The 71,700-nt window shown below is 44.8% G+C and overlaps 1 protein-coding gene and 1 long non-coding RNA gene across 4 annotated transcripts; one reads left to right on the plus strand and one right to left on the minus strand.

The window, feature by feature from the left end:
• Positions 1-299: 299 nt before the first annotated feature.
• ATP6AP2 (ATPase H+ transporting accessory protein 2) lies at positions 300-30,501 on the minus strand. 3 transcript variants are annotated; one of them, XM_066249533.1, is made up of 9 exons: positions 30,314-30,501; positions 23,822-23,952; positions 22,081-22,212; positions 15,377-15,472; positions 15,083-15,220; positions 13,999-14,052; positions 11,893-12,042; positions 7,639-7,758; positions 300-587 (listed from the first exon to the last, which is right to left on the minus strand). In XM_066249533.1, exons 1-9 carry the CDS (start codon positions 30,351-30,353, stop codon positions 399-401), a joined length of 1,050 nt encoding a protein of 349 aa, XP_066105630.1. In that variant the 5' UTR covers positions 30,354-30,501; the 3' UTR covers positions 300-398. The 3 variants fall into 3 exon arrangements, with proteins under 3 accessions (XP_066105630.1, XP_066105632.1, XP_066105633.1); XM_066249535.1 differs by lacking the exon at positions 15,377-15,472; XM_066249536.1 differs by lacking the exon at positions 7,639-7,758.
• A 10,420-nt stretch (positions 30,502-40,921) lies between these two features.
• On the plus strand, positions 40,922-45,347 carry LOC136316718 (uncharacterized). Its single transcript, XR_010727798.1, has 3 exons — positions 40,922-41,002; positions 41,683-41,734; positions 45,222-45,347. It is a non-coding gene; the product is annotated as an uncharacterized lncRNA (long non-coding RNA).
• Positions 45,348-71,700: the final 26,353 nt, after the last annotated feature.

Genomic DNA, 71,700 nt, shown 5'->3' on the forward strand with positions numbered 1-71,700 from the left:
TATACAACAACCCAAATATCATTTTCACCTCTCCTGTATAAGGAAGTTAAGCATTCATAACCTAATCTATTCAGTGCATTTTCTCAACATAAATAACACAAGCTACTCTAAATGTTTTACATTTATTTCAGTGCATTACTTTCAAATCCTAAATGGAATGAAAAGCTAATTAATGGTTATACCATAATATTTGAGCACACTATAAAATCTATCCCACAAATCAATTCATGGCAATACTATAATTCACTTTAAAACAACTTCACAGGCACACACAAGAGGAAGAACATAACTTTTAAAACCTTTTTAAAAATTTATGCTGTCTACTTTACACTAAAAGATTTATTTTCACAAAACAACCAATTTCCAAACTCCTTTTCTAAGTCTGGCTTAAAGAAAGTTCAGTCCATTCGAATCTTCTGGTTTGTCATCCTATAAATGATGCTATCATATCCAGGATCCATGTTCCAAAGATTGTAAGAGATGACAATCACAGCCAAGGCCAAGGTGATCATTATCCAAAGTACCATGTTGAAAACCACGGAATACTCAAAATTATATTTATATGCAAGGTTATAGGGACTGGTGTTCTACAATGAAGAAAAGAAAGAAAACCATGAGGGAAGAATTTTAGGGTAGGAAATTATCCCACTGTAGTAGCTATGATTCATTTACCCAACAAACTCTTATTCCTAAGTAGCGTAGAGCTTATACAACTCAAGAAGGGGAGCCCTCAAGGAGAAGATAACATACATTGTTAAGTATAAACTGGTTCGACCGTTTGAGAAAATTTGGCAATACCAATAAAGTTGATCAATGTGCATATCCTATGATCCAGGAAGTTCATACCCTCGGGGAAACTTCTATATTTGTACAAAGAGACGTGGACAAGGATGCCCATTAACAGAATGGGTGACTGTGGTACATCTATACAATGGAAAACATAGCCGTAAAATGACTGAACTATACAGCTATGTTTATCGGCCTGTGTAACTCTTAAAACCAACATTGAGCAAAAAACAGAAAAATACATATAGTATGATTCCATATATATAAAATTAAAAAAACAGGCAAAACCAAACAATGCTGTTTAAGGATACATACAGTTTGACTACATGTCAAACTGTAAAGAAAAGCAAAGGAATGATCAACACAATATTCAGGACAGCAATTACCTCTCGATGGGGAGGGTAAGAGATGGTAGAAGGAGAGCTACAACAGGGAGCTGGCTCTTCAGCTATATAGTGTTACAATTCTTTTTATTCTTTAACTGGTATTACATGTTATCTACAGTCACATGCTGCTTAACAACTTTTTAGTTAATGACAGATCACATATGTAACAATGGTCCCATAAGACTGTAACGGTGCTAAAAATTTCCTATCACCTAGTGAACCTCATAGCCATCTTAACACCGTAGCGCAAGACATTACATTTGTCTACAGCAGAGATTTTCAACCAGTATGCCATAAGAATTTTTTTTTAGATTTTATTTATTCATTTTTAGAGAGAGGAGAGAGAAAGAGAAAAGAGGGAGGAGGGAGGAGCAGGAAGCATCAACTTCCATATGTGCTTTGAGAAGGCAAACCCAGGGTTTCAAACCGGGGACCTCATTGTTCTTCAGGTCGACGCTTTATCCACTGCGCCACCACAGGTCAGGCCACAAGAATTTTTAAAACATGTAATACCTGACTATTTAGTGAGGGGCAACGACCAATTTTCCCTTAGACCAGTGGTAGTCAACCTGGTCTCTACCACCCACTAGTGGGCGTTCCAGCTTTCGTGGTGGGCGGTAGCGGAGGAACCAAAGTATAAATAAAAAGATAGATTAAACTATAGTAAGTTGTTTTATAAAGATTTATTCCGCCAAACTTAACAAAAATCCGACATAAAGTACTTGGTAAGTAATTATTATTATATGCTTTAACTTGCTGTAACTCTGCTTTATAAATTCTATAAAGTAAAGTTACTTCCCTACTTTATAAATCACCATTACTGTGGAACCGGTGGGCGGTTAGAAAATTTTACTACTAACAGAGATACAAAAGTGGGCGGTAGGTATAAAAAGGTTGACTACCCCTGCCTTAGACTGTCAAACTACAAAATGACAACAGCCAATACAATAGCCGACCAGTGTGAATGGATCAAATTTATACTTTTTTTTTGGTCAGGTCAGCAAAAAATATATTTTAGTAGTTTATGTGTGTCGTGAGATGAAAAAAACTGGAAATTGCTGGCCTCCAGTATTCAGTATGAGAACATGCTGTAAAGGCTTGGGAGCAATTGGCTAGAGCATCTAGCTGAGGTGGGTAGCAGGCTACACCATCTAGGTTTCCGTAAGCACCCTCTACAACAGGGGTCCCCAAACTTTTTACACAGGGGGCCAGTTCACTGTCTCTCAGACCATTGGAGGGCCGGACTATAAAAAAAGCTATGAACAAATCCCTATGCACACTGCACATATCTTATTTTAAAGTAAAAAAACAAAACGGGAACAAATCCAGTATTTAAAATAAAGAACAAATTTAAATCAACAAACTGACCAGTATTTCAATGGGAACTATGAGCCTGCTTTTGGTTAATGAGATGGTCAATGTCTGGTTCCATATTTGTCACTGCTAGCTGTAACAAATGATATGATGCGCTTCCAGAGCCTGTGAGGCGTGCGTCCCAAGTCACAGGAAGTAGTACTGTACGTGAGTGACGCCTCACTCTGCATCATGAGAGTACATACAGCGCTCCTCTCACTGACCACCAATGAAAGAGGTGCCCCTCCCGGAAGTGCGGCGGGGGCCGGATAAATGGCCTCAGGGGGCCGCATGCGGCCTGTGGGCCGTAGTTTGGGGACCCCTGCTCTACAATTTCCCCACAATGATGAAACTGCCTAATGACACATTTCTCAGCATATCCTCATCATTAAGGGGCACATGATTGTATTTATGTATTATCTACTTAATTTGTTTTTTTTAATTTTTGAAAAGGAAAACAAATGATGGTTCATTTAACCACATCTTTGTCCTGAAACGATTGATATCTGCTGGGCTTTGGTGGGAGTAGGGTTAATCCAGTCCCATGCAAAGGCATTGAAAAATGTAATCCCTTCTGGCAAAGACACTGTTGGTAAACTCAGTTAATTCTGGCTAGAAAAAAAAGGTAGGAAAATAGCAGGAGCTCAATGTAGGCAGGGAAGCTACTGGGCCTTCAGCCTATGGGAACGGGAAGCCATGAACAAGTTTCAATCAGGAAGTGACATGATCAGGTCTGTCTTCAGAAGAAAACCTTGATGACCACATGTCAGAGGGATTTGGGAAGAGCAGGCTGACGAGCGAGAAGCTGAGGTAGTGAGGTGGGAGAAATGAGGGCAGGCTGTGTGGCAGTGAGTGGGAAGAAGAGACCGTAACCCGGCAGCCCCAGCACCTGGTGTGCTGCTAGGAAGACCCTGACTTAAAATGAATGAGAGGATGGCTACACAGTTGAGTGTTTACATGCAGAGAGCTTAGAGTTGAGCAAGCAATAGAGGATGTCACCCCTGAAGACTTTTTTTTGGGGGGGGAGTAAACGAGTTCTTTTTCACACTCACTTTAAATGTACATTCAGTAAATCTTAGTTTATTTACAGAGCTGCAATCATCACCACAATCTAAATTTAGAAGATTTAATCACACTAAAGAGAGAGCTCAAGCTGAAGGCCTCTTTTGCTCCATGAAGTAGGCGAGACCGCCGGTCCAGAGCTGAGGGGCAGACACGGACAGAAGAGAGAGAGATGCAAGCTGACAACAGTGCATCAGACTGGAGGTACAGGCAGAACGGAATCCAAGGGCTATCTGGTACGAAACCCCCATTTCAGGGTGTTCCTTTCAGTCTACTAGGTTTAACAAAATATAAATCTTAGATTTTACATTATAGTACATGAAAATGTTAATTTACTACCTTGTAGGTAAAGAAAAGCCGATGACATCATCTGATTCTTACCCCCTACCACATATACAATAACCTCAGAAACTACTTTCTGATAAACTCAACTTGTGCAATAAAGCAGCTGATTCATAAAGGCAATCTGACATCTCTGAGAAGACAAATTCAGCTCTGCAAAACGAACTCAGCTCCCCAGACAAGGGCACCTGCTTCAAACTGCCGCGTTCTTCTCTGGGGTCACTTCACAGAAACTGCAAGGCCTAAGTGGCCAATGTTCAAAGAATCTAGTCTCCCGTTAAAATTTAAATCTGCTTTTTAAAGAAGCATCTTGTTCTTTTTCCTCATTTGACTCCTCTTTTATCTCCTTAATCAGTTTAAATGTTCATTTTATGACTGTGCCCATATTTTAGTACTTGAAATTCTTGGGGGTCTAATTCTGCTGTCTGACGCTTTAGCTATCACGCACTCAAGGCAGATTGGCTCCACCTGTTTTACAATGTTCTGAGCTCACACTTGGGGAGACTAACTGTAGGGTCCCCTTTCCATCATGACTTGTGTGGAGGGTCTGTCCTGCCAGAGAGGTTTTCCATTTTACATGTACAGTACCACAGGTCTTACCAGCCTGGGACTGGGTATGAGGGTTTGTGTTCATTTCTTGGCCTGGGGCTTCCTGGGACTTGCAGGTAATATAAGGTGAGCCCCAAACCCACATGAAGATGATCCTGCGGTTAAGAATCCCCTATAAGACACCCCTAGAACCTACTATGACTGCACAAAGCCCAAGCTGCCTTCCGATCTCCCCCTGCGGAAGGGCAGACTGTGCTCTATCCTATACATACTCTCACTGAGGGCACAGGCCTCTCAGGGTCCCAGCTTTATACGGAAGGGTCAGTTCCACTCCCTCACCCGCTCCTCATCCTACACTCAGGGGCCAGAGACCTGATTTCCAGTCTCTTGGTAATTGAACTAGAAATGTTCCCTAGAAATGTACTGCCTGCTAACTACACATTTTTCAAGTTCCTCTTCTTTATTTCCTCAAGAATTTCCCTTACTTTCTTATATTTTGTCCAGCATTCCTGGATACCTTTTTTTTAAGTGAGAGGAAGGGAGATAGACTCCCGCATGCACCCCGACCAGGATCCACCTGGCAACCTGTCTGGGGCCGATGCTCAAACCCATCAAGCCACTGGCTGTGAGAGTGGAACAGAGAGATGAGGGGGAGAGAGAGAGGAGGGGAGGAGGGGAAAGAGGAGGGGGAGAGAGAGGAGGGGAAGGAGAGGAGGGGGGAGAGAGGAGGGGGAGAGAGAGGAGGCAGAGAAGAGGGGGCAGAGAGAGGAGGGGAGAGAGGAGGGGGAGAGAGAGGAGGCAGAGAAGAGGGGGCAGAGAGAGGAGGGGGGAGAGAGGAGGGGGAGAGAGAGGAGGGGAGAGAGGGGAGGGGAGGGAGAGGAGGGGAAAGAGGAGGGGAAGAGAGAGGAGGGGAAGAGAGAGGAGGGGGAGAGAGGAGGGGGAGAGAGGAGGGAAGAGAGAGGAGGCAGAGAAGAGAGGGCAGAGAGAGGAGGAGGGGAAAGAGGAGGGGAAAGAGAGGAGGGGAGAGGAGGGGAGAGAGAGGAGGGAAGAGAGGAGGGGGAGAGAGAGGAGGGGAGAGGGGAAGGGAGAGAGAGGGGGGGAGAGAGAGGAGGGGAGAGAGGGGAGGGGAGAGAGGGGAAAGGAGAGAGAGGAGGGAAGAGAGAGAGGAGGGGAGGGGAGGGAAGGGGAGAGAGAGGAGGGGGAGAGAGGAGGGGAGGGAGAGGAGGGGAGAGAGAGGAGGGGGAGAGAGAGGAGGGGAGAGAGAGGAGGAGGAGAGAGAGGAGAGGAGGGAGAGGAGGGGAGGGAGGGGAGAGAGAGGAGGGGAGAGAGAGGAGGGGGAGAGGAGGGGAGAGAGAGGAGGGGGAGGGGAGAGGAGAGGAGGGAGGGGAGGGGAGGGGGGAGAGAGGAGGGGGAGAGAGAGGAGGCAGAGAAAAGGGGGCAGAGAGAGGAGGAGGGGAAACAGGAGGGGAAAGAGAGGAGGGGAGAGAGAGGAGGGGAGGGAGAGGAGGGGGAGAGAGGAGGGGAGAGAGAGGAGGGGATGGAGAGGAGGGGGAGAGAGGAGGGGAGAGAGAGGAGGGGATGGAGAGGAGGGGAGGGAGGGGAGGGGAGGGAGAGGAGTGGAGCGAGAGGAGGGGAGGGAGAGGAGGGGAGGGAGAGGAGTGGAGCGAGTGGAGGGGAGGGAGAGGAGGGGAGGGAGAGGAGGGGGAGAGAGAGGAGGCAGAGAAGAGGGGGCAGAGAGGAGGGGGAGAGAGAGGGGGCAGAGAGAGGAGGGGGGAGAGAGGAGGCAGAGAAAAGGGGGCAGAGAGGAGGAGGGGAAAGAGAGGAGGGGAGAGGAGGGGAGAGAGAGGAGGGGAGAGAGAGGAGGGGAGAGAGGGGAGGGAGAGAGGAGGGGATGGAGAGGAGGGGAGGGAGGGGAGGGGAGGGAGGGAAGGGGAGAGAGAGGAGGGGAGAGAGAAGGGGAGAGAGAGGAGGGGGAGAGAGAGGAGACGAGGGAGAGGAAGGGAGGGAGGGGAGGGGAGGGAGGGGAGGGAGAGAGGAGGGGGAGAGAGAGGAGAGGAGGGAGAGGAGGGGGAGAGAGAGGAGGGGAGAGGGGAAGGGAGAGAGAGGAGGGGGGAGAGAGGAGGGGAGGGAGGGGAGGGGAGAGAGAGGAGGAGAGAGAGAAGAGGGGAGGGAGAGGAGGGGAGAGAGGAGGGGAGAGAGAGGAGGGGGAGAGAAGGGGAGGGGAGGGGAGGGAGGGGAGGGGAGGGAGGAGAGGGAAAGAGGAGGGGGAGAGAGAGGAGGGGAGGGAGAGGAGGGGAGAGAGGAGGGGGAGAGAGAGGAGGCAGAGAAGAGGGGGCAGAGAGAGGAGGGGGGAGAGAGGAGGGGGAGAGAGGGGGCAGAGAGAGGAGGGGGGAGAGAGGAGGCAGAGAAAAGGGGGCAGAGAGGAGGAGGGGAAAGAGAGGAGGGGAGAGGAGGGGAGAGAGAGGAGGGGAGAGAGAGGAGGGGAGAGAGGGGAGGGAGAGAGGAGGGAATAATGTTCTCGGCTGACGATGTTGTGGGGTATCCACACTGCTGCTCTTGTATATGTGCATGCACGCGCCTGTGCCTGCGTGCACACGCGCGCACGCGGACACACACACACACACACACACACACGCATGCGCGCGCGCACACACACTGAAATATGGCTGGCACCCTTGCTTATGACTCTCTAAATGTTTAAATTCAAAGCAAGGTCAAGGCCAAAAAATTAGAGAAGTAAATTAAATTTAAAAAGGTAGACACAGTGGATTCTGGAAAATGGGCTGTTCCACAGAGACAATGTCCCTACCGCCGGGAAAAGCAGCACCCCCGGGCTGAGAGCCACACCACTCCGTCACATTACCTTGCGATATCCCCTTGTGATACTGGTATTTGCATTATCTTGCTGGCTTTGACAGATTTACTTTTATCCCTAACTCAAACTCTTGCATTATCTGATTATCCTCCAAAGAACTGAGCATCACCGACAAAACAAACATACCTATGAGAACAAGAAACCTATGTGAGTAAGAAATCTATTTTGAGATTGGTTTTCAGATTTACTGACTCCTCATTCATGCTTCTGTAAGTGACAGAAGATTTACTGGGGTTTCTTTTAAGTTAATTTCACAATTTTAAAGCAGGACCTGAAAATACTCACCTCTTCTTTCGCCTCAAGGATAGTTCTTGTCTTCCTCACAAGGGACGTGTCGAAGGATCTGACAGTCACTAGCTCTACCACTGCGTTGCCACTGTAAAGGCCGTACATGTCATCTGCAAACTGAAGCCTTACTGACATTACTATAAATCCTAAATACATATTTAAATTACTTGTAAAAAATTATTTGTAAAGGTAATATAAATTGAACAAGAGACTGTACCTACAAAAACAACATGCATTTACCTATTGGCTCATGAAATATACTGTCTTAAAATAGGTGTCTTAACAGTTTTGATTATGTTAATATATTCAGAAAACTACATATTAAGCTTCAACATACATTTTCTTTTTGAGAGAGATAGAAGCATCAACTGGTAGTTGCTGCACCTTAGTTGTTCACTGATTGCTTCTCATATGTGCCTTCACTTGGGGGACTTCAGCTGAGCCAGTGACCCCTTGCTCAAGCCAGTGACCTTTGGGTTCAAGCCAACACTCAGCTGGCAACCTCAGGGTTTTGAACCTGGGACCTTAGTGTCCCAGGTCAACACTCTATCCAATGCACAACCACCGGTCAGGCTCAACATGCATTCTAATGTTCAAAATTACTTGAAGAAGAGCCTGGATTTGATGGCTTATAAACTGGGAGAAGGAACATAGGAAAGGGAAATGAAGGCATTTCCTGACTGGTCTCTAGTTAATCACAAATATCTAGAAAGATTTAACTAGGAACCCTCACTGAAGAGTTACAGGTGAGTAACTTAAAGGGCAAGAGAAAATGAGCATTTATTACACATCTACTAAACATCTGGTACTGTGCCTGGTGTTCCTCTTCGATTGTTTCATTGTGTTTCATGGGTACAGGGTTTCAGTTAGGGAAGATAAATTCTAGCAATGGATGGTGGTAGTGGCTGCACAACATAAATACTTAATGCCACAGAACTCTACACTTAAAAAAATGGTTAAGATGTTTAGTTTTATGTCATGTATATTTTAGCACAATGAAAAGAAAAAAGCCTTGTGCTGGAGTTGGCCATTATTCCCTATGCTGCCTCTGCCAGCATTTCAGATGTCCCCACATATATATATATATTTTTTAAAAATTTATTTATGGAGAGAAAGGGGGTGGGGAGCAGGACGGGGAGGGGAAGGGAGAGAGAGAGAGAAACATCAATTTGTTGTTCCACTTATTCACACATTCATTGGTTAATTCTAGTATGTGCCCTGACCAGGGATTGAACCTGCAACCTTGGCATATCAGGAAGATGCTCTAATGAACTAAACTACCCAGCCAGTGCCCAACTTACATCTTTGACTTATTCTATCCTTGGTCACTAAAATTAGAGGTTCTCCAAAGAAGATAACACTTGAATCAACATTAAGTATTTCACTAAGCAGATTTTTCCACTAAGAGGTTAAAAATGAAATGATCAGCCGGACCAGGTACTGACATATTGGATACAGTGGGATGCAGACGACCCAGATTCAAAACCCTGAGGTCACTGGCTTGAGCACGGGCTCACCAGTTTGAGCATGGGATCATAGACATGACTCCATGGTTGCTGGCTTGAGGAAGGGGTCACTCGCTCTGCTGTAGCACCCCCGCCCCCATCAAGGCACATATGAGAAAGCAATTAATGAACAACTAAGGTGTCACAACAAAGAATTGGCCTTGGCCGGGTAGTTCAGTTGGTTAGAGCACCATTCTGATATCAGTGCCTGGTCAGGACACATATAAGAATCAACCAATGGCCTGACCAGGTGGTGACGCAGTGGATAGACTGTTGGCCTAGGATGCTGAGGACCCAAGTTTGAAACCCCAAGATCGCCGGCTTGAGCTCAGCCTCACCAGCTTGAGTGAGGGCTCACCAGCTTGAGCACAGGGTTGCTGGCTTGAGCATGGGATCATAGACGTGACCCCATGGTCACTGGCTTGAAGCCCAAGGTCACTGTCTTGAGCAAGGGGTCACTGGCTCAGCTGGAGCCCCCCCAGTCAAGGCACATATGAGAAAGCAATCAATGAACAACTAAGGTGCCACAACGAATTGATGTTTCTCATCTCTCTCCCTTTCTGTCCCTCTGTCTCTCTCGCCAAAAAGAAAAAAAAATCATACCCTAACCCAGTGGTTCTCAAAGTGTGAGCCCTAGATTTCCAGGTGTGCCTTATGGTATTCCAGAGAAATATATGCCTGTTGGGGACCAAGAAACAAGGTTTTTGGAGTTTAGATTTTTGGGGGACAGAGGTGTGAGGAATTGGCTGTAAACTGACAGTCTGCCCAACCCCCCACCTCACTTGCCTGATTAGGTTGCAAAAGGCTCTTAAGCTGTGGTGCTGGATTGTTTACACTACCCCCTATGTTCCCCGGAAAGACTGGAAACAAGTTTCTTCTATCCTTTGTTTGGTGTAAAGTTAAGATGATATGTTAATTTGCTAATGGCCTCACTCTGCCCTATAAATAAAGCAAGATGCGGTTTTTGGGCACGCTTTGTTCTTGCCAGCAGTAATTACAGGGCCCTCCCACCCCGTATTTTCTTTTTTTTTTTTAAGATTTTATTTATTCATTATAGAGAGGGGAGAGAGAGGGAGAGAGAGAGAGAGAGAAGGGGGGGAGGAGCAGGAAGCATCAACTCCCATATGTGCCTTGACCAGGCAAGCCCAGGGTTTTGAACTGGCAACCTCAGTGTTTCCAGGTTGACACTTTATCCACTGTGCCACCACCACAGGTCAGGCCATATTTTCTTAATTCTGCGTATTTTCTTAATTCTGCACCATTCCCACTCAGGACCTGAAATTACTAGCTTCGCTGGTTTGCAGCATGTGCCCAGATATAAAAATACAGTAGTACCTTGAGATACGAACAGAACAACATACAAATTTTTTAAGATATGAGCTGCGACTTGGTTCGTATTTTTGTTCGAGATCCAAGCAAAATTCCGAGATATGAGTTGTGATATGGGAAAGCTGCGGCTAGTTGGCATGGTACATCAAGGTACCACTATAAATATAGTTACTCTATTATAGTATTTCATTACGGAAATACAGTGGTACCTTGAGATACGAATTTAATTCATTCTGTAACCGAGCGCGTAAGTCAGTCAACTCGTACATCAAACTGCCAATACTGGACCCGTGCGCCAACATGCTAACTAGCGGCAGCTTCCCAAATCACAACTCATATCTCGGAATTTCACTCAGATCTTGAACAAAAATACAAACCAAGTCACAGCTCGTATCTTAAAAATTCGTATGTTGGTCTGTTCGTATCTCAAGGTACCACTGTACCACTCTTTTTGTTAACACATCATTATTATATTTAACACATCATTATATTATTTTTAGATAAATACACCCAAATAAAATGGATAGATTTCTCAAAAAGAAGCGTATTATTGAAGAATCCAATTCTGGAAGTGAGCAAAAGTTAAGTGTAAATAAGATAGGACTTGAATGCTGATGGGCAGAATTTAATTTATAGCATTTTCCGTTACTTAACACTGAACAATAAGATTGGATTAGAAACCCACTCCTGGAAGCTTCAAGTGATTTTGGTTTAACATTAACAGAAGAAGAAGAACTGGCAGCTATAGCCACTGATCGTGGGTTGATGATTAAACATAAGGAATTGTCTCTTGAAGCCTTTTGGATTTCTATAAAAGAAGAATATGTGGCAATATCTAAAAAAGTTTTGAACATTTTACTATAATTTTCAACATCCTATTTATGTGAATTAGGATTTTCTACCCTCAACACAATTAAGAGTAAAAAGAGAGGAATTCTTCAATGTATTGATGAGGAAATGAGAGTTTGCCTTTCAAATATATGCCCAAACATTGAAGAAATCGCTAGGACACATCAGGCTCATGTTTCTCATACACACAAGAATGAAAAAACACATTCATGCCGGGACCTGCCAAATTGACTAAATCTTACTAAGAATGTATCTATAAATATAAAAAGGTAACTGTCTTTATTTTTTAACCCCTCCTTTTTAAGAATTCTAAAAAGCAAAACTCAAAAACTGTAATATAAAAATGTCTTTTAATGTCAGAATAAATTTAATTATGTCATATTTATTTCAATTACCATAAAAGCACTCTTGGATTTTATATTTTTCTTTAATATTTGACTTGTTATAACATTTCTCAGAAATTTGTATATAGTGCGCCTACAATTATTTGTAGGATTTTAAATACACCATGACTTCAAAAAGTTTGAGAACCATTACCCTAACCTCTCAGACCCTATTGATCATTTACCTTTTGTAGAGCATCAACAAGGATCTTAGAAGCATCTTGGAATTGTTCAGAATCTTCTCCATAGTGTTTCCCAATTTCTTCCAAACCTGCCAGTTCCAGTGAATATAAATCAGGAGAATGATCCCTGGCCAGATGCTTATGTCGAGACAACTTAGGAGAACAAAGAAACAAAATAAGGTGGATAAAGTAATGTCAAACACAGCCAGTTGAAGTGTTATGCCTAACTAAAGTAGGCTGAACAGAACCCGACCAGTGTGCCCAGTATACAAATAGACTAAAATGGTCGCAAATAGAGCTGCTTTAAATGAGTTTCCGATAAAACAAACCCAGCAGAACTCTTTTTTTTTACAGAGACAGAGAAAGAGTCAGAGAGAGGGATAGACAGGGACAGACAGACAGGAACGGAGAGATGAGAAGCATCAATCATTAGTTTTTCGTTGCATGTTGCAACACCTTAATTGTTCATTGATTGCTTTCTCATACGTGCTTTGACCGTGGGCCTTCAGCAGACCCAGTAACCCCTTGCTTGAGCCAGCCACCTTGGGCTCAAGCTGGTGACCTTGGAGTCTTGAACCGGGGTCTTCCGCATCCCAGTCCGATGCTCTATCCACTGCACCACCGCCCGATCAGGCAGAAATTTTTTATTTAAAACATAAGTCTCATTTTTAAGAGCAGTTATAGGACTACCTGAATATTTAATAAAAGTTCTTTTTTAAAATTTCTTAGTTTAAAAACTTCCGATATGAAAGAACAGATGGTTGGACTAGTCTGATCCCAGGAGAACAGTCACCAGTGCCCCAAGAGCAGCCCCCTCCTGCGTCCGCCCGGACCCCCTGGCTGGCCCTCAGCACTGTGCTTCCGGACTCCCTGACCTGGCCCCACTGCAAAGGGTTGGGCCACAACTTCAGCAAATAGTAAACAGGCAAAGTTTTCTATTTTAACCATCTTTTAAAAAAATCATTCAACAAAAAGGAAAAAAATATCTTTTATGCAGATTTAGTCCCTTCTAGACTTGGTCAAGACCATTGTTAGTCCAAACTGTTATTTCTATTTTAATTTTTAATTTTTTTTTTTCTGAAGTTGGAAACGAGGAGGCAGTCAGACAGACTCCCGCATGCGCCCGACTGGGATCCACCTGGCACGCCCACCAGGGGGCGATGCTCTGCCATCTGGGGCGTTGCCCTGTTGTAACCAGAGCCATTCTAGCGCCTGAGGCAGAGGCCATAGAGCCATCCTCAGTGCCCGGGCCAACTTTGTTCCAATGGAGACTTGGCTGCGGGAGGGGAAGAGAGAGACAGAGAGAAAGGAGAGGGGGAGGGGTGGAGAAGCAGATGGGTGCTTTTCCTGTGTGCCCTGGCTGGGAATCGAACCCGGGACTCCTGCACACCAGGCCGACGCTCTACCACTGAGCCAACCAGCCAGGGCCTGTTATTTCTATTTTAGAAGCAGGATTTAAGTTTTAATGTCTGACAAGAAATCAATAGCCAAGTCAGGGCTGCTGATAGGGTGGTCCACCCAAGTCCTATATTCTTGGAAGACATACCTTACTGTTTCCTAAGAGTAGAAATCCAAAATAATTTGACTAACATGAGATGAGTTCAAAATTCCCCACACCACTACTAATTCCTCAACTTCCATGGCATCATAAATCCAGGGCACACTGGATCGAACTTTTCTACTGGTTTCACTATCACTCAGACATTCTCTAGAAATGTCTTCTGGAACAAAAATAAATGGGACTGGCCTGACCAGGCGGTGGAGCAGTGGACAGAGTGTCGGACTGGGACACAGAGGACCCAGGTTTGAGACCCTGAGGTCGCCAGCTTGAGCACAGGCTCATCTGGTTTGAGCAAGGCTCACCAGCTTACCCAAGGTCACTGGCTTGAGCAAGGGGCTACTCGGTCTGCTGTAGCCCCCCGGTCAAGGCACATATAAGAAAGCAATCAATGAAAAATTAAGGAACTGCAACGAAGAATTGATATTTCTCATCTCTCCCTTCCTGTCTGTCTGTCCCTATCTGTCCCTCTCTCTGACTCTCTGTCTCTGCCACAAAAAAATAAATAAAAAAAGATAAATGGGACTGAAAAATTAGAGCAGCCTACTTACCAAACTTGAAATATCATGGAGAACTTGCAGTTCAGAAAGAAAGAGCAAATCGACCTGCAGAGCCGAAAGGAAGGAACATTGCTTTCAATATGTACCCGAGATCTGTGTTCACCATTTATCAAACGAGGCACAGGCGGTTAAAAATGTTAAGCACATTAAGTGATTTTATGTCACAGCTGCTTCCATTTGGTAGGTTCATTTCAACTGAAAATATATGTAAAACATTATTTCCTAACAGAAAGGTGATAGTCATTCCCCAGCACGGTGACTACCGCTCAACAGCCATATTTCTGATAAAGCTATGAGGAAGCATCTACCAGGCGTCCCCAAACTACGGTCCGCCGCATGCAGCCCCGAGGCCATTTATCTGGCCCCCACCGCACTTCCAGAAGGGGCACTCTTTCACTAGTGGTCAGTGAGAGGAGCACTGTATGTGGTGGCCCTCCAATGGTTTGAGGGACAGTAAACTGGCCCCCTGTGTAAAAAGTATGGGGACCCCTGAAACTCTTTAGTTTTCCCTCAGGGCATCAGAACACTGCAGCGCAGGCCGGCCCGTGGCCCAGTTTGCTCACATCCCTTGAACCTGTTCTACATGGGAGAATAAAAGACGGGGTCCTGGTCAACCACAGTGGTAGAGGGGAAGGTGCCAGAAAGGTGACATGCCATATGGTTAAGGTGTATGAGCAGGCGGTGACACTGACACACAGGAGTCAGAAATAAGGGTGGTTCCCTTCGCCACACTTTCAAGAATGAACTAGAAAAATGAGGGAACACATCAGAAGTGGCAGTGAATAATGGCGCCCATATCACCAGACTGACACAGCTCTATCAGCCATATTTCCGGTTTGTCTGGATTAACTGGTGGCAACCCTCATGCTAGAATGTAATACTATTTACTACTACAGCTCAATGCACAAAAGTTTATTCATGAGGTTCACAAGAAAATTACACTAAAGGAAAGGATAATTTACTCCAGCCATAAAGTTGTAAAACTTTTCATTCTCTAAAATGTCAAGTTTGCTCTAAAGTCAGGAGCATAAGAAATTGGAAACCAGTAATTTATTTATTTGGTAACTGTACTTACCTCACTGTTCCTACTCAGAGAACTGAGGGGAAGTGAATTGAGAACAGAGTTTTCTTGAAACAGGCGATTGTGGAGCTGCCGTAGCGTTACTGAAAGATCCTCAAAGGCCGAGTTTGCCTTCCCCACCATATACACTCTCTGCAAGGAGAATCCAAAATTCTAGGTTATGTTCTACAGATTAATTCCAATATACAGAGGCCTGACAGCATTGTTCATAAAACTTGTTTTACATTTTCATTAACTAATGAAAGCTAATTTGTTACAGCATCTTAAATAAAAATTTGTATTACTTACTTCCTCGCTGGGAGCCAACTGCAAAACTACAGGAGTTTCTTCAGAAAATAATGAGTGAATGGAATTTGCAACACTGTCGAGACTAAAAGGAACTGCCTGAAATTTAAGAGTAAGACCTTAATTATTATCCCAACCAAACAAGGTGGGAAGAAAAATCATTCAGATGGTATTTGAAAAGAAGGCTTAAAAAGTATCAGCACTTTCTATGGAAATTCAAATGACCCATATCACATCCAAACACAAAAAAACCCTTTTGAGGGCACAGGTCAAACAGCCTCCTCCGGGCCAACAAGTCTGTCTCCCAATGTGCCTGAACAGGAAATAACCTGTAAACAGGAAGGACGCGACACTATCTTTCATAAGCCATCCTTTTCTGGTGGTCATTTGTGTACTTTAAGCAGCACACACTTGGTTTCAATATTAATTAAATATGCCACAAAGCATATGCCACATTCTGCCATAAATTATTAACTTTCAAGAGGTCAGAAGAATCTGAACCAAACTGAATTGAAAGGGAAATAGACCTCATTTATATATTTCAAAATTTACAAAAGCTTTACAAAGATTTAGGAGTTGTCTTCAAGTACACTGAAGACTCTTAGACAAGGCATAAAGTATGTCACAGAATGTCATAGGTCCTTTACCTTAGGATCATACAGGTTTTTGTTTTGTTTTGTTTTGTTTTTCTGATGTGATAAGCAGGGAGGGAAAGAGACAGACTCTCACATGCGCCTGACCGGGATCCACCCGGCACACCCACCAGGGGGCGATGCTCTGCCCATCTGGGGCATCGCTCTGTTGCAACCAGAGCCATTCTAGCGCCTGAGGCAGAGGCCACAGAGCCATTCTCAGTGCCCGGGCCAACTTTGCTCCAATGGAGTCTCGGCTGTGGGAGGGGAAGAGAGAGAGAGAAAGGAGAGGGGGAAGGGTGGAGAAGCAGATGGGTGCTTCTCCTGTGTGCCCTGGCTGGGAATCGAACCCGGGACTCCTGCATGCCAGGCCGATGTTCTACCACTGAGCCAACCGGCCAGGGCAGGATCATACAGTTTTAATTTGAAATAACTAATTGTGGTAAAATCTGTTTTTCTTTGAATTTTTTAAATTAAAGTAACATACATATAATACAGTGCACAAATTGGGGTAACAGGTCAAGGAATGTTTACACATGGATACACTCATACAACCTAACCGGATCAAGACAAATTTCTCAGGACCCTAGAGGCCACCCCACCCACTCCCTGCACCCCTAAGGGAAACCAGAATTCTGACTTTTATTCCCATAGACCTGTTTTTGCACCACATTATTTTTAACAATCAATTGTGGTAGTTTCCCCCCTCAAAATAATTATTTTATTCTCATGTGATGGTATTAAAACAAGCAGTATGGTAATTTTCCAGTAATGCCCCTTACTATTTTTTTTTTAATTATTTTTTTTCTATTTTTTTTTATTTATTCACTTTAGAGAGGAGAGAGAGAGAGAGAGAAAGGAGAGAGAGACAGGGGGGAGGAACAGGAAGCATCAACTCCCATATGTGCCTTGACCAGGCAAGCCCAGGGTTTCGAACCGGCGACCTCAGCATTTCCAGGTCGACGCTTTACCCACTGCACCACCACAGGTCAGGCTATGTCCCTTACTATTAAAAAGTTCATGTTTATAAGCAGCAAATTAATGCTAACATGATATAGGTGGAAATGCATGTGATTATATAAATCTTACTGATCAAATCCCACCATTAAAATTAAGTTTCTCAATTTCATGATACTGTGAAACAAAATCATTATTTTCCTCTTAAGATGCATATTTTCCAAAATATTTTCCACTCTTTCCAAAATTCTCTTAACATGAGTTAATGAGCAAGTGAAGAAGGGAGAAGAAAGTTCAAACTTGGGAAAACACACTGTCTAGCTCCCTGAGTCAGCCACAAGAGCTCTCTTTGCAATCACAGTTTACCTCCTCAGACCCTGGAGGGAATACTAACACTTGTAACAAGTTCTCCAGTCTCACTGCACCTGGTGAAATGGCACTCATGGCAGAAAAGTTGAAGATTAAAGGTGACACGTCCCTAGCAATCAAACTGGAGAAGCTACTGAGTCAGATGCTTGCCAAACCATGAAGGAAAAGAAAAAATTAGATGGACCACTAAGCTCAAGAGGGTAAAAGGTCGGCTGCTTAAAATACAGTGATTATTTCTTCTGCTGCACTATAAGGTTACGCACTGCTTGTCCTACAGAAAGTGGAATTTCTGTATCTGTATGAATTGAAATTCTAGTGCAGTGGTTGGCAAACTCATTAGTCAACAGAGCCAAATATTGACAGTACAACGATTGAAATTTCTTTTGAGAGCCAAATTACTGAAACTTAAACTATATAGGTAGGTACATTCCTTATCGAGGTAGTGCCCGCACGTGGTATTTTGTGGAAGAGCCACACTCAAGGGGCCAAAGCCGCATGTGGCTCGTGAGTCGCAGTTTACTGACCAGGGTTCTAGTGGAAACAGCTAGCTAATCAAACAGACGCTTTATTAAGTGGAATTGTAAGACATTCTTTTTTTAATTTATATTTTGCAGGTTTTGCCCTCTGAGCCTTATATCTCATTTATCACCTATTGCCAGGAAAAGTATTAGGAGCAGTCAGTCAGGGTCAAGGACTAAAATGAGTTCATTTCACATCGTTTACTCATGTAAAATGAAGCTAGTCTGTTTTAAAATGTTTAGGTTTGGATTGTATGCTAATGAAAATCTTAATAGCATTTTGAATTTTCATACACTTATTTTAAAGGAGTCTTCCACAATGATTTTCAGAAATCACAGAATCACATTCAGGCAGTCCCTGAGTTATGAATGACATAGGTCCTGTAGGTTTGTTCTTAAGTTGAATTTGTATGTAAGTTGGAACAGGTACATTTACCTATTAAATGCAACTTAGATGTTTGTCTTAACTTAGTACTTTTTTTTATTTTACCTTTCTGTGTATTTAAATACTTGAACATTTTCAAACCTACAGAGCCTACCTCGTTAATAACCCAAGAACTGCCTGGACTTAATAATACTTGAGCCTTTTGATTTTTACTGTTCCCTTCCATTTACTGTGAAATTCTGGTTTCTTTAGTTCATTAATTTTCAATCTTTTCATTGTCTAACATGTGCACTTAAGGCTATAAATTTTCCTTTTTTTTTTACCACTTGAGCTGCATCCCAATTTTTAAATATATGGTACAGTCACTGACAGTTTCAAATAATTTTGAAATTTGAAATTTTGAAACTGTCAGTGATTTTTCCCCTCAATCCACAATTTATTTAAGAGTGCATCTATTCCAACTTTCTTTTCTTACTTTTATAGAAAAAAGCTATATATACAAATCATTTAAGAAGACAAATAGCTCTATAAGAGTTTTTTTTTTTTTTTAACAGGGACAGAGAGAGAGTCAGATAGAGGGATAGATAGGGACAGACAGGAACAGAGAGAGATGAGAAGCATCAATCATCACTTTTTCGTTGTGACACCTTAGTTGTTCAATGATTGCTTTCTCATATGTGCCATGACCGCGGGCCTTCAGCAGACTGAGTAACCCCTTGCTCAAGCCAGTGACCTTGGGTCCAAGCTGGTGAGCTTTTTGCTCAAGCCAGATGAGCCCGTGCTCAAGCTGGCAACCTCAGGGTCTCGAACCTGGGTCCTTACGCATCCCAGTCTGACGCTCTATCCACTGCGCCACCACCTGGTCAGGCTCTATAAGAGTTCTTATGATAAGTTTGTCCCTCCCTTCACTTCCCATTCCTCTGAGGTCCTCAATTTCAAATCCTTTGTTTCCTTTTCCTATCTCTATATAACATGATTATATTACTGTTTTGATTTTTTAATTTTAGGCATTATCTATTTATTGCCCTTTATAGAAAATGAGAATTGAGGTCTCCACATCACCAACCACGGTGGCATGCCCTGCCCCGTATGTGCACTCCATCTCTCTCTCTCTCTCTCTCTCTCTCTCTCTCTCTCCACCCGCCCAATAGTTCATCATGATTTTCATTGGATCGACATCATTTCATTATTATGACTAGCCTTATACTATACAAATTACTGCTTTTCCATTTTTGCCCCTCAGGTCCCTAATGGCAATAGATAAAAAAATCTGCTATCATCCTACTCTCATTCCTTTGTAATAACTGTTTTTTCTCTGAAGCTCTTAAGATTTCAGTGCTCTTGATGGTTCCTCAATTTCATTATCTTGATTTGGCTTTAGTCTCCTGGGTGTTCATAGTGCTTTAAAGCTGAAAAGTGTTTAGCTTTCAAAGTTTTCAAATTTAACTGCATTGTGGTCAGAGGGGGTGGTTTATATGATACTGATTTTGCATTATCTGTTGAGATCTCCCTCATGACCTAGTACACAGTCATTTTTCGAACCAGCGACCTTAGCAAGCAAGGTCGAGGCTTTTATCCACTGTGCCACCACAGTCATTTTTCTGTAAGCATAACATGTGTGTTTGGAAATAATCTACATTAAACCGCAGGAAGTCTGAAAAAAAATTTCCAAAAAACCAGCATCATGCAGACTACAGTCTTACAATGTAATGACATTAGAAATTGAAAAATTAAAAATGATTTTAAAAGAACCCACACAAACACTTCTAAATAACTCATGGGTTAAAGAAATCACAATATAAATTCTGAAATATTTAGGAGTAATGTCAATGAAAGCACTACGTATCAAAATGTCTTATAGCTGCCTCATGGTTTCTATCCCTTCCTTTAACTCTCACAATTTTTTTTGTGAGAGAAGAGGGACAGGAAGGGACAAGGTGAGAAGCACCAACTCGTCGTTGCTTTCACTTCAGTTTTATGTTGTTTGCTTCTCCTATGTGCCTTGACCGGGGCAAGACAGTGTCCTCTTGCTGAAGCCACTGACCTTGGGCTTTTCATGCCAACGACTTTTGGAGTCAAGCTGACAATCCAAGCGTTGGGATCTAATGGACAATCTCCATACTCAAACAAGCGACCCCATGCTGATCCCAGGCCCTCGCTCAGAGCCAGCAACCTTGGGGCTTCAAACCAGTGGCATCAGCATTCTGGGCTGAGGCTTTAGACACTGCTCCACTACCGGTCAGGCAACTCTCACAATTTTAACGTATTTTCAAATCTCTTTGAAACTAGTCTATTGGGGATGAATTGCTTATTGTGCCCGCTGACTCTCTCATGGCACTTTTTCCTCCAAGTGCTTTGTAAATTTGATTCATCTTTAAATTTTCCCCCCAAAGGAGCCCTGGGCTGTGGAGGTATCCGTCTGGGATGGGCCGGGTGAATCTGCAGCACAGCACAATCTTGCAGTTTCAATTTCTCTTGGGGACTCTGAGGGTACCACAGCCAAGGGTGGCACTTGTTTTTCTCTGGTAGCCTTGGGGCAGCTGGGGTCTTACTAGTTCTCAAGAACAATACAGCACTGTGCAAACACTGGCTTTCTGCACAGAACACAATTCCAGCTTCAGATCCTGCCCAGAACTGTGGCTTCTGAGTTTCCTGTTCAAATGTGGCACCTGTGTGTGTCCCTTCCTTGTTTCCAAGTTATGTTACACATGTAAAAATGTTTTGGCGACTTCCATATGCTTGTAGGGGAGGGAGGGCCTCTCACAACAGCTCAGTCAGCTTTGTCACTTAGAAGGCTAGTGAAGGAGTAAGTGAGCCAGCCAGACAGCCTCCTGTCTCCTAACACAAAAATGAGGTAAAATTCTGAAGGAAAATTGGAAAGATCATGCCCAAGAAAGTATCAGCAGAACACACTGTCAACTGGTTTCACTTTTTCGAACCTCTGACTATTCTAAGAGTGGGGCAATTGCTTAGAAAGTACTCCCACCCATAGGAAAAAGACAAGTTTCAATAAATTTTTAACTATCATGTGATTTTTAAACAGAAGTTATTTTAGTTATCAATCAGTGCATTAAAAAAAGAAAATAAAAATGACAAGTGTGTCTGGAACACAATTCACAATGATAGCTGACAGGACAAAATTAAAAATGTACCTGGTTAGCCTGACCAGGTGGTGGCTCAGTGGATAGAGCGTCGGACTGGGATGCGGACGACCCAGGTTTGAGACCCCGAGGTCACCAGCTTGAGCGCGGGCTCATCTGGTTTGAGCAAAGCTCACCAGCTTGGACCCAAGGTTGCTGCTTGAGCAAGGGGTTACTCAGTCTGCTGAAGGCCCACGGTCAAGGCACTTATGAGAGGGCAATCAATGAACAACTAAGGTGTTGCAACGAAAAACTGTGATTGATGCTTCTCATCTCTCTCTGTTCCTGTCTGTCTGTCCCTGTCTATGCCTCTCTCTGGCTCTCTCTGTCTCCGTTAAAAAAAAAATTTACCAGGTTAGCCTGACCAGGCAGTGGTGCAGTGGACAGAGTGTCAACCTGGGATGTTGGATCCAGGCTTGAAACCCCAAAGTCACTGGCTTGGGCGTGGGGTTGCCAGCTTGAGTGTGAGATCATAGACATGACCCCAAGGTCGCTGGCTTGAGCCCAAGGTCACTGGCTCAGCTGGAGCCTCCTGGTCAAGGCACGTGTCAGAAGCAACCAACGAACCACTAAAGTGCCGAAACGCTATACCAGTTGATGTTTCTCATCTCTTTCTCCATTTCTGTCTATCCCTGTGCGTCCCTCTCTGTTTCTCTCTCAGACAAAAAAAAATGCATCCTTTTAATTTTTAATAATAAATACTCACATTCTCCAAAGGGTACGAAATGACACTGCCCGGGGGTAGAGCGAGTTTGTCCACTCCCTTCACCATCACCGTAACAGTAGCCTGAGGACGCTGGAATAGGTTACCCACGGCAAGTCCCGGCCAAGGAAGGTCCTAAACGTGGAAAAGCATGAAATGGTGCTTAATTATCAATTCAGGAATCCACGCCCCAGCAACATCTACTAAACAGAGTTCAGGGGTTCTGGGATGACACTGGCAATGGAAATGACCAGGGAAAGCAAATGTTTCATTAAAGGCAGCAGTTGCGATCTCCCAATCAAGGATGCAGATTTCTACCTTCATTTTCTTAAAAAGTTCTACAGATTTGAACAATAAAGTTTAAATAGTAAGTCACTTCAAATTGGTGGAAAATAGAAGGCAAGTAAACAAAACAGAGGCACTTTTCAAATTCCAGATTACAAAATAGTCTTGTCTCCATGTAAGCATTTTTCCCCCTTCAGTGTCGTCTGTCCTTATCTACAGCACCACCTTTCTCTTTTCGTGACAGGGAAAGACTGTCCTTAAAACATTCTCATTAGACTAAGCTTTTTATAAGGAAAACAAAGTTCTTGCTGAAAGGAACTCATTGGTTTACTACTAATTATTCCTAAAGGTTATTTTCATTGCCATTTGTAGTCAAATTTAAGTCTGTGAAGAACAAAGTACAAATTTCACCCTTAAATGTGAAGAACCAGTCCAGTCCTAGGAGCTCAGAGCTCCTCCCACCGGCCCCCAGGGCACCCAGGACCTAGAAGGACAAAGTTCCTTTGAGTGACTGATGGTATCTAGAGACCACATCAAAAGCACCAAACTCATAAAATGTGAACAGATAATGACAGGAAGACAGAGCAAACTAAATCCCTTTTCTTCTAGCCCCTGGCTTTAGGTTTCTTATACTGGCTGGATCTTGGCTTCTCCCGCTACTACTACGTTACAGCTTAACTGTAGGAAACCATGGTCCCAGGCCATTCCTTAACTACTGACATCACTATTTTCCTACACTCAGGCCAGATGCATACTCATTTTATCAAACTGTTAACAGATTGAGTGTTTGTGTCTCCCCCTCCAAGTCCATATGCTGCTATCCTAACCCCTAAGGTGATGGTATTAGGAGTGGGGGGGCTGAGGGAGATAATTGAGTCATGAGGGTGTTATCTCTCATGAATGAGGTTAGTGCCCTTATAAAAGGAACTCCAGAGAGTTTTCTCACCCTCTCTCTACCATGTGAGGATACAACAGAAAGGCCACAGTCTGCAACCTGGAAGGAGGGCCCTCACTAGAACTTGACCATGCGGGCACCCGGATCTCAAACTCCCAGCCACAGAATGGTAAGAAATGTCTGTTGTATATAAGTAAGCCACCTAGTCTGTGGTGCTTTGTAAAAGCAGCCTGAAATAAGGCACAAATCTATAATGTTTCTGAAGAAACAAAATTAAACACCCCATTAATAGTAGGATAGATGCATTCTCTTATACACAAAGAATGTTACTACTGTGAATAAAATATTATATGGTTAATGATTTACAAGGATTTCGTTACATAAGCCAAGCTTGGAGAACTTACCCAAAATTTCCCCAACTACAAATGAGCTTTTTTACTTTTACAATCTGTATCACATATACCTATGTTTGCTTGTTGCTTTCTTGGGTTATTAGCATAAATCAACAAAAATTTGGAGCTGCTTTCAGAAGCAGCTCCAAATATATTTTTTAAATACACATACTTCTTTCACAGAGAAGCCCATGGATAACGCAGCCACATCTGGGATTCGCTCTCCTGGTATAGGCCAATTTCCATCACGGAAAACAACAGACCCTGGTGATCTTAATATACTAAATTCGTTCCCCAGAACACCTGAGGAGAAAACAGATTGGTGAATGAATGATCCGCATCATAATTCATTTTGCTTCCATGTTGAAAATTATTAAATGTTTTCCCATTCCCACTGACTTAGCATACTAAATTATGATTGGACAAAATGCTGAATCCTAAATAAACATCAATGAATTCTTTTTCACTTTAAGAATTTAAGTCAACACATTCTGTTGTAACAAAGGCACAACTACAAAACTGGATTCTCCTTATAATCTAGATGGCTTCCTGAACAGAGATGGTCCTTAAACAAGGGTATGTGTTGGCCCTGGTCAGTTGGCTCAGTAGATAAAACATCCACCTGGCATATGGACATCCCAGGTTTGATTCCCGGTCACACAAGGGAAGCAACTATCTGCTTCTTCTCCCCTTCCCTCTCCCCCTTCTTTCCCCCTTCTCCTCCTGCAGTGGCTCTCTGGGTTCCAGTGTTGGCCCGGGCACTGAAGATAGCCCAGTTGGTCCTAGTGTTTCAGCCGCAGGTGCTAAAAATAGCTCAATTGAGTCGAGCATCAGCCGCAGACAGGGGTTGCCAGGTGGATCCTGGTTGGGGCACATGCGGGAGTCTGTCTCTCTATCTCACCTCCTCTTACTTAAAAAAACAAAATAACAAACAAAAAACAGGGGCATATGGCAAAAAATTTGTCAAGAATTAGAAATCAGTGGCATTTCTCCACAATTTAAGAAATAAAAACCAAAACTCTAGCACAGACTAAGAAGGAAGAAAGGAAACTTAAAATCTCTATTTCTACCATCGACCCTCTCTTCAAAATGAAAACTCACAAAATTCTTAGCATTTCACCCTAAAACTTTAGCAGGTTAGTTTATTTTAGGAAAGATCGAATCTATCTTTTAATCCCAAAGGCAAACCTAAGTGAAATGAGGACTGTCAAATGAGGTACATGTTACCAGTCAGAATATAAAACAGTTCAAGCTTTAGAAACAAAATCCAGAAAATAGTTATTTTCAATGGACATATCGAGAAGGTGAGAATAGATATTCTGTAATAATAAAGTCAACTAGTCTAGGGGTGTGGGCTTGGGATGAAAAGGTAAAAGGATGAGAATAAAGGGACTACTTTACAGGCTCTCCAAGGCTAATAAGGATAAAGTATCTGGCCTCTTCACCCGTCCTGTGTTAATCCAATGGTGTCTAGCTTACAAAAGGACAAATAGCTGATGGAACCTTTTGAGTTGCTATGAAAAGATTAGCTCCAAGTCCAAAACAAATCTTGTTTAGGCCTAGTATGGGGAAATTAGACTTTCACAAAGCATCATTGTTCTTCTCTTGACCTAAAGAAAGGATCACTTGCAGTGTAAGAAGAAAGTTGGAAGCCACAGTGTTTTGGTGGTGCGGTATTGACAGTAAATAAAAAGTGCTGATACAACATGAGGAGTTATGAGGTTCAATTCAGTGCAGCCACCACAGCAGAAATTTTCAAATTGTTTTAGCCCAAGGCAGACTAAAAAAATTAGCAGAACGGAATGGCCATTTGTAACTGATGAACATCTTTGTTCACTACAGTCGTAGTCATTGCAGCTTTAAGGAAAATGGGGCAGCAAGAGACAACAGTCCTTCAGAAGCCTAGAGCTTTAGAAAACTTTAGTCCTGGACTCCTACACCGACAAACTGCTGCTTAATGCAGGCATCTCCGGGGTACCTGACAGAAAGTCATCGATCCTCGACCTGAAGACAGCCGTCATGTCAACTTGCAAAAAGTCCACGTGCCAGCAACCACCTCCATTGTCCCAACAGTCTAGTCCTTTGAAGAATTTTTCCTTGTACTGAATTGAAATGGGCTTCATTCCTTCTTTCATCTTTGTTTGGTCACTCCTTACTGGGCCTCATCACTTACCCTCTTCTCCAGCTTCGAGAGAAACAGAGGAATTCCTCTAGCTACCTGCCTCCTCTCCCTACCACAAACTCACCCACATGAGCCTCTATCCTTAGCTCTTCTCCTTCCAGATGCTGCTGGGGATGTCTCTCTCCCAGTCTAAAATAACCCCGTGAGTCCTGGCCAGTTGCAGTGGATGGTGTTGGCCCAGCGTGCGGATGTCCCAGGTTCAATCCCTGGTCAGGGCACACATGAGAAGCGACCATCTGCTTCTCTTACCCTCCCTCTCCCCCTTTTCTCCCTCCTTCCCTCTTGCAGCCAGTGGCTCGATTCAAGCGTCGGCCTTGGGCACTGAGGATAGCTCAGTTGGTCTGAGTGAATGTCAGCCTTGGGCACTGAGGATAGCTTGGTTGATTGGAGCATCGGCCCCAGACAGGAGTTGCTGGGTGGATCACAAATGGGCCGCATGTGGGAGTCTATCTCCCCTCCTCTCACTTAAAAAACAAACAAAACAACCCCTGTGGTTCAGCCTTCTTAGAGACATTCATTCATTTACCTATTAAATGATTCATTTAATATTTATTAAGCAGCTATTCCAGAACAATGTATCAGGAGTTAGATGCCATATGGTTGTAGGCATAAAAAGCTGACCCTGAGCTGATACTTCTTGCTCCCCGCCTTCTGTAAAATCAATAGCTAAAATCTTTAAAAATAAATAAATAATAAATAAAAGTAGAACCAGCCCTGGTCAGGTAACTTGTTTAGAGCATCATCCCGATCAAACAAGGTTGTGGGTTTGATCGATCCCTAGTCAGGGCACACATGGGAATCAACAATGAATGCATAAATAAGTGGAACAACAAATTTGAGGTTTCTCTCTGTCTCTCCCTTCCTCTCTCTCTCTCTCTCTCTAAAAATCACAAAATTTAAAGAAAAATCCCGGCAAGAGCAGTCAGCCCCATTCGCTTCTCCACGTCTTCAGCCCACGTTTACTACGTATTCCACAGCTTCTGACCCTGCCAGGCCACTGGAATAACTCACAAAATCCGAGAGACAATTTTAACCCCTTAATTTCAAAGCATCTGATACTGGGAACTCCGTCCTTGAAAACCTCCCACCTTGGCCCTCAGAAGCCTGTGCCCCTGGTTGTTCTCCCAAACCCTCTGCTGCTTCTCCTCCTGTTTCTTTCCCTTCCCATCCTTGAAAGCTGAGGTGTCTCAACTTTTAAGGTTTCAATCCTTTCAGTACAAAATTTGAAAGTAGCCGCACTATACATATATTTATTTACAAAGAATACACTTGTAATATATGATAGATTATATATTCGTAACACATTACAAAGCACACAAAAATGGAAATATTTAAAAAAGGATATTCTTCCAATTTCATTGATTTCATCATGAGAAAATATAAGACAAACCCAAATTTGAGGGACAGTCTACAAAATATCTGACCATTACTATACAAAAAGGGGGGGGATAAAAAATAGATATAAATAGAAGTTCTAGTACATTATTCTGGCATCCCAGTAGATCAGTTAGCATATTCCACTTTGGAGATCTGAGGATTCCATTCCTGACCTTCACTGCTTTCCTAGTCTGTGTCTCTCGCCTAAGGCTGAAAATACCAAAAACACACTGGTGCCTCCCAGACTGTGATATTCAGCCTAGATTTCTCCCGAGCCTTAGACCAGTGGGTCCTTTAAACTCAGCAGGTACAGAACTGAATTCACCATCTTCCCACGCACTTCTCCTGTATTCTCTATCCTGAAGGATGACATCACTTGCCACCCAGCTGCTTGCATAGGTTACCTTTAAATTCTCCCTTAGCACCACAGCTCATCAACTACTGAATTCTGTCGACCTTTTTCTGATTATCCCACAAATCCTTTCCTCTCTGTGCCCAATCCCTCATTAGGCTTGCATGAACTGGCCGCCTTATGTCCTTCCTATAACTTTTTCAAAATATACATAGATCTGTCCATTCATCCTTCAACTTAACTACCTTAACCCACTGCCCAGTCTTTGAGACAAAATCCAAAACCTAACATCCAAGGGCACCTCACTAACATTACTTCCGGGGTCTCTTAACTTAACCCTACACATTCTGGCCCCACCAAACCATTTGGTCCTTGCTGTCATACCTCTATGCTTCTTACGCACGCTGTTCCATCAGAAATGCCTTTTCTTCCCATTCCAACCTTTTACATTTGTTCTAAGGCTCCCCCTGCCCAGGGAAATTTTCCTCAGCCCCTCCAGTCTGAGCTAGAGGCGAAGTCTGATGCCCTTTTGGGTATTCCCACCATACAATGCTGTGATCTATGAATGGTGGATAGCATCAGTGAAAAAAATAGGAAGGTCCTACTTTTCACCTCTGGGACATCAGTGTCCAAATCAAATTCCTCTTCAACAAGATAGCCCTTCAAGTTCCATTTGTCTTTTTTAATCTTGGCCTTTCCTCTCTGGGCTAAACATCTGAATTTTTTTCAAATATTCCTTATGACATGGTATTCATAATTCTAGTTCCCTTCCTTGAGTCTCTCTCTGATTTGGTAACATGATTTTAAAAGACTTCTCCCTCACCCCCAAATAGAGAACTCTGATCTCTTCAAGATGTCTTCCACTGAAACACATTTAGTTGTGTGGAAAAAAGTAATTTAACCTCAGCTGACAAGAACAAGCAATGCAAAAGCTGACAGGATCAGATTCTTGGTCTGTATGAACTAGAATATTCTAGTTAGGAAACCATGTTCAACCATGTACCAAACTGAAAACAAACAAATAAAATCCCCTTAGCCTCACTGAATCAAAATTACTATATACCATCATAACATTAATCATGTATTAGCAGATTCTCTGATAAATCATAGTATCAAAGGGAAGATTTTTAAATTTAAAGAACTAAAATAACCTGACCAGAGGTGGTGCAGTGGATAGAGTGTCAGCCCAGGATGCTGAGGACCTGGGTTCAAAATCATGAGGTCCATGGCTAGAGTGCGGGCTCATAAGCTTGAGTGTGGGGTCCCTAGCTTAAGCGCGGGATCACTGACATGATCCCAAGGTTGCTGGCTAGTGCCCAAGGTCGCTGGCCTGAAATTCAAGGTCACTGGCTCAGGCAAGGGGGTCATTGACTCAGCTTGAGCCCCTCCCCAAACACATATGAGAAGCAATCAATAAACAACTAAAGTGAAGCAACTATGAGTTGATGCTTCTCATCTCTCTCCTTCCCCCTCCCTTGTTTCTCTCTCTCTCAAAAAAAAATGTAATAATAATTAAAACAAAAAATCCCCCCAAAGTTACTTACTAGCTAGATCAGAATGACATTCTGGAGACAGACACAAAATGAACAAAACTACCCTAAAACTTGAGGGGCATGAAAATAACTGTAACGATTATCAATATACAACACTGGTAGCACTCCAGGGATGGAGGAGACCTGCAGATTTCAAGAACATCAGTGGTCTCTTCCCTAAAGCAGAATTAAACCACCATCCCAAAAGTGGGACGTCCCAACACCTCACAAAAGAGGCACAGGCCTCCTGTAGCCTTTTAACCTATATTAAACCGATGCCCTGGAGAACAGAGCCCAATTCCTCCAAACTGTTTTCACCTTGGCCTCTTGCTGGCCACTGCACCGCAGTCCCAGCCTCCTTCATTCCCACCTTGTCACACAATAGTAGCACTTCTCCTACTTGTGTCACAACACATGTAATGGAAAAGACCCAAGCTCTGGAGCCAGCTGATCTGGGTTCAACTCCAGCTTTGCTGCTTTTACTACTTCTGTGGTATTGAGTAATTCATTTAGGTTTAATCACTCTGTAAAAACGATGTTATCTTCTTCTAAGGATTGCTGTAAAATTAAATGAATTACATGATACACAGGAAGAGGCCAAATATTAGCTGACTTGCACGCCCCTTGCTGAATGCTAGGGAACCTGGGTTCCACTAAGAAAGCTACCATTATTTGACATGTGACCCTAAGAACGTGACTCACATCTTAGTCTCCAAGTGCTTAAAATCGGTTAACTGTGACAGACTGTTGAGAGATACTGTGAATTCGTCTTTAGAAATCATCACACAAAAACAATTACTCTACCTCCAACTTCTGTATCGTGAAACAATCACTGATGACTGCTAGAAACGAAGACAACACAAAATGCAAAGAAATGCAGCAGTTGATGGCAACTAAGAAGTCGACCTTCCCTTCTCCGCAGAAAGCTGTGATTCAACACTTAATTGAGAAATGCATTCCGGTCCCCTGAAACGCCTCCCGAGCCGGAAGAGTCCCGTGTGACACGAAGTTCGAGGCAAGACAGGCGGATGCGCCCTCCTCGAAGAGCCAGAAAGTGGAGGGGGAGCCTCAACGCCCCCGCCCCGGCCGCGCCGCACAGGGACCGGCTGGGGCAAGGCTGCCGCCCCTTGCCCGCCCCGCGGCACCCGCCCCACCGCTGCACAGCCCAGCCCTCCGCCTCAGAGCCTCCTGGAGCGCGCCCCGCCGGACCCGGGTCCTCACCCGCCACCAACAAGGACAGAAACACGATGAGCACAGCCATGGTTCCGCGCCGGCTGCACCAGTGCAGGGAACACGCAACGTGCCGGGAGAACGCAAGCAACCACCGCAGACCCTGGAGGTGACGACCTCTGGCTCAGCTGACTGCCTGCAACCGCCCCGTCGTCGCCTTCGCGGCGCCAGCTGCCGCTTTCTCCACCAATCGCCAGACACGCCGCGGCCTGCGGGAGAGGCGGAGCCGGGATGACGTCAGTCTGATGGGCAAGTCTAACGTGATGGATAGAAGGCCCTTCCAATGGCAGGCAGCAATTACAGAGCCGGACAGTCCCGCCCCCGGCCCGTGAAAACCGGTCAGGAGATGGGGGGGTAGAACCGGCAATCGCGGGGGAAGACCAGAGGGCTCCTGTCTAGGAGTCCAGAGAGCACACGGGGTAAGCCTTCCTCGCAGGTGCGGACCGTTTAGCCATTCTCAAGTGACGGTTTCCAATCCAGGTGTCTGTTTTTCCCGGCCGCGTGGCTCCGCCCTGCCACCAGTGTAGCCCTGGAAGCTGCGTGGCTGGTTTGGGTTTCGTTCTAATGATTGCACAGATGCTGAGTATCAGTTGGGCGGAAGCTAAGCGCCCCTGAGAACCCCTGTCCTCCATGTAGGGAAAGACGAATAATTTTTAGTATAAATGTGTCATATTTCATAGACGTACTTATAGTAAAGAAAACCCTTTTTTGTTTGTCTGAAATTCAAATATACCTAAGCGTCCTGTGTTTTTACTTGCTAAACCTTACCACCTAAGACTTTATGATCCACCAGGAGTGATGTGATAGGAACATTAATTACTTTTTTTATTCCCTCAGTGTTATGTGTGGGCTAGATATATTAATTAGACCAGGATCCTCCCTTTCCAAAGGTCATCATTTTTTGCCCATGATATGAGGAAAGAAGTGACACAATGTAGCATCTGTAGTTAAAAAATGATTCACTGGCCTATGCGCTTGAGAGATGGATGTGGTTTCAAAATGCAAAGATAGGTAGGTGATGGGGAGGTTCTCCCAAGTCGCAAAAACTAAGTTATGGCAGGGAGAATATAAAGCTGAAAATAAAAGTCAGGGACCTATTTATTGAGGGTGTTGACTTATATAAAAGAATGACCCTTCATTTGGTAGGAAATGCGAGCCATTGAAGGTGCTTGAGTAATGTTCAGTGTAAAAATGTGAGACATACTTGTTGGGGAAAGAATGCTCTGAATTCTGAGCCCTGCTAACTTGGAGCTGAACTTTGGAGAAATTGCTGAGAATTGATGTTCTATTTGAATGGGGAGAGATTAACGTGATGGATGGAAGGCCCTTCCAATAGCAGGCAGCAATTGCAAAGCCGGACAGTCCTGCCCTTGGCTGTGAAAACCGGTTACCAGATGGAGGGTAGGATGAGCGGGGGCTTCTTTTCATATGGTTCATCTCCAAGTTAACAGGGACCCTTGATTACAGAGCACATTGTAAACACACAACATTGGTTACATCAATGAATGAACAAATTAACAAATGATAGCTTCTATTTATACATGAAGAATGGCATGGAGGAAATCTGCTAGCGAAATGATCACAATAATTTCAATTTCTAGATAATTACAAATGCAAAAATAAGGCAAGACCATGCCTCCTCAGCCACAACTGGGTTTTTTTTTTGTTTGTTTGTTTGTTTATTTTTTTACAGAGACAGAGAGTAAGTCAGAGAGAGGGATAGACAGGGACAGACAGACAGGAACGGAGAGAGATGCGAAGCATCAATCATTAGTTTTTTGTTGCACATTGCGACACCTTAGTCGTTCATTGACTGCCTTCTCATATGTGCCTTGACCATGGGCCTTCAGCAGACCGAGTAACCCCTTGCTGGAGCCAGCGACCTTGGGTTCAAGCTGGTGGGCTTTTTGCTCTAACCAGATGAGCCCGCGCTCAAGTTGGCGACCTCGGGGTCTCGAACCTGGGTCCTCTGCATCCCAGTCCCACGCTCTATCCACTGCGCCACCGCCTGGTCAGGCTCAGCCACAACTGTTTTTAAGGCAGAGTCACCTGAACAGACCCTTGGTCCTGTCTCCCCCCATTAATTAACTCCTCTTCTGTCTTTTCTGCCTTCCCCATTCCATTTTGGACCCATGGCCTACCCCTCACTCTTTCTCTTAACCACGCTCTGATTCACTTTTCTCTTAGGTCTTCTCCTGGAACTACTGGGCAAAACCCTAATCTTCCTACCATATAGCTGCCCACCTTCTCTTTCTATCATGGGCTACTGATTGCTTTTTTGGAAGTTCCCCTACCCCAGGGGCTTGGCTCAAATCTTTTTGACCATCTTTTGTCTTGACCTAGTTATTGCTTCCTCCCTTCCTCCCCTACCCTCACAACTATTTAGTTTCCAGCAATGTCTTCAAGCCCCTATCAGCCCCAAACCCTTTTGGGAAACCACACTCCTATCTCCAGCCAGCTGTTGGGCATCCATCTTGCTCATCATAAGGGGAAAGAGTCTAGACTCAGGAGCTGAATTGGTTATTACTGATCCATTACCAGCATCAGGAAACCAAATCTGCTCCCTCTTCTCTCATCACCCCTCACAGGTATTTTCCCTTCTTTATGAATGTGATGACTTATGAATGCAAAATCTCCCCTCTCCAGATCCCTTCCCTCACCCTTGGAAGGGCCACACCCACAACCCTGCACACAGCAGCCTGCAGGGGCACCTTGCAGTGACTCACTCTGTCACTAGTGAGATTAGTGAGAGCCAAGAGGAGGCATCTGAGCCTGGCTTTGCACTGTCATTGGCCTCATGCATGACCCCCACCCATGTCTTGAGTTTCCGTGGTAGGTGCGGTGCCTGTGGTTGGGGAGAGACGGGTGCATCAGAATCAGCCTCGTGTTCCTACCTCACCAAGTATTCAGACTTCTGGTCTGGCATTTACTCTGTCCTTCATTCATTGTCAGAGTTACTCTTGGTTCCCAGGTCAGCCTTCCACTTTTGGGTTGTTTGCTTGTTGGAATATACTTTTTAGTTTAGAATAGTTTTAGGTTTACAGACAAGTTGCAAAGACAGTACACAGAGTTCCCACATACCCCACAACCAGTTGCCTCTATTATTAACACCTTATGTTTGTACGGTATATTTGTCACAACTAATGAACCAATAGTAATGCATTATTATTGTTACCATAATTTTTATTTTTAGCAATACATTATCATTAACCAAAGCCTGTATTTTATTCAGATTCAGTTTTTACCTAACCCAATTGGAATTTTGATTTATTTCCTTCCTTCCTCTGCTCCTGAACTTGCCTTGGCCTGGGCGTGCTGCTCTTTGCCTGAGGTCGCTCCCCACCTCCACTCCTGCACCAAGTTCTCCCCACCTCAGTCCAAACCCACAATGGCTGCACAGCAGGCGAGCCTCTCAACCATGGAAGCCCCAGGGACCTGAAGTTCTGACCCTACACTTCCACCTACAGCTTGGTTGCAGGTGACTCATTCACTCACCTTAAGACCTTAACAAAAAACAGGGGTCTTTTTTTTTTTTTTTTTGTATTTTTCCAAAGCTGGAAACAGGGAGGCAGTCAGACTCCCACATGCGCCTGACCGGGATCCACCCGGCATGCCCACCAGAGGGCGATGCTCTGCCCATCTTGGGGCGTCGCTCTGCTGCAATCAGAGCCATTCTAGCGCCTGAGGCAGAGGCCACAGAGCCATCCTCAGCGCCCGGGCAAACTTTGCTCCAGTGGAGCCTTGGCTGCGGGAGGGGAAGAGAGAGGCAGAGAGGAAGGAGAGGGGGAGGGGTGGAGAAGCAGATGGGCGCCTCTCCTGTGTGCCCTGGCTGGGAATCAAACCCGGGACTCCTGCACACTAGGCCGACGCTCTACCACTGAGCCAACCGGCCAGGGCCAAAACAGGGGCCTTTTATTGGCAGGACCTAAGGATACATAACAAAACTAGTGGCAAAAGAGCTCATAAGAACGCTGACTCAGTTATGTAACTACCCGTTGACCTTGGGAAAGTTACTTCACCGTTCAGGGCTTAGTTTCTTCATCTGTGAAATGCAGGTGATAGTAGAGATGTCGACCCTACAGATTATGTGAGGAATCAAGTCAGTACACATAGAGCACCTAGAAAGCGCCTGGCATAGGGAGCACTCAGTTATCCTTAGGAGCTATAACAAGGAGGATGACGACAATGATGGTTATAAGGGTATCTCAAGGAGAACGTTTTAAAAAATTCCCAAGGGGTAAGAAGAGCATTAGAAACAGAACAGAAAAATAAGAACGGAGTTTCCTCTCCTCTAACGCTATGGGATCTCTCTCTTTCCTACTTTTTTCTTGAGTGTTTGTTTCTTCTGTACTCTGCAGGCTGGGACAAAGGGTAGAAAATGAAGTTGACGTGTCTAGTGCCCCCAAGCTAGGAGGCTTCGTGTTGGTGTCCACATTCCAAATTTCTGGAAGAGGAAAGCACAGAAGGCCCCTGAGTCCAGCAGCCTCCGAGGCGCTGGTGGGATTCAGCCGGTTCACACTGGTTCCGGTTCACACTGGTTCGGCAGAATTGATACCTAATGTTTTGTTGAGTTTGGTGAACCAGTTGTTAAAATGGCACTTGTAATCAGGGTTCTCTCTAAGGTGGGCGCCTGGGCAGCTGCCCAATGTGGCAATCACAAATTTATGTTCCTTACGATTTTTTTTTTTATATTTTTTTTTTCTGAAGCTGGAAATGGGGAGAGACAGTCAGACAGACTCCCGCATGCGCCTGACCGGGATCCACCCGGCACGCCCACCAGGGGGTGATGCTCTGCCCCTCCGGGCGTTGCTCTACCGCGACCAGAGCCACTCTAGCGCCTGGGGCAGAGGCCAAGGAGCCATCCCCAGCGCCCGGGCCATCTTTGCTCCAATGGAGCCTCGGCTGCGGGAGGGGAAGAGAAAGAGAGGAAGGAGAGGGGGAGGGGTGGAGAAGCAGATGGGCGCCTCTCCTGTGTGCCCTGGCCGGGAATCGAACCCCGGACTCCTGCACGCCAGGCCGACGCTCTACCACTGAGCCAACTGGCCAGGGCTCCTTACTCTTTTTTAACATTCTCTTACACAACCGCGTATTCTAAGCCCCCATAGTAATCTTCATTCCATCCATATGAAAAAAAAAGTTGATGAATTAATTCAAAACCTTAAAAAATATAAAATTTGTAGAAAATCATCGATTTGTTGGGCTTCCTCGGGAAAGACTTAGAAAACATTGTAAGGAATTTGAAAAAAAGACTAACGGATTGTGAACATTTAAAAGCAAGTTGTAGCCTGACCAGGTGGTGGCGCAGTGGATAGAGCATCAGACTGGGATGCAGAAGGACCCAGGTTCGAGACCCCAAGGTCACCAGCTTGAGCGCGGGCTCATCTGGCTTGAGCAAAAAGCTCACCAGCTTGGACCCAAGGTCGCTGGCTCCAGCAAGGGGTTACTCGGTCTGCTGAAGGCCCGCGGTCAAGACACATATGAGAAAGCAATCAATGAACAACTAAGAAGTCGCAACGCGCAACGAAAAACTAATGATTGATGCTTCTCATCTCTCTCCGTTCCTATCTGTCCCTGTCTATCTCTGCCTCTGTAAAAAAAATAATAATAATAATAAATAAAATAAAATAAAATAAAAGCAAGTTGTAGCCAATTTCAAGATAGGAATAATAATTTCTCAATTTTTTGGGTCAGATCACTGAACTAGTACAGGTTCCATGGAAAATAGCTGAAGAACAATTGCTTATATTTAATGATATTTTTAATTACCAAATGGATATTAAAGATTATTGAGATTTCATGGAAAACGTTTTAAAAAATTCCCAGAACTATGCAATTCCTGAAAGTGTTCAAAGAGCTAAAAATATTGTCTGAACAATTGCTTTAAGTTCAGGAATAGCAGAAAGTTTTTCAAAGATGAACATAATATGTTCAGAGAACAGAAGTCACCCGTTTCTAATATATCAAACACAATGACTATTAGTCTAGTCGGCCCACCTCTAAAGGAGTGGGGTCCTACTCCTACAATGAAAAGATGTTTAAGGATAAATCACACTGCCGATGATGCTCGGATAAAAGTAAAGAAAATTATCAGTGAGGACGCCAATCAAGAAGCAATATGGAAATATCTTAACAGCTTTATTGTTTTTTTGTCAGGTATTAATATTTTCCCATTAATATTTTTAAAAACTCTTATAATCTAGTTTTGTGTACCTCTTTTATTGTTCTTATTTAAGTATTAAATACATGAAATAATAAACTACCTTTTAGTATATTGCTTTTTAATGACTTTCCTTAAAACAGTCATTAGGGCAGAGAACCGGTTGTTAAACTATTTGAACCCCGCCGCTGCTCCGAGGGTCCTGTCACTGTTGGTGTGCAGGGACTCACGTGGAGCCAGTGACCCGAGGGCTTCCCCTCCCAGGCCAAGGAAGCAGCAGGTTCTTTCAGAACGGACTATAGTAGTTATCTATTGTACCACAAATCACCCCAGAACTTAGCGGCTTCAGACAACAAAAATCATTTCTTATCTCTCAGGGTTTCTGTATGACAATAATTTGCGAGCAGCTCAGCTTGGTGGTCTTGCCTTGGGGTCGCTTATGCCATTGCAGTCAGATGGTGGCTGAAGGGGGCGTCATCTCAAAGGCTTCTACACTTGTCTGGTACCTAGATTGGGAAGACTGAAACAGCTGGGACATATTGGGCATCTCTCTCTATATATGTGTGTATATTTCTACATGGTCTCCCCAAATGTGTGTGTCAGCAGGGCAGACTTAGGGTAATCAGACAGCTTCCGTGGTGGCTCAGGACTCCGAAGGCAAGGTGTGTCCTGAGAAGGAGAGAAAGCCTCAGAAGACATAGCCTCGGAAGGTCACTGAACACCCCTTCCTTGCTTCCTAGCTAAACGCATCACTTGTTTGATGAACGAACGCAGACCGAAATTCTGCCCAGATTCAATGGGAGGGAACAGACCAACCAACCTGTCAATAGAGGCCTGTCAAAAATCACATTGGGAGAAGAGCCTTGAGTTGGGATATTTATTGGAGGGGCCATCTTTGGAAAATACATTCTGCCACAGGGGGTTTGCATGCAGATGAGGAGACAATGATTATCATATCTAATACACTGCTCACAAAAATTAGGGGACCAGGGAATGTGCAGATACTCCAGTACTTTCAGCCTTCTGTATAGTGCATTTTCACCAATGAAATAAAAGTTGGTTTTGCATCTCATTTGCATAATCAAACAACTTTCTTTAACTTGTCATTTGTTTTTCTGATGTTCTTGTTTAATAAAAAAAATCAACTGCTTCTTTTTTTATTGCTTCATATTCATTTTGAAATATCCCCTAATTTTTGTGAGCAGTACATAATACCATCTAATACATTTTACCAAAGAATATATTTTTACTCAAGAATATACTATAAACATTTCTTCACACAATTGTTTTTCTGCAATATCCTTTTATAAAAAGGTGTTAATTCTTAAAGTTCATGTTATCAAAGTAATGCATACTCATTGTTAAAAAATCCAAAATACAGAAATGCATGCAGTAAAAAGGGGAAGATTCTCCCTTCTCTCTCCTCTAATCAGACTGCCTAGGTGTAGATCTGTCTAAACTTTCCTCTGTATGTATCTATGCAATCATATACATGATTTTATCTTATTTTTTAATCAAAATAAATTGTGTTCTATGTTCTTATTCATTTTACTTTGAAATGGCTCAGCTATCTTGCCATGGCAAGTGCTATAGATGTGTCATACACTTTTTTAGAGGGGCGTAGTATTCTGTTTTCTGTCTTATTACGTCTGTAATATACTTTAAACATGGGCAGTGTGTTGAAAGTGTGTGTGTTATTTAGTCTAAGCTACACTTTGGTCCAGTTAGTTGCCCTTTACAGGAATTCACACTCCAGGAGCTGTCAGTTCCTCAGAGTGCTTTATTTTTATTTTTATTTATTTTTTAGGTGAGAGGAGGAAAGATAGAGAGATAGACTATATCATGAGCCTGACCAGGATCACCTGGCAACCCCTATCTGGGGCCAATACTTGAATCAAACAAGCCACTGGCTGTGAGAGGGGAAAAGAGAGAGAAAAGGGGGAGAGGGAAGAGAAGCAGATGGTTGCTTCTCATGTGTGCCCTGACCGGGGATGAAACCTAGGACATTTGCACATTGGGCTGACGCTTTATCCGCTGAGCAAACCAGCCAGGGTCTATTTTTATTTTTTTTAAGTTTTTATTTATTGGCCCTGGCCGGATGGCTCAGTGGTAGAGTGTCGGCCTGGCATGCAGGAGTCCCGGGTTCGATTCCCGGCCAGGGAACACAGGAGAAGCGCCATCTGCTTCTCCACCCCTCCCCCTCTCCTTCCTCTCTGTCTCTCTCTTCCCCTCCCGCAGCCAAGGCTCCATTGGAGCAAAGTTTGCCCGGGCACTGAGGATGGCTCTGTGGCCTCTGCCTCAGGCTCTAGAATGACTCTGGATGCAACAGACCGATGCCCCAGATGGGCAGAGCATCGCCCCATGGTGGGCGTGCCGGGTGGATCCCGGTGGGGCGCATGCGGGAGTCTGTCTGACTGCCTGCCCGTTTCCAACTTCAGAAAAAAAAAAGTTTTTATTTATTAATTTTAGAGGAGAGAGAGAGAGAGAGGCAGAGGAGAAGAGCAGAAAGCATCAACTTCTAGTTGCTTCTCGTATGTGCCTTGACCAGGCAAGCCTGGGGCTTAGAACTGGCAACCTCACTGATCCAGTTCGACGCCTCATCCACCAAGCCACCACAGGTCAGGCCTCCGAGTGGTTTATCTACTTTTATCTTCAGTCTATATCAGAAGTTTTGTTAGTTAGCATAATGACTGTTTGAGTGAATCTGCACAATGATGTTAGAAATGGGCTCTTATTGTTGAATTGAGAAGCATTCAAGGTAGATTGATTGGCTGAACTATTTAGGAGATCTTCCTCTTCCTCACAATTGTACAAGCAGGATGGTTGAGTGTAGACCAGGGGTCTCAAACTCGCGGCCCGCGGGCCGCATGCGGCCCGCCGAACAACTTTGTGCGGCCCGCAGACTAATCCACGAAGTTCAAAATATTTTGGATAAAATTAAGTAAGCCTAGGGGCCTACTTGTATTTTTCATTTCTCTAGCATCCTAGCTAGATATTAGCTTAGTTAACAGCAGTTGTGATGCGAACTACAGTTTCTGGTCGTTTTGTGACACTGAAAAGTGTTGCATAACAGTTGCCTTTTGTAGACCTAGTGCGGCCCGCCGAACGGCTGTGATCTTGCTCTGCGGCCCACATGCTGAGTTGAGTTTGAGACCCCTGGTGTAGACAGACATGTAACCTGTACTCAGTGGCACCTGTGGCTGGATCTCTAGTGGGGCCTTTGTCTAGCCATAAATTTGGACATTCTGATTGCCTGATACCTCCTTCCTGATGCCTTCTATAAGGCTAATGGGATGCTGCTTCTAGAGTACTGTAGCCTTCACCTCAAATGAACCTTACACACAAGGACAGAGTTCAGACTCCTTTGAGTGGACGGAAGAGGTTGTACCACTGTTGCTAGGCCTGCTTGTTAATATACACCTGGCTGACTTGGACCTGGGACCTGCTTTCATTACAACCTGATAGCAAGGTGGGGAACAAGCAGACCCCACCTACCTGGGACCAATGGCGGCTACCAGAGAGCCTTATAAGAGAGCCTGATCAAATAAATGGACCTTGGTCAGCTCACAGCATTATCATAATTTAATTTCCCAAACTTGTTTCAACAGACAGTTAAAATGCTTCCAATGTTTTGCCTTTATATGAAATGCCGCAGCACTGTACTGGTGGCAGCACAATTGATTGCATGTTGACCTGGGACACTGAGGTCCCAGGTTCGAAACCCTGAGGTCACCAGCTTGAATGTAGGGTCACTGGCTTGAGCCATAAGATCATTGACAGGATCCCATGATCGCTGGCTTGAGCCCAAAGGTCACTGGCTTGAGCAAGGGGTCACTGGCTCAGCTGGCCCCCCAGTCAAGGCACATATGAGAAAGCATCAGTGAACAACTAAGGTGACAACTAGGAGTTGATACTTCTTATCTCTTTTCGTCCTGTATGTGTATCTCTTGCAAAAAAATAAAAAATAAAAAAATGAAATACTGCAGTACCATCATTTCATAGAATGTTTGTATAAATCTTTTTAATAATTGCATAATATTTCATTGTGTGAATGCACCCTTATTAATCTAACCCCCTATTTTTGTATTTTAGGTTTTGGCAGAATCTAAATCTGAACCTGGGTATGATTAAGGCCAAAGCCCAAGTCTTCCCCAAACTTCTACCAGGGGTCTCCAAACTTTTTACACAGGGGGCCAGTTCACTGTCCCTCAGACCATTGGAGGGCTGCCAAATACAGTGGTCCTCTCACTGACCACCAATGAAAGAGGTGCCCCTTCTAGAAGTGCAGTGGGGGCCGGATAAATGGCCTCAGGGGGCCGCATTGCGGGCCCGCGGGCCGTAGTTTGGGGACGCCTGTTAGACAGAACTTTTGGAAAGACTGACCCTGGGAGTCAAAGCACCGGGAGTTCATTGTGGCTGTTCCTCTTTCCCCAGTTCTGTGTGGCTGGGGATTCCATACCAGACCTCGATTGCCTTTTCACCTCTCTGGATCGACCTAAAATGATTTTCCACCCTTGTTACAGGTATGATTGTTTTGAACAAACATAAGAAATGCTGTTGTTACGATCTAATTTTCAAACCCAGGAAGGTGCCAAGATTAGATTGTCAGTATATGAAGTTAAATATAACCTCATGCACTGAGCAATATATTTAACTTCCCAATTAATAATTCAGAGCATCAAGTGCAGTGTGGAAAGATATTATGTCTGCACTGCCTGTTTGTGGGGAAATTTGCTACCTTAACTGCATTACACTCACCTTTCACCTACCAACCAGAAAGCAAACCAGAGACGTTTGCCAAGAAGTGGCAAGCTTATATTAATAACAAAGAGCAGGAAGAGTATTATTCCAATTTACCAGTGATAATGCCACTGAATATACTTCTTTAAGTTCCATCTTCTGAGACAATGGATATTTCGATGTGGATTTTTGCCTTCATTATAGTGTTTTATAATCTGTTTTCCTAAGAACTGGGTCAGATTTTGCATTATGTCTGTAATTTATTTTGGAGTGCCTGGTATTTACATTCCTAGGCAAGCAGTATATATAAAATGCCATTTTAATATAGGAGTTTTAAGTTAGAGGAGTTTTTTTTTTAATTGAAATAACAACTCACCCTAGCCCTACCAAACATTCTACACATAGTTTAATGTAACTTAATTTGTTTTCTAAACAAATTCATCTGTGATTTCCCCTCCTGCAGATTCAGTCTTTCCCACTCCACACATCTCTTCCCAGAACCCAGCCAGCTAAAAGTAAGTTACAGCTTTTCTGATCCTCCAGAGTATTTGATCAGTTAACTTGTATAGCAGGGCGCCTCCTTGTGTTGGCGGTGAGCATGGCACCAGATGTTAGACAGGTAGGGGTCAGACCGGACATTGGTTCAGCAACCTCGGTACTTGAGTTCTGGCTTAGAAAGAATTCAGAGTCAAGATTCAAACTATAAGAGGAAGTGTATTTAGAAACTCACAGAAAAAAATGAGTGGTAGAAGAAATGGGCTCAGGAAATAAGTTACAGAGGCAAAAGGAGAGGCCTTTGGCTTAGGAGAGAGAAGGGTAAAGGGAATGTGCCTGGGAAGGGGAAGAGGAGGGACACAGGACAGGTGCAGGCATACTGTCCTAAGGGATTCTTCTCTTTTTTTAGAGAGAGAAAGACAAAGAGACAAAAAAAAAAACAGAAAGAGAGGGAGAGAGAAGGGAAGGGAGAGAAGTGAGAAGCATCAACTCGTAGTTGTGTCACTTTAGTTGTTCATTGATTGCTTCTCATACGTGCCTTGATGGGGTGGTGTGCTCAAGCTGAGCCAGTGATGCTTTGCTGAAGCCAGCAACCTTGGGCTCAAGCCAGCAACCTTGGGCTCAAGCCAGCAAACTTGGGCTTTAAGCCAGTGACCGCTGGGCTCAAACCAGTGACCATGGGGTCATGTCGATGATCCCACACTCAAGCTGGTAGCCCTGCGCTCAAGGTGGTGAGCCTGCACTCAAGCCAGAGACCTTGGGGTTTTGAACCTGGGACCTCAGTGTCCCAGCTCAATGCTCTATCCACTGTGCCACCACCGGTCAGGTTCTCCTAAGGGCTTTTATGAGTGGGGATTTTAGGGGAGGTTCCGGGGAGGATCTCAATAGAATATTCATCAGCTTTCCAGGTGTGGCCTTTCAGGATCCTGGTCTCCACTGATTGGTCAGCACCAGGGCAGGGGGTCATTAGTCAAGGCAGCTGGTCCTGACGTCAGCCATGGCTTTCCTTTGTCTGGTTTTGCTGCTTTTCTGGGCCTGGAACTGAAGCACAACTGAGGCCTACATGTGTTTGATGAGTGTCAGAACCTCACTGTCCTGGGGGATTAATGCTTAAGGGCTATTCTCTGGCCCCCTGTTCGTTCCCCTTCTAAGGAGGGTTTAACCCCATGACTAGCAATATGCCGGGGAGGAAAGGTCAGGGGAGATCCCAACCACATGACCAGCAATATGAAAAGTCATAGGCCAGGGGAGGAAAGGCTGCCCTGGGGGTGAGACCCTTGTTTTCCCAGTTTTGCCAGTTGCCAGGCTCCCAGGGCTTTCTGCCCTGGTGACCTTCTGTACCTGGCCCATCATCCTTGCTCTAATAATGTCTAACTGCCTACCACATTTAGCTGGAATTTTAATTTGTTTCTAGGCAAGAGAAATTGCTTGTTAAAAGTTGTCTGGGTCTTGTTTGTAAGTTTATCTAGTGCAGTGTTATTTGTAATTGGAAAGGATTGCAACAACCCGAAAGTCCACCAGCAGAACACTTCCAGTTAAACAACAGCCAGGCCTTTTACAGTGTGTAGGACCCTGCGGCTCTAATAAGAACAGAAAGTCTGGTTTGTTTTTGTGGGTTTTTTTGGGTTTTTTTTAGAGAGGAGAGAGAATGAGAGAAAGAGAGAGAGAGAGAGAGAAAGGGGAGGGAGGAGCAGGAAGCATCAACTCCCATGTGTGCCTTGACTAGGCAAGCTCAGGGTTTTGAACCGGCGACCTCAGTGTTCCAGGTCGATGCTTTATCCACTGCGCCACCACAGGTCAGGCCCCAGAAAGTCCGGTTTGTAAAGATAAACTGTTGAGTGGAAAAAAAAAAAATCAAGGAACAGAACGTTGTGTGTCATATGCTACCATCTATGTAAAAAGGGGAGGAATGTATGTAGATATGTGTGATTGGCTTGTGTAGACATAAATATTTCTGAAGAAACTGATAAAATCGGTTGCTTTGCGGAAGAGGATCTGAGTGAAAGGTAAACTTTATATGTACATATCCTGTGGTATCTTTTGAATTTTGAACCATGCAAATATATTATCTATTTAACAAATAAAGAACAAAATGGAAATTAAATAACAAACAAAAGATGCAACGACACAGGCTGTCTAGGAGAAGGCAGCAGGTTACCTAGGAGTTGACCTTGGTTCTAAGAGGTCCTTGGGCCACCTCTCTTAGCTATGTAGATGCATGGTGACAGCCCAGGAAAGGGGTATAACATGACCTTTTGTGGCTGGATATGGCCTGCCTGCCTCTCCCAGTTGACCTTGGCTCCCAGGGACTGTCTCAGGGCAAATTTATATAGGGCTCAAGAGAGTCCTCAGATCACAGGGACCTGAGCCTGTGTCCTTTACTTTTGAGGAATCTCTCTTCTCTGATGGATTGAGAGGGTCCTGGTTGGTATCTGCTGGCCAGAGAGGAGCCTTTGGACTCTTGGATAAATGCACCCAGAAGGAGAAAGTTTGGCTAGACACCTTGGTGTTGACTGTTACAGAGGATGGATTCTGACAAGCAGTGGGGCTGGGCCTGCAAACCCCCGGGTGTGCTGTAGAACAAGGGCTATTTCAAGGCCAAGTAGAGTCATACACTTGAGATCCAGTTCTTGGCACCTTGCCCCAGGGCTCCCCAGAGGAAGGGGAGCTGGACTCGGGTGAGTTAGGGCAATGGTCCCCACACCCCGGGCCGCGGACCAGTACCGGTCCGTGGGCCATTTGGTACCGGTCTGCAGAGAAAGAATAAATAACTTACATTATTTCCATTTTATTTATATTTAAGTCTGAACGATGTTTTATTTTTAAAAAATGACCAGATTCCCTCTGTTACATCCATCTAAGACTCACTCTTGATGCTTGTCTTAGTCACGTGATACATTTATCTGTCCCACCCTAAAGGCCGGTCCGTGAAAATATTTTCTGACATTAAACTGGTCAGTGGCCCAAAAAAGGTTGGGGACCACTGAGTTAGGGTGACCAAGTCGAACAAAACCACTGGTATTTTTCTTGCATGCTGCCCCCAAGCTTTGCTGTTGAATACCAGTGGTCTTATTCGGCTTGATCACCCTAACTCAGTGGTCCCCAACCTTTTTTGGGCTCCCTGCTGGGGGACTGCTCATTCGGTAGTTCTTTCTTTTCTGGGTGTGTGGAGGCGGGACTGGGATGGAATTGGATTGGCGTACTGGGTAACTCACCTGGGCGGGGGCCTCAACAGAGAAGCTGCGCTTTTTATCAATCTGGGTATGTGGACCCTCAAGCAGTTAATTGGACTATAAGAGACTTGAAAGGGAGCAGAATCTACCACCCCAAAACATAAGGCATAAGAATTTTTGCCTTTTTGGCATAAGGATTATTTTTAGCTGGTTATTTTAAAGAAACAGCAGACAGGAAGAGCTCTGATAACTGAATGAAGTTACCTTTTCATAGAGACATTTATGTTAATAAGGGAAATCTCCATTCGTAAGGGTGTCCTCCTCTCTGTACCAGGAAGAGGAGGATGACTTTAAATTTATGGAAACTCTTTCCCAAGAAGAAGCCACTGGCGAAAATCTGCACAGCAACAATACCCTTGTTGACCGTGCTTTGCCTGATAACCTCCCATAACCGCCTCCACACCACCAGCACCCTCTTCTGTCTTTAGCTGCAGATGGTATTTAAGGTGGTGGCTTCAGCCGTTTTGGGAAGCCACCGACTTTTCCTGGGCGTCTCCCATGTTTATATAGGAGGTATACATGTTATTAAACTCCTTTTTGTTTTTCTCCTGCTAATCTGTCTTTCATTGCGTTAGGGGTGGGAGGGGGTCTAAGACAAGAACCCAGAAGGGTAGAGGGAGACTTATTTTTCCTTCCCTACAGTCCAAGTGATATTAAGGTATCGTTGTTAATTATTTGGGGGGCATTACTGGTTTTGTGGTTATGTTTACAAAGAATCCTTCTGTTTAAAAGATACATACTGAAGTCTTTGTGGGTGAAAGAATATGATGGCAGGTATTTGTTTTAAAAACTCGTTAGGGAGGAGGTGGGGGGAGGAGGAAGTGGGTGGGGTATGTGTGAACTGAGACGGGCCAGAAATCCACGCTAGTTACCCTGGGTGATGGGTACGTGGAGGGTCATTATACTTCGATCTTTATGTGTAAGTTTGAAAACGTTAAATGTTAAAAAAAAAAAAGTTAAGGGAAGAAAAAGGCCACATGAGCTCATTTAACCCCAATTGGTAAAATTTGTCCTACCAAAAGTGGATCTACAGTTGTGAGTGCTCAAAACAGAGTTTATTCTTGTATTATTATTTATTAACTGTTGAATTGTTTTCCATACAAATAACCATAAACCTACTTTTGCCCCACCCTGTATATACTGTTTGTTCCTGGGCTGTGTTGTTCTCTTCAACTCAAGCGTCAACTCCCCAATGCAGCGGTTCTCAACCTGTGGGTCGCATTCCGATGGCTTTAGGCGACCCCTGTGTTTTGTTCGTTCGACTCCCGCCGGGGTCGCGACCCACAGGTTGAGAACCCTGCCCTAAAGTGAAGAAGCTTGTCTTAAACATCTCTCTGTCTCAGCACCTGAGTTTCTGGCTGGGCACATGGAGGCAGCAGAGGATAGTGGATAGAAGGAAGAGTGCTGGACACAGTGCCTGGAGCTCACATCTGGGCAGGGCCACTTAGTAACTGGGCAGGTTACTCAGCTTCTTTCTGCCTCTGTTTCCTCATCTGTGCAACAGGAATGAAGAAAAGAATATACCCTAAATGCTATTATAGGGATTAGACAAGATGGTATAATATAGTACCTGATTTATAAAAAGCTCCAAAGTACTTATTAATAGTAGGCACTCACGTAGTTTTTATTGAATATGAATGCCCAGATGAGTAACGGTGTATGAGAGACAGTATTAGTACAAAATCTATAATTTATAATTTCTCCTATTTTAAAAATATATTCAATATTTTCTAATGTCCTTAGTTTTCTTTAAAAATCTTTTCTTTATTGATTTTACAGGGGTGGGGGACAAGAAGTAGTTGCTTCGCTAGCTGTTTATTGGTTACTTGTTGTATGTGCCTGGAACGGGTAAGCCCAGGGGTCTGAACTGGCAACCTCTGTTCCAGGTTGGTGCTGTGTCCACTGCGCCACCACAGGCCAGGCCTCAGTTTTCTAAGAAAACTTTAAAATTACTTAAAATTTGCCATCCTTTTTGTGATTTAACATATTTAATTTGGGATCTCCTTTGCAATAATAATGGACATCCAGAAGGACTCATTCTGAAAGTTTATTCAGCATATATTTTTTGGTATTCTATAGTCTCAAACTTAAAGAATCCTTCCTTCCTTCCTTCCTTCCTTCCTTCCTTCCTTCCTTCCTTCCTTCCTTCCTTCCTTTCTTCCCTCCCTCCCTCCCTCCCTCCCTTCCTCCCTTCCTTCCTTCTCTCCCTCCCTCCCTCCCTCCCTCCCTCCCTCCCTCCCTCCCTCCCTCCCTCCCTCCCTTCTTTCCTTCCTTCCCTTCCTTCCTTCCTTCCTTCCTTCCTTCCTTCCTTCCTTCCTTCCTTCCTTCCTTTCTTCTCTCTCTTCCTTCTCTCCCTTCCCTCCCTCCTTCCCTCCCTCCCTCCCTCCCTCCCTCCCTCCCTCCCTCCCTTCCTTCCTTCCTTTTTACCGGGAGAGAGAGAGAGAGAGACAGGGACAGACAGACAGGAATGGAGAGAGATGAGAAGCATCAATCATCAGTTTTTCGTTGCGAGACCTTAGTTGTTCATTGATTGCTTTCTCATATGTGCCTTGACCGCGGGCCTTCAGCAGACAAAGTAACCCCTTGCTCGAGCCAGTGACCCTGGGTCCAAGCTGGTGAGCTTTTGCTCAAACCAGATGAGCCCACACAAGCTGGTGACCTCGATGTCTTGAACCTGGGTCCTCTGCATCCCAGTCCAATGCTCTGTCCACTGTGCTACTGCCTGGTCAGGCTTAAAGAATTTCTTAATGAGAAATGTGAAGTTTAGACTTTTGGCTAATTCATTTTGAGAAGATTAGATAATCCTTACCCATAAAATGGGGAGCCTGACTAGGCGTTGGCACAGTGGATAGAGTGTTAGACTGGGATGCAGAGGGCCCAGGTTTGAAACCCCAAGGTTTCCAGCTTGAGCGTGGGCTCATCCGGCTTGAGCACGGGCTCACTAGCTTGACTGCAGGGTTGCTGGCTTGAGCGTGGGATCATAGACATGACCCCATGGTCCCTGGCTTGAAGCCCAAGGTTGTTGGCTTGAGCCCAAGGTCTCCAGCTTGAGGAAGGGGTCACTGGTTCTGCTGTAACCCTCTCCCCCATCAAGGCACATATGAGAAAGCAATTAATGAACAACTGAGGACCTGCAATGAAGAATTGATGCTTCTCATCTCTCTCCCTTCCTGTCTGCCTGTCCCTCTCTGTCTCTGTTACAAACCCCCCCCCCAAAAAAAAACCCCATAAAATACGGATATATTTTTCTCCCATGCTTTGCTAATTAAAAAAAATTAAGACTCAATCTTGGGGGGAGGGGGGAATGGCGAGTTCCTCGTCAATGGGTATAAAGTTGCTGTTCCGCAAGAGAAGACATTCTAGAGATCCGCCCAACAGATAACAGTACTGATTGTGCACTCAAAAAATTGTTAAAATGGCGTATCTCATTTAAGTGTTCTTATCAGATTTTTAAAACTATTTTATTTAGAAAATTAAATTTAATGGGGAGACATTGACCATTAGGAGTACATGGGTTTCAGGTAAATATCTCTATAGCACCTGAACTGTTGATCATGTTGTGTGCCCATCACCCAAAGTCAAATCATTTTCCTTAACAATCATTTTAAAGACTCAACTTTAAAGCTTCCAGCCAGAAGTCTGTCTGTTATTAAGTTTTGCTGTAAGCAGTAAGCACTAAAAAAAAATGTTGACCTAAGGAAGATATTTTCACAAACATAAGCTTCCTTGGACTAATGTTTCCTAAACAAACATTAGTCTTGGCCAAAATGTCACACAGCTAAAGAAATGCTGGAGCATCACAGAGGGTCACCCAGCCTGGGTAGAGTTGGTGGAGTGGCTGGAGTGGGTTGGGCCTCAGCTTTGGAGCCCCCGCAACATTATGCTATCAGTTTACCCAGAGTGGGCGTGGCCCTGGGGGCTGAGTCATCATATCAGGTAAACTTGGAGACTGATGGATGTTGAGGGGAACCAAAGTTTTTGCCACCCCCAAAGGTTCCTTTCGGGATATTGACTTTAAGCTGGTTATTAAGAAACAAGACTCAGAAAGAACCTTTGATTCTCCCCCTTTCCTGCCTAGAGGAATTCAGATTTTAAAACCCGCGTCAGGAAGGGAACCTTAGCGTAATCACCTGAGAGTATGCACTTCAGCACACAGGAGACAGACGGGAAGAGATCTAGCACAGGCTGTGTCCTCCTCCTGTCACACTGTGTTGGGTTGCCTTGGAGGAATTTGTCTGCCACATGTGCTCCGCTCTTTCTCGTCTGCCTGTGAGTTGCCGACTCCCCCTTGGAAAGCGCAGACCCCTGCCCCTTCTCCTTTGTCCGCCATGGCAGGTAAGCCTCCCTGCCCAGTGTGTCTTGGGCCTCATATCTTACGACACCCCTGGCATGTGCATCTGTAATGAACTCGGTACATTTTCTCCTGTCGGTCTGTTTCTGTTCATCTGATTATTAGCCCAGCTAGAAGAAAACGCAGGGGAGAGGGGTTTTTTATACTTCTATAATATGATAACCCCAGTATGGCTCTCAGTGTGGAGGCCACGCTGGTGCGTGGCATTTACTAGACTGTTTTCAAAAACCTCTGTATTGTCATTCTTAGACACCCTTCTCGACCCCCTTCCCCAATCACACACACAAGCTTGAGATCTTATCCCTTCTCAATGGCCAGAATAGCGTTCCTGTTTTAACCTTTTTGCTAGAAAATTAGTCTTCAAAATAAGGCAGTGATTTTCAGTGACTTATTGTTGCTTTTTAAATCATCTCAAAAATTTGTGATTTAGAATAACAATAATTGGCCCTGGCCGGTTGGTTCAGTGGTAGAGCATGCCCGGTGTGTGGATGTCCTGGGTTTGATTCCCAGTCAGTGCACACAAAAGAAGCAACCATCTGCTTCTCCCCCTTAACACCCCTTCTATCTTTCTCTCTCTCTTTCCCCTCCTCCCATAGCCATGGCTTGATTGGTTTGAGCGAGTTGTTGGCCCTGGGTCTCTGAGGGTGGCTCCATGGCCTTGCCTCAGATGCTAAAATAGCTTGGTTGCTGAGCAAGGGAGCAATGCCCCAGATGGGCAGAGCATCACCTCATAGGGAGCTTGCTGGGTGGATCCTGGGGTGAGTAAGAGGGTTAGAGAATACAAGCATGACTATAGAGGGGCAGAATTTTGGAATGAGGTCAGAGTTGGCTAAAGAAGTGACATGGAAGCCTGGGAGATGTTGGAAAGTAGAGATTTCAAAGAAAAACCAAGGGACTAGAGATGGAGACATAAATCCATGCCCATGTTCTTTATCTTCTATAGACATGGTAGGCTGGTGTGGTGTTTTAAAACAGCTTTGGAAGTCCTTTGACACATCGAGAGACTGAGTCTGATTCCTCTCCCTTTGGACATGGGATGGATGGCCTTAGGGATGTGCTTGTCATGAATAGAATATGGCGGAAGTGGTTCTGTGTGACTTTCAGAGCTAGATCACGAAAGGCAGTGTGACTCCTTCCTGATTATCCCTTTTGGAACACATGTCTTTACAGCCTTGGGCCCCCATAGAAGAAGTCTAATTACCCTGAAGCCATCATGTAGAGGGATCATTAGGGAATAGAGGGACACCAAGGAACCCAGCAGTACCAGCTGCCAGCTGTGCTGTCTTCTTAGCCCAGACATTGGACATATAAATGAATAAACCTTCAAGATGTCCCTAGCCCCAGCCTGTAATAGAAAATCTATAAGATGTTGTACCAAACAGAGAATATATATTCTATTTTTAAAAAAGATTTTTATTTATTCATTTTAGGGGGGGGGAGAGAGAGAGAGAGATGGGGTGGCAGGAAGCATCAATTTACATATGTACCTTGACCAGGCAAGCCCAGGGTTTCAAACTGGCAACCTTAACGTTCCAGGTTGATACTTTATCCACTGTGCCACCACAGGTCAGGCAATATATTCTATTCAAACTTTGTAAAAATTAAGTAAGACTTAGCCTTCAAACATTCTGAATATATTCCAAAAAGGTATCATATAGACCAGCGGTAGTCAACCTTTTTATACCTACCGCCCACTTTTGTATCTCTGTCAGTAGTAAAATTTTCTAACCGCCCACTGGTTCCACAGTAATGGTGATTTATAAAGTAGGGAAGTAACTTTACTTTATAAAATTTATAAAGCAGAGTTATAGCAAGTTAAAGCATATAATAACAATTACTTACCAAGTACTTTATGTCAGATTTTCGCTAAGTTTGGCAGAATAAATCTTTATAAAACAACTTACTATATGAAAAATACAAAAAACAAAAAAAACAAAAACAAAACAAAACAAAAAAACCTTACTATAGTTAAATTTATCTTTTTATTTATACTTTGGTTGCTCCACTACCGCCACCATGAAAGCTGGAATGCCCACTAGTGGGCAGTAGGGACCAGGTTGACCATCACTGATATAGACAATATTATCTGACCATAACAGTAAAATTAGAAAGTAACAATAATAAATAGTCCAAATAACTATCCTTTTGGAGATTTGAAAATAAACTTTATCTCACATAAATCAAGAATAAGCAAATATTTTATCTAAGAAGGGGAAGATGTAAGATTAATTTAACGATGACCAAAGAGGAATCCTTAAAATAGGGAGAAGAGTACTACAACATGGATTGTTTGAAAACTATCAAAGAAAAGAAAAAAGAAAAAACAGGCCCCGGCTGGTGGCTCAGTGGATAGAGTGTCAGCCCAGTGTATGGATGTCCTGGGTTTGATCCCTGGTCAGGGCACCAAGAGAAGCGGCCATCTGCTTCTCTTCTCCTCCCTCTCTTCCTTCTCTCTCTCCTCCCCTCTCACAGTCAATGGCTCGGTTGAGTAGAGCATCGGCCCCAGATGGGGCTGCCAGGTGGATCCTGGTCAGGGTACATGTGGGAATCTATCTTGCTGTCTCCCCTCCTCTCACTTAAAAAAGGGAGGTGGAGCCAGTCAAAAGAATGTATTATTTAAACACTAATTCACAGGCTCAGTAACCCCGCTTCTTTCTACATTTCTGCTCTGTCATCTTTAGTTTGCCATTGCCTCCACTTATGCTCACAATATGGCTGCACCAGCTGCAGGCATCACATCCTCACACAATATCCCAAGGTCAGAAGGGAGGAGTCTTCTCCTTCCTTGTGTTCCTTTTTGAGAGGAAGACTTTCCCAGAAGCCTCCCAGCAGGCTTCTCCATCTTAATCTCTGGTCATCACACTTCCTTTCATGAACTAGTCACTGGCCAGAGGAACAGAATTATTTATTGCCTTTGGCTTCGCTTCATCAGAATTCACCCTCAGTTCTACCCCTAGACTGGGAAGGGGCCCAGCCTCTCCTGAGTCACAAGGCCCCCCTTTACTGAACAAAATCTCCATTTTGTAAATAAGAGAATGGATTGGATTGGGTAAGAAACCAGTAATGTCTGTTGTAACCTACCATTCGAGAGACTACCACCTGCATCAAAATGTAATACATTCCCTTTCTTTTTAAAATATTTCATCTATTTGAATGGACAAAACTCTCAAATATTAATAAATTTATTAAATAACATGATCAAACAAATTAAACTTTTAAACCCAGTGAACTTAAAATTCTCCTGAATATTTTGGTACTTAGAATCCTAAGTCTACATCAGTTACATATTTTAAGTTCGAGTCACGTGGCTATTACTCGAATAGGCTAAATCTTCTTAAATGTTATTTATGCCCAAATTGTTCAGATCTTTTTATAAGCAAATATGGGCTACTCCTAAATATTTCTAAATTTGATCAGAAATCTTCCCTGGTTCAAAAGATGTTACCCACTAAGTAACGTCGTTATCATCCCAGCGAAATGAAGTTCCTTTTGACCAGAAATTTTGGCCACATGTGAGCTCTTAAGCTACAGAGAACCAGGAAATTCCTCTCAATCCCACTAAAGGAACCACTGTGTCGTCTTCTCAGCATGCTGGAAGTTGCAAAAAGAACCAGCATTGACATTTAGAGTCGCTACCGTCACTGCTTCTATAACTTCAAGGGTGGTCTTGGGCCCCTGGCATTATATCTAGGTATTTTTTCAGTCTTCTCACTTAAGTCAGTAAGCCCCGCCCAGGCTGAGTAAGCCAATTGATTTTTTTTTTTTTACTTTTCAAATTTTATTTAACCATTCTTCTAAAAAATTTATTGGCATTATATTATGTAAATTTCAGGTGTACAACTTTATAATACATCTGTATACTCTATTGTGTGCTCGCCACCCTCAGCCTAGTCTCCTGATTATTTCTTTGGCTCTTAAAAGGTATGTCCACATTTTCCTAGGACTATAGACCTTTGAACTTTACAGGAATTCTGCATCTTTTCATGGTCTCAGAACAACTCATTTTCTTATATTAAAACAATATTCAACTGAATTCTGGAAATCTCACATGGTTTTGTCAGAATTTGTGATCACAGTGCTTAAGCCCCATTCTACTGCTGTTAAACACCATTGGATATTGTGGAAAATATTTTAGAAAGGTGTGTGAATAAGTAAGTCTGTGATCAATTAGAGTGGATTTAGTGTTGTATCATAAACAAGGAAGAAAACAGGAAGAGAGGGGAAAGGGATGGGGAGAGAGAGAGTGAGAGTGACAGACACATGGTTTATGTCTGACAGGGTTTCACTGCCCAGAAATGGAAGTAGGGCTCGGTTCTGGGCACAGCAGGGCAGAGTGGAGAAGGGAGAGATGCCCCATCTCCTCACAACTACTTAAGGCTGACAGGGTGGGCCAGCATGGCTGGGCACGCCGCCCCACCATTCACCTCTGAGTGTAGGCTTCTGAGTGCTCCGTTTCTCTTGCCCCCCGGGAGGTACGAGCTTTGCTAGCTGCTCTGTGGCAGACTTCCTCTGCAGGCCGTTCTCCTTGTGACCCCTTAGTGTACTAGCCAGAGGTCATTTGACTTTTCTGTTATTACCCGGGAATATGTTCAGCCAGAAGAGAGAGAGCCTTGATCTTGTCACGGAGAACTTGACTCTTGGGGTGACTGCCTGGCGAGCTGCGGGCTGCTGTGACTGCCCCTGTGGGTTGCTCATTTAGCAGGCTAGATGGATGCTGCCGCTGAGTGCTCCTTCTCGCTCCTGACTTTCCTTCCTTCTTCCGGAGGCACGCCCATGAAGCATGAAAGAGTTCCTTAACTGGGACTCAGTTGCTGATAAAACTGCTCAGTTTGTGTTTTCTGAAAATATCATATTTTCACCCTTTTTCTTTTAATCTTTATTTATTGATAGCGAGAGAGGAAGGGAGAAAGAGAGAGACAGGAACATCAATCTGTTCCTGTATGTGCCCTGACCAGGGATCAAGCCAGCAACCTCTGTGCTTTGGGATGATGCTCTAACTGATAGATGTGTGTATTCCAAACTGCCTTCTTGATGTTCCGCTTATCTGTCAGACCTCACCCTTACTGGACTATCGCCCCTGAGACAGAGGAATTCCAAAAAGCTGACAAGCCGCCCCAAGGAGGGGCTCCGGACATACCAGGACTTTTGATTCAACACCCACATGCTCAAAATTCTTCTTGACCCCATATAATTTGTCCCCCTAGCTTGTACTGGTGCCCTTCTCCCGGAGGAGTGCCCCAGCAGGTCTTTCTCCTCTAATAAAGCCTGCACACCTGGTAATCGAGTGCCATCTCATTCTTACATCTGGTGCCAAAACCCAGGACAGGGTACTAACTGCCTGGATGATCCCTCTTTGCCGTCCAAACTTACAACCAGGGAAGCAATGGTCAGTGGCAGCTCGTCCCGGGCTTACTCCCTGAATCTCTTCGGATGTGTAATTGCAGGTTGATTGGCCAGCAGTCTAACCCTGTCCTGAACCCCTGCTGGACCAGAAAGGTAAGGAGTTTCTCCCTTCCCCTTCCCCGGTTGGCCTCCAAATTTCTCTCGAAAAAACACCCCTCCCTGGTTGGACGGTTTTGACTTTGGACCCCATATCTACGGGTGGTCTGCCTCTACTCCTTTATGGACTTCTACGAAAGTCTAGGCGCACCTAGCCAGGCCACTCTCCTACGTCCCAGGATCTCAGCCTTGGGGTGATGACCTCTTGTCTGAGACTCTCTTTCTACGAAGATTTTCTCCTCTTGGAACGTGACTGAAGGTGGGGACGCCCCCTTCTCTCACCAGTCTCCTCTACTGTGGGCTCCTCTCAGTGCAAACCGTCCAGCCAGACTCCCCTCGGAACATGGGCTCCTCCCAATCTCAGGCCTCAGAGACTACCCCTCTACTCCTTCAGGACTCCTCTACTCCTTTGGGACTCGCCCTACTCTCTGAGGTTCACAGTTTGGGAGGTTTCTACTCTGAGTGGCTAGCTTCTACGGACTTCCTCGAAAGTCTAAGCGCCTAGCCAGGTTGCTTTTTGCTACCATTACAATATCCTAAGAGATCTTGACAATTTCTGCCACCGGACAGGGAGGGCATCAGAAATTCCTTACATGCAGGCTTTTCTTCTCCCTTCTCTCCTGTCCTTAATTTCTGTGCCTTCTGTTCTACACACAGGCCGTTTTTGGCCAAAGAAACCTCACCTAAAACCTCTGCTCCTAATCTTTCCTTCTCCGTGGACTCCCAACTCTCTCTTTCTCCTGCCTGACCCCTGAGGGCACCTCTCTCTCGGGACCCCTCTCTGGTCCCTCTGCAAATCTTTTCCACTCCAGTCTCTCCACTCCAGAAAGCCCCCTCCCTTTGCAGAAACCTGTTTTCTCATTCACCTGCAATACCACACTCTCTCTTTCTCCTCCCCTGCTGGCCAGGGGCCCCTCCCTTCAGCACAGAGTTCTTAAACCCCTCCTCCCTCCTTACAGATGGACAGCTCTGTCCCTTTTTCTTCTTTGATCCATTCCCCCACCCCACCGGCTTCGGCTATCTTTTTTTCTTCTTCGACCCATCCTTACCCCTCCTCAGAAACTGACTGTGCCTTCCACTACCACTCGTCCTCTCCCCTCTCCTCAGAGCTCTAAATCCTTTTGACTCCTCTGACCATGTGGCACCACACCAATACTTTAACCTCCTCCTCCTCCTCCTCCTCCTGCAGATTATTTTTTTTATTTTTTTTATTTTTCTGAAGCTGGAAACAGGGAAAGACAGTCAGACAGACTCCCGCATGCACCCGATCGGGATCCACCCAGCACGCCCACCAGGGGGCGATGCTCTGCCCACCAGGGGGAGATGCTCTGCCCCTCCGGGGCGTCGCTCTGCCGCAACCAGAGCCACTCTAGCGCCTGGGGCAGAGGCCAAGGAGCCATCCCCAGCACCCGGGCCATCTTTGCTCCAATGGAGCCTTGGCTGCGGGAGGGGAAGAGAGAGACAGAGAGGAAGGAGGGGGTGGGGGTGGAGAAGCAAATGGGCGCTTCTCCTATGTGCCCTGGCCGGGAATCGAACCCGGGTCCCCTGCACGCCAGGCCGACGCTCTACTGCTGAGCCAACTGGCCAGGGCCCTCCTGCAGATTCTGACCCTCCTTCTTTCCATCCAGCTGCTCACATTGTCCATCCGTCTGCTTTCTCTCTTCCTCCCCTCTATGCTGGCAACTCCCTGCCATCTTGAAAAACTTTAAAAAGCAGAATTGTATATTAAGTAAGTATATAATTGTATATATGAGTAAGTAATCCATCTTGTCTCTTTGTTTGTCAGAAAATATCTCTAGTATAAGTTTAATTGAAACAAGTAAAGCGCACTTATTTAAATTTCTTAATTCATAATATGTGAAGTCTTTGTTTAATGTGAAACTCTGTCTGTTTCTAAGGCCTTAAACCAATAATTACCCACCTCATAAACTGAGGCTTACTCATCCCCATGGACTCTCCCTGCAATACCCCCATCTTTCCTGTTCGAAAACCTTCAGGGGCTTATCGCCTCGTACAAGCCTTACATCTAGTCAATGAGGCAATAGTTCTCTTCCATCCAGTAGTCCCTAATCTCTACAGGTTACTGTGACACATTCCCTCAAACACCACTCACTTCAGGGTCCTAGACCTCAAGAATGCCTTCTTTACCATTCCTCTACACCCTGACTCTTACTTTCTGTTTGCTTTTACCCAGACACTAATGCAGCCCAGCAATTTACCTGGATTGTCTTACCCCAGGGGATCAGAAACAGCCCACACCTGTTTGGGCAGGCACTAGCTCAGGATTTAGCAGCATGCAACCTCAAAACTAGTACTCTCTTACAATATGTAGATAATCTACTCCTCTGCAGCCCCTCCCTGCCTGCCTCAAGGAGACACACCGCCACCCTTCTTAACTTTCTCACTATGAAGTGATATCATGTCTTCTCTGCTAAGGCTCAACTTTATTCTCCGTTCGTAGTCTATCTAGGCATCGCCTTAACCCCCACCACCTGAAGTCTCACCCTAGATCGAACTCAGACCCTCCGCAATCTCCAACCACCTACCACCACAAACCAAATCTTTTCTTTCCTCGGTCTAATAGGCTTCTTTAAACAATGAATTCCCAATTTTACTCTTAGTCAAGCCCCTCATTGAGATATTCTGAGCATGGCCTTTAAGGTCTATAATGGCCAAGGAAGTAACAGGAAAGGCAAATAAGGCCCAAAAGAAGTCAGGAAATACCAGCTTTTGGCTCCAGCACCCTACAGGGCTTCATAGAATTCCATCAGGGCCCTACTTCAAGAGTGGAAAGAAAGGTCATTGAACTGAAGCCTGCCAGGCTTCCTGTCCCCATCAAGGGACACACCTCTGCTGTGGAAAGAGGGACACAAGAAGGTAAGCTGCCCCTTTGCTCCACAGAGGGAGGGTTCAGTCTCTTCTAGCCCTGCTCCAGCTACCTGTGACCTGACCTTGCCCAGCATGCTGGGAATTGCCACTGAAGGCCCAAGGACATCGTTCACGAGCCTAAGGTATTTCTTCCAAGTAGCAGATAAACTAATCTCATTTCTTGTAAACACAAGGGCCATCTACTATGCCTCCCTTGAATATTTGAGTTTTATTTATCCCTCAAAGATCTCTACTGTGGGTACTGACAGTCTAATTTTGTTACTTTATTTAATGTATAGTATCTCCTTTATTCCTCTTGTCTCAATACCCCATGCCTATTTTAGGCTGGGACCTGCTGCTAATTCCAGCTAGAAGCAGTAGTCACTAGGACTTAAACTCTAACTGCAAAGTGTAGAAATGTAACCACCCTTTCCCTAAGTACTTGCAGGATTTACAGGTTACTCAGCAAACTGTTCAAAGACTGTCCAAGAGGCGCTTCCAGCAGCACATCACCCAAGGACTGACTTTCATGTGGACAGATCCACACACCATGATCCTGACAACTCCCACTGCTGCTAAAGTAGAAAAACAGCATGCCTTACTCCAACCACAAACCTTAAGCTGGTTGGTCTACGTATGGCAAATATGTGAAAAAACTAAGGACTCTTTTAATCAGACTTTGGGAAAAGGGAAACTAGGGTAAAAAGAAAGTCAACTTAATTGTCACTAAAGGTTAAAGATTTTTAAATCAAGAGTTCTGACTAGAAAGGAATTGTATGGTTTTGATAATAGAAGGTATAAGATATAGAAATACTTTTGAAAGAAAAAGGAAAAGCAAGTTGTTATGAAGGCCAGTTATTTCTGGATAAGAAAGTGCATGAAAGCTGAAGGTTTATGTAAGTTGTAGAAGGTTTGTGCAGGTCATAGGAGGTTTGTACCAAAAAAAAAAAAAGAATTTGAACAGTCAGAAAACTGGTTTTCAAAGAATGTTTGATCAATCACCCTAGCTAACAATCCTCTACTCTCCCCACTTATTGGGACAACTCTTTCCTCTACCCTGACCATCTGGAGCTCAGAAACAGAGAAACAAAACCAACCCCTTGTCCTTCTATTCTCTATTCACCTCTCAACCTGCCTCACCCAATCAAAGGCTTTCTACTTGTGTGGGACCAACACCTATATGTGTCTCCTTACTAATTGGACAGAAACCTGTACCCTAATCTATCTCACCCCAAATATCAACCTAATCCAACCCCATGAGCCTCTTTCAATTCCTAATACACTACCCGTCAATCTAAGGACCAAAGGAGCTATACAGGTAATTTCTCTTCTTGTTGCTTAAAAAATTTCTACAAAAGCAGGTCTAAGGGCAGGGGGACTGGCCACTGCCCTGTCTTATTCCTATTCGCGCGCTCGCTCTCTCTCTCTGAAGCCCAGCGAATTCATAAACATGGAATCAGTGGTTTCACACAAACTGGGTGTCTTGACTATTGCCTTTCATTGGTCCACTCACTCTCCTATTTATTTTTCTAACTTTTGGACCCTGCCTCTTACGTTTGTTCACTAGTTTCTTACAGAACCGCATGTAGACCTTCACCAATCAGAAAATTGGAAAAATCTACCTAACCATACACACCAACTCTGAAACCTGCCCTTGCGAAACAGAAAAATCTGAAACCCTATATCAGTGAACCTCCTAAATCCTGTCTTTCAACCCCTACATGTCCCCTAACCCTAAAGCTCTCCCGTATTCCTGAAGAACTAGGAGAATAAATAGCATTCACCTCTTAACGCTTCTCAGTCTTTTTACCCTTCACACAGTAAGAGGACAAGATCGCTGGGTCTTCTTAGCTGAAGAAGAGCCTACAAACGGACATGAAACATTTCTTTTAGCTCAAACTAACTGCTCTCTCCAGGGCTTCCAGGAAAGAATATCTCTAACTTTACCATGGAAGAACTTTCACCCCCGCTATACAACCCTCCTTATCTCTGCATTCCTGATCTCCAAATACTTGCCCCCTTCTTTATCAAGTTCCTACAGACCCAGATGAGAGAAATCTCCAGGATTACCAACAATAAAATGCTCCTATACTCTTATCCCCAATACCCCAAGGAGAACTTTACGAGGGAAATATCAAATAGGTAGGGATGACAGCAGGAAGAAGCCGCCCCTCAGCCCAAGAAGTTCCCTCCTGAATGTTCTCCAAACCCCCTTCCTTTTAAACCACACATATTTAGTCCTTCTAAAAACTTACATCAACAGGTTCCCTGTCTCTAAAATTCTCCACATGTCCTCTCATTTGAGAGGAATCAGTCCAGCATGTCTCATGAGGCTCAACCAGGAGACCATGTATCACCATGTCACTTTTGTCCACTTGGCACTCGCAGCAAGCAATTCACAATTATTACCTTGCAAATTTTTTTTTACTTCCTCACTCAGGTTTTCGAGGACATCGCCTGGTTCAGACCTCACAGCACGGAAATTGACGACCTCCTTAACTGGATAAGGGACTTGGCTTGGCGAGGTTCCCTTCTTGAGTTCTCTCCAGAAGAAGCAATAATTTTCCAATTTTTTCTCCTCTTTCTCCTCATCACCCCTCACCGTATATTATAAGATTAATAATGGCTTTTCTTTTATATTTAACCACAGAGTTGAGAAATGATAGATGTGTGTATTCCAAACTGCCCTCTTGATGTTCCACTTATCTGTCAGACCTCACCCTTACTGGACTATCGCCCCTGAGACAGAGGAATTCCAAAAAGCTGACAAGCCGCCCCAAGGAGGGGCTCTGGACATACCAGGACTTTTTTTTTTCTTTTTTCTGAAGCTAGAAACGGGGAGAGACAGTCAGACAGACTCCCACATGCGCCCGACCGGGATCCACCCGGCACGCCCACCAGGGGGTGATGCTCTGCCCACCAGGAGGCGATGCTCTGCCCCTCCGGGGCGTCGCTCTGCCCCTCCGGGGCGTCACTCTGCCACGACCAGAGCCACTCTAGCACCTAGGGTAGAGGCCAAGGAGCCATCCCCAGCACCCGGGCCATCTTTGCTCCAATGGAGCCTTGGCTGCGGGAAGGGAAGAGAGAGACAGAGAGGAAGGAGGGGGAGGTGGAGAAGCAAATGGGCGCTTCTCCTATGTGCCCTGGCCGGGAATCAAACCCGGGTCCTCCGCACACCAGGCTGACGCTCTACCGCTGAGCCAACCAGCCAGGGCCCATACCAGGACTTTTGATTCAACACCCACATGCTCAAAATTCTTCTTGACCCCATATAATTTGTCCCCCTAGCTTGTACTGGTGCCTTTCTCCCGGAGGAGTGCCCCGGCAGGTCTTTCTCCTCTGATAAAGCCTGCACATCGAGTGCTGTCTCATTCTTACACTAACCAACCAAGCCATCCGGCCAGGACCACCCATTTTCCTTGAAATACATTTTATCTTGGCATAAAATTCTAAATTGATGATTTTTTTTCTGAGCACTTGAAAGATAGCATTTGGTGCCAAGTCAATTCAACGAGGGGAAGAAGAGTCTTTTCAATAAATAGTACTGTGACAACTGTATATCACATGCACAAGAATGAAGTTGGACTCCTTTCTTCTACTGTATACAAAAATTCATCAAAACTAAAAACTTTTTTGGCTCAAAGAACACCATCAATGAAGTGAAAAGACAATGCATAGTATAGGATAAAATATTTAAGAAACATATACCCAATGAGCATCTAGTATCAAGTATATATAAAGAATTCTTATAACTTAATAATCAAAAGACAACCCAATTAAAAATGGGCAAAGCATTTGGATAGACATTTCTCCAAAAATACATACAAATGGCCAATAAGCACATGAAAAGATGTTCATGATTAGCCGTCAGGGAAATGCAAGTCAAAGTCACAATGAGATATTAGTTTACACCCACTAGGATAGCTATAACTAAAAAACAAAAAAAGACATAATAATGTGTTAACAAGGATATACAGTGTGTCCGTAAAGTCATGGTTCACTTTTGACCGGTCACAGGAAAGCAACAAAAGATGATAGAAATGTGAAATCTGCACCAAATAAAAGGAAAACTTGCCCAGTTTCATACCTATTCAGTGCAGTTCGATGTGGGCTCATGCACAGATTTTTTAGGGCTCCTTAGGTAGCTATCCCGTATAGCCTCTACAGACTCGTCACTGACTGATGGCCTACCAGAACGGGGTTTCTCCACCAAACTGCTGGTTTCCTTTGACTGCTTATCCCACCGAGTCATGTTATTCCTATGTGGTGGCGCTTCGTTATAAACGTGCCGAATTCACGTTGCACTTTAGTCACGGATTTGAATTTAGCGAGCCACAGAACACACTGAACTTTCCTCTGTACCGTCCACATCTTGACGTGGGCTGCTCCGCTGTATACACGGTGTTATGTCATCATCTGCACATGCGCACATGCTGCCACATCATCCTACAGAAACTGGGAGGGTTTTCCTTTTATTTGGTGCAGATTTCACATTTCTATCGTCTTTTGTTGCTTTCCTGTGACCGGTCAAAAGTGCACCAGGACTTTATGGACACACTGTAGAGAAATTAGAACCCTTATACATTGCTGGTGAGAATGTAAAATGGTATACCTACTCTGGAAAACAGTTTGGCAAACAGTTCGGAAAACAGTTCCTCAAAATTTTAAACAGAGTTACTATATGACCCAGCGATTCCACTCCTAGGTATACACTCAAGAGAAATAAAAACATATGCCCACACAAAACTTTCACATAAATGTTTATAGCAGCACTATTTATAGTTGCCAAAAGCTAGAAACAACCCAATTGCCCACTAACTGGCAAATAGATAAATAAAATGTAGCATATCCATACAATATAATATCGTCTGGCCATAAAAAGGAAGGAAGCCCTGACATGTGCTCCAATGTGGTTGAACCAAGAAAACATCATGCTAAGTGAAAGAAACCAGCCACAAAGGATCACATATTGTATGATTCCATTTATATGAAACGTTCAGAAGGGGCAGATCTATAGAAACAGAAAGTAGGTTGGTGCTTGCCAGGGGGAGAGGGAAATGGGAGTGACGCCCATGGGTAGTCTTTTGGGGGGATGAAAATGTCCCAGAATTAGATACTGGTGATGTTGCACAATTTTGTGAATATACAAAAAACCCACTTAACTGCACACTTGAAGAGAATGAATTACATGGTACGTGAATTATTATTATTATTATTTTTAAAAGAGCATTTGGCTATCTTCTGGCTTCTACTGTTGCCTTTGAAAACTGTTAACATCCTAGTTGTCATTCTTTTATAGGTAATTGCCCCCCACCCCAGGCTGCTTTAGAATTTGTTTTTTTTTCTTTGGTTTCTACAGTTTCACTGCAATGTGTCTCAATGTGGATTTCTTTTTATCTTATTTGAATTTGTTGAGCTCTGGATCTGAAGATTCATGTATTCCATTAATTTTGGAAAATTACCCACCATTATCTCCTCAAGTATTGCCTTTCTTCCACTTTTTTCCTTCTCAGATGCCAATCAAAACATTTATTTGGCTGTCTCATTCTATTGTCCATATTTATAAACCCCTCCTTTCTATTTTGTTCATCTCTCTTTCTTTGCTGCATTCTGGGTAATGTCTTGGAACCTTATATTAATATATTCAACTGCTTTCTCCATTTTTCTTTTCTTTTCTTTTTTTTTTTTTTTTTTTTGTACTTTTCTGAAGCTGGAACCGGGGAGAGACAGTCAGACAGACTCCTGCATGCACCCGACCAGGATTCACCCGGCATGCCCACCAGGGGCGAAGCTCTGCCCCTCTGGGGCGTCGCTCTGCCACGACCAGAGCCACTCTAGTGCCTGGGGCAGAGGCCAAGGAGCCATCCCCAGCGCACGGGCCATCTTTGCTCCAATGGAGCCTCGGCTGCGGGAGGGGAAGAGAGAGACAGAGAGGAAGGAGGGGGGGGTGGAGAAGCAAATGGGCGCCTCTCCTATGTGCCCTGGCTGGGAATCGAACCCGGGTCCCCCGCACACCAGGCCAACGCTCTACCGCTGAGCCAACTGGCCAGGGCCCTTTCTCCATTTTTCCACCTGCGTACCTAATAGCATGTCACCTATTGCAAGTCCAAAACTAAAATCTTACATCCTCCAACCTGCTCCTCCCCCGGCCTTCCCGTCTCAGCAAATGGCGACTCCATTTTGCTAGTTGCTCAGACCCAGAGCCTGGTGTTATCTTCGCTCTTGCTCTTTCCCGCACACCCTACATTCAATCTATCAGCAAATTATGTAACCTCTGCCCTTATATCTTGTAGGTGGAAGAGAAAATGTACTCATCTGTTCCAGAAGAAAGAACATCAGCCAAAATGTGAAATTGAGATCTAATTCCCTAGCAACAGAGTAAGAGGTGAGAACAGCCTGTGTTTTTGACTAGATATTTTGCTCTGGGTCCTGAACGCAAGCCTTTGATCTGCACAGGACATTCTTTTGGAAGTGGTAATCTCCTTCGTCGACCAAACTATAGACCAGAAAACTGCTTATTAGGCAGAGAATTAGAACAAACAAATTTCCATCAAGCAGCAGAGGCCTAATAGACTGTTCTTCACTTCAGGTCTCTATCTAATGAACTCAGGCCAATTATCCAGAATTAGTGATCCTCCGGCCCCATCCCTTGTATCCCAGAAATCCTGCTTAAATCTGCTCTCTGGCCTCCATCCTCACCCCTGTGCCTTGGTGTGAGCCTTATTGTCCCTTTCCAAGATTCACGTAGTGGCCTTCTATCTGGCCTGCCTCCAATCTTTCCTCTGCCACTTTAACTCCCACCGTCCCACTGGCATTATTCTCCTAGAAAGACTTGGTCTCACGCTAGCTCTGTGCTGGGAAACTTCCTTTGATTCCCCAGGTTTCATCATCAAATCGAAATGCCGTGGCTTGCCATTCACACTCCACACACACTGTGCTCCAGCCACTCTGAGCCTCTCTCCACAACCACTACAGCATTGGGTATCCTTAGAGGTGTGGCTTCCTCTGCCTGAAAAGCTCTTCTGCCCCCTACCTGCTTGGTAATCACTTACTTGCCCTTTAAGAGCTAGCTCAATGTCATCTCCTCCAGGAAGCCTCTCTGGACTCCTCCAGACAGTGCTCCCCTCTCCTACAAAAATGAACACAGTATATTGCAAATGTTTGCTTGCACCTACCTCCTCTGTGACAGGTAAAACACCTTGAGGGTAATGACTGCTCTGACTATTCTTATTTTAATCCCCAGAGCCAAGCACAATGAGGGGCTCAGAAAGGTGCTCAAAAATGATTTGATGGCCTCAGCCGGATAGCTCAGTTGGTTAGAATATCATCCCAATATGTCAAGGTTACAGGTTTGGTCCTGTCAGGGCGCATGCAGGAATCAACCAATGAACAAGTGGAACAACAAATAGTTGTTTCTCTCTCTCTCTCTCCCCCTCCTCTCTCTTTAAAATCAATTTAAAAATAATTAAAAAAAGGATTTGATGAACAAATGAATGCCTGGATAAATGACTGATTTTTTATAAATAAATTTTTATTAATTTTAATGGGGTGACATCAATAAATCAGGGTACATATATTCAAAGAAAACATGTCCAGGTTATCTTGTCCTTCAATTATGTTGCATAAATGACTGATTGTATGACAGTTGTGGTAGATTGTTATTTGGTGATGCGCAATGAATCTTGCCCCCGTGTTCCTGCCCTTGTGTAGCCCCTCCCACATTGACTCTGGGCTGGGGAGTGACTCCTGTCATTTCAGCTCACAACTCAGTGAGCAGGACTGATCACGTGGCCTTGCCTAACTTCAAGGTGCAGGGAGGTGCGGTGCTATCAGCAGTGCACTTGGCAGCCAGCCCCCAGCTCTCAGCCCCTTCAGGGTCTGCCTGGGCTCCAGAGGGCACCTCACCCGGGCCATGGCCTTCTGGGGGGCACCCCAGCCACTGACAGATGGCTGCTGGAGTATGAAAATCCCGCCATGTCCGTGCAACTCGGGACAACTCTGAATGGCCATTCTTGCTCCAGAACTTTCCATGGGGTGGCTGAGACTGTCACTGAGCCTGCATCATGGCTGACTTTATCCTCTGCCTTCCCTTCCCTGCTTCCTTTTCCTCCTTTCCAAGGGGACTTAATAAACATCCTGCGTGCTCCCCTCTGCTTCAGAGTCTTTCCAGGAACCCAGCCTGCAACACTTAAGTGAGTTAATTTGCCTCCCTGCGCCCGGCTCCCGTCATGTGTGCCGTAGCTGTGGCAACACCTTTCTGGAGGCCTGTGATGCGCATGAAATGAGACCTGTCCGTGCAGTCTGGGGCGAGTGCCGGACCGAGGCGTGATTCTCATTAGGGTGTTTACTGGCTGGAGCTTGCTGACTGGGAATGACAGCAAGTTGCTGCAAGGGATTGTTTCATGCTTTAAACTTGCGCTGAGTGCTGCCAGGCCACGCTTGCCCCTCTGAAATGTGTCCTGTGTCTGCTGGAGTCCCTCCTGCTGTGCTAAGGCTGGTAATTCGGCTGTGCTAGCTCAGTGTGTGGCGTGACAATCTCCAGGGTGGCCTCTGAAGCCCCACCACTGCCCTGAAGGGAGGGGGCGGGGACGCTGGGTCCCCCAGCAGGAAGCCATCTCTGCAGGAGACGTTTCTAATTTTTTTGAACCCCAGGAGGTGGTGGCATGGAGTTAGGGCAGGGGGCTTGTCTGGAGGAGCTGCTGTCCTCAGGGGGGTCCCAGCAGGACCTCGGCTTTCTGTAAACTCGAGCACCATATCTAATGCCTCCTTAATCCCTTTAAACGTGGTGGCCAAAGCATGCACCTGTGCTTGACGGGGAGCACGCCATTTCCCCTTTTAGGAGCCTGCAACTCTCCTGGCTTGGGTGAGTCACCTCATGGTTAGCTAGCACTGGCTTTAAAAAGTTATTATTTTTCTATTACAGAAGTAATGCAAAATCCACCTTCAGGCTGTCCATCAGAGAAAAATGTAAAAATACAGATAAACATGCATGCGTGCACGCAAACACAAGAAAGGCAGACAAAAGAAAAAAGTAATCTCTATCCTAACTACAGATAAAAACATGACACTTGGCCCTGGCCGGTTGGCTCAGCGGTAGAGCGTCGGCCTGGCGTGCAGGGGACCCTGGTTCGGTTCCCGGCCAGGGCACATAGGAGAAGCGCCCATTTGCTTCTCCACACCCCCCCCCTTCCTCTCTGTCTCTCTCTTCCTCTCCCGCAGCCAAGGCTCCATTGGAGCAAAGATGGCCCGGGCGCTGGGGATGGCTCCTTGGCCTCTGCCCCAGGCGCTAGAGTGGCTCTGGTTGCGGCAGAGCGACGCCCCGGAGGGGCAGAGCATCGCCCCCTGGTGGGCAGAGCTTCGCCCCTGGTGGGCGTGCCGGGTGGATCCCAGTCGGGCGCATGCAGGAGTCTGTCTGACTGTCTCTCCCTGTTTCCAGCTTCAGAAAAAACAAAACAAAACAAAACAAAAAACCATGACACTTTGGGGCATGCCCTTCCATACTTGATTCTTTATATGTGCTTGTCAATATGCAGCAGAGTCACACCGTGTACCCTTTTAAAGGATGTCCGTTGAACCATCTATACCTCTCAGAGCAAAAGAAGACAGTTTAAATAACGGGTGATTCCGCTCACTAGTTCACTCAGAGAAGGAGCATGAGATGGAAGCCACGAAGCTTCTATTCCTCACTTGTTCTCAGTTCAGGACGTCTCTCCCGTCCTGCCGAGTGATACTAGTGTCTAGGGCACATATTTTTCACACAGTGTGATTCCTCGTGCAAGTAAACTACTCTATCGGGGTTCACCCTGAGAAACTGCCCTTGCTGGGTAGGATTTAGTGCTGAGCTTCCAATATGCTGCTGTCCATGTTATTTTCAAGGACGATTTGACTGTTGGTGATTTCCTCTTACTGCCTGTTTTTAGAAGCCACCCCCTCCAGAGGGTGCAGTTTCACTGCACATCTGTTTATAATATTTAGGATGTTTTCAATTTTCCAGTAAGAATGAAGACCCTGGGATAAACATTCTTGTCTATAACATGCTTCTCTCTTATCCAGTCACTCCTTTACGGTAGATTTCTAGAAGTAGATGCGATGGTTAATTTTGTGTCAAGTGGACTGGATTCTGGGGTGCCCAGATACTTGGTTAAATGTGATTTCTGATTGTGTCCGTGAGGGTATTTCCAAATGAGATCAGTGTTTGAATCCGCGGACTGAGTAAAGCAGATTGCCTGCCCTCCCCCGCCCCCCGTGTGGGTGGGCCTCATCCAATCTGTTGAGGGCCTGAGTGGGACAGAAAGCCGGGAAGAGAACTTGCTCTCTGCCCGACTATGGGGCTGAAACGTCGATTTTCTACCCTTGGGCTGGGACTTCCACCACCAGCTCTCCCGAGTCCCCAGTTTGCAGATAGCAGATCGTGAGACTTAGCCTCCAGAATCACATGAGCCAGTTCCTGATAATAAATCTTTTTTATTGGACCATCTGTGTCCATTCTCCTTATCTTTATCTGCTAGCTTTGAAGTCAGAAGCAGCTCAAACTCAAGTCCCACTTCTTACTCGCTGGCCAGTTTCTTAACCTCTCAGAGTCGTGGTTCCCATGTTCTAAAATGGAGTCCACAACACTTTCCACCTTGAGGTTTTTGTGAAGATTAAAAGCAATTAGCACGTGCCCTGGCCAGATAGCTCAGTTGATAGAGTATCGCCTGAGCCCAAAGGTTGCTGGTTCGATCTCTGGTCAGAGCACATACAGGAACAAATCAATGTTCCTGTCTCTCTCTCTCTCCTCTCCTTCCTTTCTCTCTAAAATCAATCAATAAATTTTTTTAAAAAAGCAATTAGCACAGTGCCACTATAGTAAAAACATATTTACATGTAATTTGAGGGAATATTCTATTGGTTCTGTTTCTCTGGAGATATCTGACTAATACAATAGAGTAGTGCCAAGCACCCATCCACCCCCAAACATGCTGCGGCGCACACTCCCAACAGCAGTGTGGGGGTGGGCCTCGTGTCCTTCTGCTTGCCAATGCTGAGTATTACCGCTCCAAAAATATCAGAGTATGTGGTCTTTCTTTCTTTCCTTTTTAAATATGTAATCCATATACGTGGTATGTAACTCAAGCGATGCAAAAGGGTTTATGGTTAAATGTAAGGTTGCCATCCTTATCTCCCAGTCCCTTAGTTCTCTTCTTGAGAGGCAACCCCTGTTAATTGTTTCTGGAATCCTCTTCTGGAAACACCTTTGGTCTGCACTATCGAATATGGGGCCACTCGTTCTATGTGGTTATTGAACTTTGAAATGTGGCTTTTCCTAACTGAGATATGCTGCATGTATGACATACCCACTGGGTTTCGAAGGCTTAATACACAAAATAGAATGTAAAACCTCTCTTTAATAACCGTTCATATGGATTATATGCTGAAATGATACTATTTTGATAGATTGGGTTGGATGAACTATCTTATTAAAATTAATTTCACCCATTTCTTCTTTTTTAAAATGCAGCCGCTAGAAAATTTGAATGACATCTGCAGCTCCAACTATGTTTCTATTGGCCAGAGCTATTCAGTACATGTTGAAGTGTTTGCTTTTAGGTCTTTCTCCTTTTATTTATTTATTTTATTATTATTATTATTATTTTGTATTTTTCTGAAGCTGGAAACTGGGAGAGACAGTCAGACAGACTCCTGCATGCACCCTACTGGAATCCACCCGGCACGCCCACCAGGGGCAACACTCTGCCCACCAGGGGGCGATGCTCTGCCCCTCCGGGGCATCGCTCTGCCGAGACCAGAGCCACTCTAGCGCCTGGGGCAGAGGCCAAGGAGCCATCCCCAGCGCCCGGGCCATCTTTGCTCCAATGGAGCCTTGGCTGCGGGAGGGGAAGAGAGAGACAGAGAGGAAGGAGGAGGGGAGGGGTGGAGAAGCAAATGGGTGCTTCTCCTATGTGCCCTGGCGGGGAATCGAACCCGGGTCCCCCGCACGCCAGGCCGACGCTCTACCGCTGAGCCAACTGTCCAGGGCCTCCTTTTATTTACCTAAATGGCGGCATCTGAGGTATATAGCAGGAGATCCCCCCCCCAGCCGTGATGTTTACATTGCTAAGTGCCTCTGGGCAGCGCCCCTGGCCAGAGCTACGCCTCCACGGCTATGGGGCATGGGAGAGGTGCCCTGCCGTCCTCTTCCTGGCTGGAGCCTCAAGGCTGAGGTGCAATCTTGCCTTTAGTAATATTTAGCTGCCCTAACTCATGCCTCTCCTCAAAAAACAAAATACCTTTTAAATCTATATTGTCCTCTGCACCAGTAAATTGTCAGCCCAAGGCTCGGCATGTGGCGGGTACAGGTCTTCGTCCTTTCTGTCTCACATTGAGAGGTTTTGTGAGGCCGAATAGACACCCAGGAAGGCCAGCGTCTGTGTGGTCTAGGAATATGAGGTGAGCTGTATGTCAAGATCAGCGAAATGGAAAAATAAAATGATTTTTTGTTATTGTCAGTGCTTTGTAGGTTATATTTTGTCCTAGAAAATACAGTCTATTGATTTTTCCCTCGGTATATACAAATCCACTTATAACCTTCCTATTGCAGAAAACTAAAAACTTACAAAGAAAGAAAGAGAGAAAGAAAGAAAGGAAAAAGAAAAAGAACTTGGCTACCAGGGAAGAGACACAGGAAACTAGAGCTTGTGAGGATTCCATAAGTTCCAGGATGAGGCAGGGCAGGTTTGGAGTGTTCGTGCAGGAAAGACTGGCAAGGAAAGATCAATTGAAACCATCTGCTTCTAGAAGAGGGCCAGGTGCCACCCTGACAGATGGGCACGAATGCTAGCCTGACATGGGGCCAGCTGATGCTCGGCCTAATGGCAGAGAGCTCAGTGTCTCCTCAGCATGCGTAGCCACCACCCAAACCTGGTCAAGGCAGAACCAGGGGGGCCGGTAACTCCTGTCTTTCTGCTTTCTCAGATGGCATTCTGCGCGCTGCTTCACGCTGTAAGGGGAGGTTAGAGTTAGCGGGAGCTGTAGGCTACTCACCCATGTGTTGTTTATAAAGCGGTCCATTTGAAAAGCATTCTTGCTTCACACACTGTCAAAATGTGCCTATTTAGTGCTTAGTCAAAAATTTCCCATGATCTTTTGCCTAGGAAATGTTCCAAGAGGTGAGGATGGGAAGTAGGGTGACATTAGTTTGGTGCTGCCAGTTGAAAACCTTTTTACTCTGTCAAAATGGATGCATACAGGGATGGCATTTGTTGTTTTTGCCTTTCCTTTCCTATTCAAGAAAATTATTCTATCTAGTCTCACCTGTCGAATCTCACACACAGATGGCCACAATTCTCACCCCCACCCCAATCCCATAGTCATGTGACTTTGCATTGCCTTCCCACAGTGGATGAGTTCATCTGCCCCATCCGTGGATGCTGGCTCAGCCATGTGACTCGCTTTGGCCAATAGGCTACCAGTAGGCATGAAACAGGCTGGAAGTGGCTTGTGCATTGGAGCTTGCTCCCTCTTGGGCACTTGCCATCTCCACGATAATAGGCCAGGCTAGCCCACTGGACCAGGAGGGACATGTGTTGCGGAGCAGAGCTGAGGCCAGCCACCAACAAGCCAGGACTGAGATCAGCTGAGATCAGCAGAACCGCCTAGCCAACCATCTGGATGCACAAGTCCTTATTGCTGTATGCCACTGAGCTTTGACTTGGTTGTTAGGCAGCACTGTTGCAGCAGAGGCTAACTGATATATCCAAAAGGCTAGAGGGCCTGAATTTGCCTTCTGTGCATATGGGAAGGGAAATCCATTTTTCACATGCTTTCCAGCCAATGCTGCCCACTGATAATATTTATAGAAGAATTGGTACAAATTTGTTTCCAATTGCCGCAGCCCCAACAACAGAATCCTGGGAGCTTTCAGTGATCCAGAGCAGTCATAAATTAAGCCGTATTGGAGCTATGTATGGTTTTATAATGCAATCACCCATAAAACCTTAAGAGTTCCTTTAGAAAAAATATCCAAAAATCACGTGTGGACAAAGAGCTCCATCTG

The sequence above is a fragment of the Saccopteryx bilineata genome, chromosome X, assembly GCF_036850765.1.
Source record: "Saccopteryx bilineata isolate mSacBil1 chromosome X, mSacBil1_pri_phased_curated, whole genome shotgun sequence".
Taxonomy (NCBI): Eukaryota; Metazoa; Chordata; class Mammalia; order Chiroptera; family Emballonuridae; genus Saccopteryx; species Saccopteryx bilineata.

What these genes read in the sequence shown, in the direction of transcription:
- ATP6AP2 (XM_066249533.1), bottom strand. Translation starts at nt 30,353, where the DNA reads ATGGCTGTGCTCATCGTGTTTCTGTCCTTGTTGGTGGCGG. An exon ending in TCTGTCCTTGTTGGTGGCGG is followed by an intron (nt 23,953 to 30,313) that starts GTGAGGACCCGG and finishes TTTTCTCCTCAG; the next exon opens with GTGTTCTGGGGAACGAATTT. An exon ending in TCCTTGAGGCGAAAGAAGAG is followed by an intron (nt 588 to 7,638) that starts GTGAGTATTTTC and finishes TCTTCATTGTAG; the next exon opens with AACACCAGTCCCTATAACCT.